Source organism: Malurus melanocephalus, unplaced genomic scaffold (assembly GCF_030028575.1).
Source record: "Malurus melanocephalus ecotype Western Australia unplaced genomic scaffold, MMel_1.1 scaffold_24, whole genome shotgun sequence".
Taxonomy (NCBI): Eukaryota; Metazoa; Chordata; class Aves; order Passeriformes; family Maluridae; genus Malurus; species Malurus melanocephalus.
Genome location: NW_026623256.1, coordinates 1,988,302 through 2,059,466, shown reverse-complemented (window position 1 = coordinate 2,059,466; position 71,165 = coordinate 1,988,302). Strand labels below are relative to the sequence as shown.

Here is a 71,165-nt window from a genome sequence, read left to right as displayed (position 1 = left end):
AACAGAGGTGCAGTATCCCCACAATTCATTGAGGCATTGTGAAAATAGATTATTTCATGTCTGTGAAGCTCCCAGATACAATAATAATGACTGCTGAAGGAAAGCTCCCAAGGAAATGAAGAATTCTGTATTCAGAACAGGCTTTGAATAGTGTGCAGTAAATAAGCCATGGGGTACACACTGAACAATGAAGATAAAAGAAAATATTAAATAGCTGCTCATTAAGTGAGCAATATCCATCCTGCACTTTAAACATAGCAGAGATTTAATAGTATGTGAGCCTGTGATTAAAGACAATGCCCTAATGCATACAGCACTAGGGCTCTAGTGAATTTGTAGCAACAACTTAAACTCTTGCATTCCCCAAGTTTTGAGTGTTTGGCTTGGCCACTTTTGAGAATGCCAAATACTCCTTATTTAGCTCCACACAAAAAGGATGCAGATCAGTAAATATTGGGGGTGAGGGGGGGGTGAGTTCCTGAACTGACTCGACACAAAGTCCAAGTCTGGATTCAGTTCATATTACAGAAGAAAGCTGACCACAGCTTTTTATCTGGATCCAGATATCCTCAAATTTCAAGACTAAACAAGACTTGATTCTGCTTTGGCATCCTCTTTACAGTGATTCGTCCTCCCTAAGACAGGACAGTGTACAGGAAATCAGGAAAGGTACAGGAATATCATAAAAATGTATTCTGAGCTTTGTCTTGAGAAGCCAAACACCATAAATTGCCATCCAATTGCCCACAGGGAATACTGGAAAAGCAGAGGCTCAAAGAGTAGGAAATCAGAGRGTGCAGGTAGAAGGTCTCATTTCCAGGGCAGACAAATCCTACAGCTGCACCTGCTGCTACAGCCTGCAGCACCACCTTGAAATTTGCTTCAGCTGTACCWCGTGAAGCCACAGACAAACAAGAGACCATGTGCCATTTCACATAACAAAGCATTTATATTTGTCCTGTCCTCCAGGCTGTTGGCCTCTGAACTTCCAGGTACACAAACAACAGAACCTGCACTCAGGTTGTTGTGCACCTGGAGTTACACAGAGGCAAGAAAATGCTCATTTCAGACACAGAATCACATAATTCCACACATACGAGCTCCTGAAGGACCACTTTTACAGTCTTTATTCTTAAAAACCTAAGCAAAATGTAAAGCAGCTGTAAAATTTTCTTTTATACAGTAATTTATCCCAAACATCTTGAAAATAATCTGTCAACGAGAAAGATCAATTGTGACACTGTATAATAAAGAACTTCATTTTMTGTTGGCTGAAAGCGTTTGCTTTTATCCAGTATGAACTTGTCAACAGTCCGGAAATGATATGGATGTTTGCTCTCAAGCACTGAAAGAGAAGTTAGAAGCTCTTGATCTGCKTCTCTCGTTTTATTCACTATTACATAAAACCTTCACTATCTGTCCAGAAATTATAGAAGCACARCACATCACAGGATAAAACTACTGACATAACTGAAAAAAATCCCCAAASCAGCAAAATCAATTCTAATATCTTCTTCTTGCCCCTGGATTGGCAGTCAGAACATTCAATATTCTAGTCCTGGCTACAGAATCCCATTTCCCATATGAGAACATGGGCAATACCGCTTTCTAATACCTGGGGTGCCACATCTGCTTAAGACCGAATTCCTGCTCCAAGGAGCAAAATTTCTGTGTTTTCAAAACTGCAGACAACWCAAGCTGGTTTCAAGCACGAGTAARTAATAATCACATTATATTTGTGYACAGGGATGCCAAGAGCTCAGCTCTAACACAGCCCTGCACCCTGATCTGTCACTGCAGGTGTCACAGCTAAGGTGGCACTCCATCCTTGTCACAGACACCTTTGCACTGGCATGTGGCATCTGAATCCCGTCTGCAATCCCACATCAACCAGCCAACACTTTMGCAGCGCTTCTCAGTGTGTTTCCATCCTCAACATTTGGCTGTGCAGCGGTACAGCGGAGCCATCAGAGTGCCCAAGTGCTGCTCTTGCTCGCCGTGTCCTTGCCCAGCTCCCAGGATGGGCTCGGATCGGCACGGAGCTCACTCACTAACCCGGTACAACACCGGCATCTAGCGGAGAGCAGCCCGGAGCAGCCAGAGCAGAGCCAGAACCTGCAGGAACGGTGGGGATGCTCACCCACCTCTAACCGAGCATCAGCTCGCTTCCTCTCAGTTATAAACCGCAGCGACTAGCAGTCAGGAATCCTTTTTGTTCACTCCTTCTTGTTCTCATCCTCCCTACAAGCCCATTTTGAAATGGGTGCTAAAAAGAAACATGTTTCCTGCTGCCTTAGCTGGAAGGTTCTTCAAAGCAAGTGCTAAAGGTCTGTGATTCAACATGTTTGAGCACAAACACTTTTCAGTGCTGGAATCTGGTACTTTATGAGCAGGCAGTTGCTGGGCTTTGCTGGGCAGAGCAGTCCTGTTCAGACAAACTCYGCTGAAATAAAACCCGATTTTGTGTGGGGATGATAAAATGGTTTGGGTAGGAAGGGACCTTTAAGATCATCAGTCCCCTGCCATGGTTAGGGATGTTTTCCATTACCCAGGTTGCTCCAAGTCCTGTCCAACCTGGCCTTGGACATTTTCAGGGATGGGGCAGCCACAAAGTCTCTGGGCAACCCATGCCAGCATCTCACCACCCTCACAGGGAATAATTTCTTCCTAATATAAAATCTAAACCTACTCTTTGCCAGTTTGGAGCTATTCCCTGTTGCTGGACACCCCAGAACTGGATGCAAAACTGCAAGTGGGATCTCACCAGAGCAGAGCAGAGCAGAGCAGAGGGGCAGAATCACCTCCCTGAATCAATGTGAGAGCAGTAGGACATTTTGAAAATCTGAAGCAGGTCTGTCTTCTCCCCAGATGGCAAAAAGGAGTATTAGCACCCACTTACAGGTGGTGAAATCCTGTTGCTTGGATCCCACTGCAGCTTCTTTAGATTTGTTGACTAACAAAACATCCACATTTATCTCTTCAGCTTTCCAATTTGAGTAGCYCACTTGAAAAAATTCATAACACACCTTCAGATTGCTCATTTTCCCTAACCCAACTGAACATAATGAAGAATTTGGTGCTTGATACATTTGAGAGATTTGTGTGCAGGTGTTTCAGGGGGCAAACYTGAAATGCAGAAGTAATGCATGTCAGAGCCCAGCAAAGGCTCATCAGTTTGCTAACCTGTTAACAGAACGGGTCTGACTTCTTCCTTCTGGGTAGSTACAGTGAACAGAGCCATAGCTAGGTCTGTGCTAAGCTACAAACCTCCCTTCACAAACTTTGAGACTCCTGGTAAAATTAACTGTCCAGGATTGTCTCAAATGAAGAGAAAACTTCATTATAATATCCTGTATTTGAGGTACAAAGTTCTTTTTCCTCTAAATACATAATTAGGTTTTCAAATGCCAGTTTTATTACACTGATCCCTCTAGATTATTTTATTACACCAATTCCTCCACTGAWTCCCTCAATTTAAAGCAGAGGATATCACAGAAGGAACATCAAAAAAATACAGCTTGCTCTCAGAATTCAGGTTTCTCCTGTAGGCTTTACATAACTTGTTTTAACAATGGAAGCTCAAGAGGACTTTAGGTTTTCTTCCCTCCCCTGCTTTTACCCCAGGGAAGGCAGCATTGCTAATAAAACCCACAAAGATCAACCCTAAAAATAAATATCTGCTGTTGGTCTAGACAGCTCTGGCTCTTGAAAGAATTTGATCTGGGTGGTAATTACACTTCACTTTCAATCCACATATGAATTCAGTATTGGCAAGATATGTCAGACTTTTATCTTTCTATCCTCCCCTGATCCATCCATCAACATTTACAATGCATTCATCACAGCAAAAACAGTGCTGGAGATCGAARTCCTTTGTTCATGCACACAGCAAACAGCACAGACAATAGTGAAGCTTCTTTACATTACCCTGCTGCCATTCTTGCACCATGACCAGAGAGAACAAGTTTAAGGGTGAGAAAGAATCCTTTTTATTCATCATCTTATGTTACAAACTTGTCTGTCCTTAAGGTCTCACAGGGAAGGCAGACTGTACATACAAATACCTAATAAAAGATCTCATCTCCCTCTGAATGCTGAGCTTCCATTCCATCCCCAGACCACTGGCTATTACATTACTGGGAGGTATCCATTTTAAAAAAGAATGTTTGTCTGATGATAGCAACACCAAAATCTGGTGTGCACTCTCTTTAGAATAAGAGAAGTAAGAGAAAGCAAACCCCTTCACCCTTCGCCTCCTCTGCCATTCCAGACACTGTCTCTGTKTTTACCTTCTGGCCTTGAAGGATCAGCAGAGCAGCTTACTTGGTGGTGAACAGATTTCTGTTGTTTCAGCTGATGGCCTTTAGAAAATTCTGTCCTCAACTCTCAGATCTTGGTGCAAAAATAGGTGAACAATGACTAATCAAGCATAAGAGACTGGAAAAGTATTTTTATGATGACTGGATTTCCCATTTGGAGCACAATGGCTCTCCTAAATTCACTTCACTAGCTTCTAATTTGCCAGTTGCCAGATGATAAGGTTTTTTTTTAATACTTAAATAATTATTTTCCTTTTCTCATTGTTTCTGTAGCTATTTCCACCACCACTATTGTAAAAACAATTTAAAATGGAAAAAAAACGAATCTATGGCTCTCCTAAGCWCACTTCACTAGCTTCTAAATGCCTGCCTTTGCCTCTCCATAAAACCAAATTCTTCTCTTTCATGGTAAAGATCTTCATTAATTTCACTTCAGGGGAAGAATTTAAAGGGAGGAATAGAATTACTCATTTGCCTGCTGTTCTTGGCAGGCAGTGACATGTACAGAGCAAAGCCACAGGTCCTGTTATTGCCTTCAAGTTAAAGAAAAGAGAGAGAGAAACAAAGGCATTGCTGTTTCACAGAAAGAGAAATGAGTAATGGATATTTTGTGGGTCACATTAACCTGTATGGACACTTCTGAGTAATTCTTTGAATCCTGAGGTCTTYAGGAGGTCACTTGCTTCTTAAACATCTATTTACAGAAAACTTTGAAAACATATAGCTCTGGATAAAGTGAATATCAATTCTCCTTCTACTTTCTGTTGAAAATTGTTTGCAATCATGTCAGGATCACTTGTCTAGTTTCAGGTTCAGTTGCAGGCTTTATATCAATATGAGGCACTACAGATAGAAAAAAAAAAACATGTCTAAAATTGTTTCATAAAGTGAAGAGAATCTTTTCAGTCTTCAAGAGAACATATCTTTGGACAAAAGCTAAACTTGAGAATGTCARCTTGAGAATGTCCACTGTTTTCAGTGGAGCTGTGACAATTCCTATCAGTAATTGTTTATGTTTAATTTCCTCCAAATTTCCTTTTGAGGCTTCTTGCTGAACTCAAGACAGACTGAAGACAGAAACATGGTGACTGTGTTAGCATAGCACCTAGCACAATGGAATTCCAGTCTCAGGGCTTTCAAACACTACCAAAATATGCTCAAGAATAATTAACAGAAAGTAACCATGTTTAAGGGCCTTCTGACTAGTCCTGAATACCACATCTGTCAGGATGAGAAAGTGACAGCTRCAGACCATATCTGACCTATGGGATGAATCTGTCTCAGTCTCAAATGATTTTGCATTATATATTTGCTAATATGTTATCCTGGAAATTGTGATAGTGCAAGAAAATGACAAGGGTATCCAGCCAAACCTGCCTGTGACTTAAAGGTGATCCTTGATACATTACAGGGGTTTGAAGCCTCCAAAAGCAGCCAGAAACTCAACACTGCGTACCTAGGTAATCCTGGTTTACAATTCCTTCACTTGCATCTTCARTAAATCACTTAATAGCCAGACTTCAACTTTGCACAGCAAAATTGCTTGTTGACAAAGCATTTTGGAGAGAGCTGGAAAGGAGCTGTGAAGGTTGGTTAGTCAGCATTCATTTGCTGCTCAAGCTGAGCAATCTCTAAGGGATCCAAGACTGCAGTGAATGAACCTCCAGTCCCTCTGAAGGTTTGTTCTTGATTCAGGGGAGTCAGGATTCTGTGTACAGAATTGACAGCAAATACAAACCAGCCTTGCATGAGAATTCAGCCCTAGACATGCTGAGGCAGGAGTGARGGAGTTTAGGAAGGGTTATGTGGCTATGAATACAATACAAGGAGGACTAATAATACTATGAGCCACTCTATTAGAGCCTGAAATCAAAAGTTTCCAAGAACTTGTAACATGTGAGAATATAAGAACAATCATACTGAGCCAGCTGACAGTTCCCTTTAGCCCAGTGCATTGTTTTCAACATAAGGTAAAGAATATAAGAAACAAGGCGTGTATAGAGCAATTCTTCCCCAGGGACAACCTCCTACTCTCTAGCAATCAACAGTTCATCACTGAGAAATCACAGCAGAACTATTGTGTTTAACAGCCACAAATGGACCAACCCTCCATAAATTATCCTAATCCCATTTTTAACTCCTGACCTACACACCATCTCATGGCAATAAGTTTCTAAATGTAACTAGGAGCTGCACAAAAATGTGCTTTCCTCTTATCAGCTGTAAACACAAAACTGGTCGGTGCCACCCAGCTAGAGCAATGGCCAGAAAAATCCTCGTTTCCTCACAAAGTACTAGACTTCATTAACATCCTGGGTAATTATGACACCTTAGAATGCTTTTAAATAATAATGATTTAATATAGCCTTGAAAGAAAAAAAAAAGGGGGTTATTTTCAAGAGCAGGCAAYGTTGGGTATCATCCAAAATGCCTCCTCTAGCAATGCTCCCTACCCACTGTCTAGACCAACAATAYTCAGATAAGAATCTGAATCCTGATCACTACCCAGGAATCTTAGGCATGCAGATCATCACACATCCCTAGCCAGAATACCTCTCTCTGTGCTACATGCCACTGCTCTGAGAGCAATGGGACAGCCTGCTGCAAAAAGTTATATTAAAATCCTGTAACAGATGGAGGGAATAATGCCTCCTTTGCCTTCTGCACACAATTGCCTCAATCTCTCCCCACCAGAGCTGTTATGTCTCAAAGACAGAAGCCAAAAGATGGCTGCACAAGCTGTGTTCACTTCTGTGGCTGCCTGCAGCAACACAGTGGATAAACAACAGYCATTTCAGCTGAAGAATTAGGAAAACCATCTAAGTGCATTGCTCATTGGTGGCGTTTCCAGGGGAGTGCAAAGTATCACAGGATGAGACAAAGAAAAACAGAACCTTCTGCAAACAGAGGTTTCAGCATCTGCTTAACTCACAGGAGTATTTCACATTCAGCATCTGTCTTTGAAAGCAAAACTTCCTATACTGGTCACTGAGGGAACAATTACATGCAAATAAATTGACACCATTAACTCAGGGAGATCTGAAACATATGGGGACAAGTCCATGGACWTTTTTCTTCCAGAAATAAGCTACTTCTATCATGGAAATAATCTTAATGCTTGCTGACACTATAATTAAAAATTAAAGCTGTAGAAAAATATGAGGTTTGCTAAAACACAATAGATATCTTTTATCCATATAATATATGGCACCAAAACATGCAGTGTTCTGGGAAGGATAATTAATCAGAGTTCTCTTGCTGAAGTTCTTTTAATTGTCTGTGATGAGCTGTGTTGGGGAGCTCTATTGAGTTTTAGCAGGAACAAGATCAGGCACCATGGGGAATACTTACATGAATAAAGATTGCATGATCAAGATCTTTGATCTGGGAATTGCTATTCTGTAATCATCTGTAAAGCACCAGGAGTGCCCCTGGCACWGTATATATAATAATAAACTATTAACAATAAATCATGTAATTAAATCTTCACCTCAAACATTCTTTTCATAATTCTTGCCTTAGATTTAAGTTYCCACATCAGACATGTTAGGTCCTCATAATATTATTAAAGCTCCTACACTTCAGCTTTTAAAATTCCCCTAGGGATCTATTGTTTCTTYGTTTAATGTGTTTATGAGCCAAAGGCCCCATTAAATACAATAGGGAAACTCCCAGAAATTTAAAAACTTTGCCACCAGAGACATTTCTTAGGAAACAGGATCATTTTTATCATTCCATTGTGCAACTATTGGAAAGGCTATTGATCAGWGAAGTTCTAGAAGAAAGGTAAAAAAAAAATATTTCACTTCCATGGATCATCGAGTCATTAAGGCACAAAGGCAGAACTGCTGCACACAGTTTTCTTTCCTCCATTGCATCTGATCATTCACACAATCTCATATAAAGAATGTTTTCTCCTATGATTGCTCCTTGTGCCTCATTGCCTTTGTAGATGCTGTCTGTCAGGAAAAGATCAGGCCCACTCATATTTCCTTGGTCTGGAAGAGGAGATGGGCAATGCTAAACCCACATTGTACATTGTCCTCTGCAGATTTGAATGGAACATTTGATCTGAGACAGGATGTGCTGCCAAAACCAGGAAAAATTTTGATGATCAAACACTGACTTTTAAAAGTGAATGTCTATCTATGTTCAATGGGACTTAAATATGGAGAGAGATCTGCAGAGAGCAGGAGAGACCCAGTGTGTGTTTTGGTTTATTTTAGAGGGGTTATCTTATGCAGCTGTCAGATTCTCCTCAACTGCTTGCCTCATTTCTCTAAAATGTAAAATTCATTCAGAATTTAGGCCTCTTTGGTGAAGGCACAATGGATAAGCTGTGATTCTTCAATGCAGCATCACAATTCAAAGAAGGCACAAAGCTAAGTGGGGACTTCACACTTCTGTAAAAACATCCCAAGGGATATGCACWGTTCCTGTGTAACAGCCAAAGTCTAAAATGAAAAATGCCTGGCAACACCATGCCAGTGAAGATGGTTCATATATAGCTGAGTTTCTCAACATAGAAGAGCTTAGAATGAGGTTAGTGTGAGCCATGGGTGAAATGGAAATTCCATTTGCCTTGACTAACATTTTAAGTGACTCCCACTTAGGGTCAGAAAATTACAAGTCCTATTTTGTTAAACAGTTAAAAAAACAAACATAATCTGCATTAGGCTGGAAAGTTCTACATTCCAGTGAACATGAGGGATGGTGAACATAGCCTGTGGGCCAAACACAGCCCACGCAGAGCTTCACACTGTTGAAGCTTTCATCTTCAGCACCCCGAGGTACAGCCCACAGAGACTACAGCATCCCAACATGCAGTGCTCCATCTTGCTCCAACCTMATGCACTCCACATGCCAGGACCTGTATCTCCTATGAGCTGCCCTGTCACACCACARCTGAAGAGATTCACAGCTCACTGTGCAAGCATTCAGGAGGTGGGGGGCTTCATTTGGACCTCAAGAGGATAAAACCAAGGTGCAAGTTCTGTAAACAGCATGGTTCCCACACAGCTGCTTCTTTTTCAGGAGTTCCTAATGGATAGTGAACATATTCATCCATCAGTTTGCTGATTCCTGATAAACTGMATTCTCTTGTAACACATGTCCCATGCTAATATTTACAAGTCACTAAAAATGACAAACCGAGTGTGTTTCCCTCCTGCATGTCCCTGCTATCTCACCAAATTCATACAGAAATTGAGTATATGCTTGGTCATGAAGATAGCTGAAGGAATAACGTCATGCAAAAATTCACATAAACAAGGGAATTTTCAGGGTAGATAATTTATATCTCACCACCCAGCGTTAAATAAGGTGGACTGTTAGAGAATGAAGTTTGGATARATAAAGTTGCAGCTGAATCTCTGTAATACCTTTACAGGACTTCATGGTATGATTATAATGTAGAGATCTGATATCATAATCTGCTTTCCCAGATTGCCAGTGGAAAGTTATTACTATAATTAATACAGATATGATGTCCTACTATTAAAAATGTTGCAGGCATGKTCTCCATACACCTGGGAAATGGCTACAAACAGGGTTTGCATTCCTAGAGTTTCAATCGAGTCAGTTGACTGCCTAGAGTAGCTCAGTACTGGAGTTCCAGCTTTCTCCATGTCAGCAGGATAACATGGAAACAATGATCCATGTACTCGTGGGCCAGGCTGCATTTTGAGGCTCTGGGTTTTAAGAGATCCTTTACAGAGGGCAGGGGTGCACCCTGTTTGCAGTTCTGCCATGGTCCCAGCATGAAACCTTGGACAAAATGTTTAATTGTTACATCCTGCTTTCTTTTCYTCAGATGAAAGAAATTAGACAATAATTTATAGCCTCCTTTTAAAATGCTCTCAGATTTATGAATGAAGCAATCCTCCTTCCCTTGCTACTGCATTCCTGCAATGGCTTTCTGTTGGRAACAAAGGATCTTGGGTTAGAAGGGTGACTAACAAGCAACCTAAAAACAAAAGGAATCTCGTACTAGGGCAGCATGACCTGCAGTAATTCTGCTCCTCCTAGACACACCAAGGATTAGCAGTCACCCCAAGCAACCCCCTTGGCCATCAGAACTGTAAAAATATGGAAAAAAGAAGAAAAGATAAGATGAAGCCTCTTGTTCCGAGCTTACAGATCAAAGGACACAAAACACTAAGTTCATTCCTAACTTATAGAGTTTTTATTTGGTGGAAAACTCTGGGAAAGAATCAGATGGAAATTAACCCTTGCTTCTTTGGATGCTATTACTACATGCAGAGCTTTCACTTTTCTCCAAAAATTCCTAGTCCTTAGAAGTAGAAACTGTCCTGATTAGTTTCTCACGTAACCATCCAGCCCATAAACGCCAGAGCCAGGCTGGAGGGAACAGTTATGCAACAGAGCCTGTGAAAGAGAAAAAACTGCTCGAGGCCAACTGGCAGCTTACATCATATATTTTCATGCTCTGTTTACATCCTCTCTATATAGGCATCCCACAATACTGCTGTATAAGTTGATAAAGAAAAAAAGCAGCTTACTGAATGTTCACTTCAAATTTTTACTCAAGTCTTTTAAGTGTCACATGTTTAATGCAGGGCTTCATTAATAGATTGAGTATGATGAGTGGGGATAACTTCCCTATAGCTCATGGGAATTATTCTGTGAGAACACCACATTCAATTCTTCTGAACTCTCTGGTAAATATTCCTGCCTGATCAAGAACCAGCAGATCTCTGTTACAAGTGTGATGATGGCATTATTTCCCTGTGTGACTTCTCTCAAGGCTGGCACCAGAGGGAGATGGAGAAATGCCTGTTGGGGAAGCTTCATTGCAGCTTTGTCAGAGCCCTTCACAAGAGTGAAACCTTTTACCSTGCTTGCAGGACAACAGAACTAAAAAAAAATCCAGAGGAAAACAAAAGTAATGGAAATTTAAAGTAAACTTCATATTCAGCACCTGAAACATCACATGTAAAATATTTCTCCCTAACTCATGAGACTGCAAATGAGAGAGGGGGAAAAAAAATCACTGTATCGACATCCCAGTGACTCAAAAAGCAACAACAGCACCAAAGCTGGCTTTAGGATTGAGTGCAGTACACACAGATCTTGCATTACCCACAGCAGGTTGCAAACCTGGAAGATGCAAGCAAATAGCATTRCTGGGTTAAGTTGGTTTTCAGGGAATGAATGAAGGCAAGTCAGTTCTAAAGGCTTAACATTCAAACATGAAAATATTCTCCATTATATTAGAAAATCTTAACTGAGATTAGTGCCTGTGTTTTAYGGATAGGACCACATTAATTCAAACAATCCTGAATATTTGCATTACACCCACAGGCAGCAACAACTATCGGAAGGTTTGGTATAAAAAAGTTGTTAAGAATTGTGTTCAATTTAACTATGGTATATCGTCCTTGGTTGCAGTGGAGCTTTGGATCTCTTGCCTTTTATAAGCATCACGTCAGTCAACAAGAATTTAGCTTGGAGGAATGCATTACAAATGTAGAACAAATCAAATTAGCTCTCAGATGTTATCTCTTGATATCTCATTTCTCCCTCAGACTTCTAACCACTGGAACACAACATCTGGGCAGTTGGGGGAGGCAACTGTTTTACTAAAAAGTACTAAATATAGGTGCTACAGAACAAATTACAGCATGCTGCATTACCACACCACCTACAGCACAGGACGAACCAGGAACAGTTTCATCTGCTGTGAAAARGGTAATTCAGTCTACCTAACGTGTGTCACCCTCACAGCATGAAAAACCAATTTAATCAAAGCAATTATGTGCTAAGGATGAGTGACAAAGTCACTCATTATTTAAATAAACCAATATTTGGAACAGATTTACTTGTTTCAAATTTTCCCTGCCACTGAAATTTGAAGGTTCTAAAGAATTCAATCATGCATTCAATRAAGAATAACCACAGGTTKTATACTTAATATTCTACATACTTAWYTTTTCTTCTTTTTAACTGGAAATMGTTTGTTTACCTGAGAGTTCTTTGTGATGTTCATAGAATAGACTGGRGAAGGATTAATGTGAGTTGCCTGRCCAAAGTTTTCCAYAGCATTTCACCCTGATCAGCATTAAGTGACAAGCTCCATTGACACACACATTTGATGCTATGATGCACATCAAACTGGAGGTTTTACTGCCCAACATCTTAGTGCATTCAAGAAGAGCAAATGMAAATTTACTGTAGTAGAAGTACCACAACTGTGAGTTCTGTCAGGTAGTGATTAGACTCTGAATCACATCACAAACTGGGCTGTTGATAGCAAAGGCTTTTGTAGCCTCCCTTACCTACAAAGATAACTTTTCTGAGCCACAGCTGAATGCTGTGAGAAAGGAACAGGAATAAGTCACCTGCAGCACTAAGGCTTCCTTTAGAGGCTAAAACTGATCCACTATTACAGCAGAGTTTGGGAAATTCWGGCTTGTCAAACGGTTTAAAGCCCCAGGTGAAAGTTCCTCACTCAAATCATCCAGAAACAGGCTAGAGCACTGCATCACACACTGCAGAGAACAACTGTGTACTGACATGGGCTTTGGGTGGCATGAACCAACAGACTCTGACCAGAGAGCATCATGTTTAGCCAGAACAGGTGCATAAAATGTAAGTATTTATCAGAAAATTAATTAAACAACTRGTTCTAAAAATCTACAACAATTTTCATCATTAAAACCAAAGAGAAAGTCTCAAATGTGCCTACATTTGAATATCCTGATGCCTTCCACGTGCACCTTGAGGAAGTAAATCTCCATGTTTGCCATGTGCCACCCAGAGGAAAATGTTACTAAAATCCCTCTTTGTGATCAGTCATTCCCCAGTTATTCCTAAGGTTTATGCAGTGCTTTCTACAATAGTCTGCTCACCCACCCAGACAATGAGCACGCCTGCCTAGTCCCCTGCTGGTGCAGGCAGTCACATCATAAATGGATCAAATGCCATTGTACAAATAAATAGGCTTTTTGGATTAAGTTTTCAAAATTTGGGAGTGGGCCTTTCTTTCATTTGAACTAATTTGGGCAACAATGAAAAAAATCACTCCTGAACAGGGTTTGTGACTGCATCTTTTTCCGTCAGTGGTTCTTGTTTTCCGCTCCAACCCRCATCATCTGTTCTCTTCCTTCCACCCATTCTTCCCCCCAAAAAAGGCTGGCTTGGACCTTGTGCTTCAATTTTTCATAGAACCTTCTATTTTTCTTACCCATTCTTTTTGTTTAGCATATGAAAGGAGCTTCCTGTTTAGAAACATGGGAGTCCTACACCACACAGTAATGATGTATTCAGTCCATCAATGATCTTGGCATGAATGCCTTAAACCTTAATAAGCCTGATGGGATTTTCTGTACATGTCATCATCATCAGTTCAAAAAACAATGCACAGCATTTGCCATCTTGCACTGGATCAGCTCCCTTTCAGTCCTATGATTTTAGTAAGAAAAAGCTAGTAAGGTTTACAAGCTTCCTTTTCTTAAATATTTCACATTATAGATTTCCAATGAAATCTACAGAAAGAAACAGAAGAACCAAGAGGAGACAGTGCTGTTGCAGAACTCCCAACATGATCGATACTGTCCTGCTTTTCCACCTAATGCTCACACTGCTCAAGGCTTACTATAACTGTATTACCCAAATCCCAGGCTTGTCCTATGCTAGGGAATAGGAATAGTGTAATTCCTATTCAACTTTTAAAAAAAAACTCAAACCAACACATAACCCTAAACCCTACATCGCCTAAAACAAAATTCTACCTTGTTCAAATATGTAGGATGGATCAAAATCTTTCTATATGGGTAAAAAAAAAAATGCAGCAGTAGTGGTGCCTCGAAATAAATGAAATTGTCTCTTCAGGAGTTAAATGTACACAAACACCTAAGTGCAGGCTGTTCCCCTCTGCTGAATTTTAATTGCACTGAAGTTCTCCAGTGRAGGTATTGGACAGCACTTGAAGCAGAGGGTACAGCTTTGTGTRCCATACAGAAACAACAAGTGCTGTTCTTTTCCAAGCAGGGCTCAGCATCACAGTGGTCAACCATAATTTATGCTATATGGTGCARTTCTTCAGCTAATTCTTCTCTGAACAAAGCTGCCAGTCTGGAGCTCATGCACCTTAATCTCTGACAAAGCAAGGCACATACACTGCTTTACTTTAACTCTTGTGGGGACTTGCTCTGTGCCCACATAAACATCAAAACATATTTTGATTTTTACTTATGGGTGAGCAGCAGAGTTAATTTAAAACTGTCAGCAAGTGCCATGCTAATTAAAAACAAATGACTAATTGTACAAGTATGGGCCTGTTGACACAGGCTTACACACATCAGTCAAAGCCAACCAAGCTTGAATTCGAGGAAAAGCAGCACCATCTAGTGCCCTACAGGAGTCAAAGATCCAAAATCAATTTCACAAGCCCACACACAGAAATGTCAAGGCAGCCAACACTCACAAAAGCAGTAGGGCACCAGAGGTTTAACTCTATCAGCACTTCTGATAAAGGGAATCACAGAACAAAACTATGTTGTTAAAAAAGAGCTGCTGAGGGTGAGATGTTTTCAGGCAGAACAGAAATTCTTTAAAGAAAAACTGAAAAATTATTCTGCCATCTACAAAAAAAGATACAGTCCAAAAGATAAAATTTATCAGAAGGCTACTRCATCTATAACAAAGCAATGAGAAATAAAAAGCCAAGCTTCAAGAAGTTCAGTAATATTAAAAGTTCTAGCAGACTGAAAATACAGGAGAACATGAAAAGGCATTGGAGAAATCTTGAGAAAATATGAGAAAAATATAATTTTTTTTTCAAACTCATCAGGAACAGAAATACTGACAGTTAGTACAGCCAACTTATGATCAAAAAGTAGAAAAAACATTAAGAAAGATACCAGACTGCAAAAAACTTTTCAAATGTTTTTTGGCCTGGGGGTTGGTTTGTTTGGGATTTTATCTGGATTTGGGGGGTTTGGTATTTGTTTTTGGGGAGTTCATTTAGGGTAGTGTTCTTTTGTTGTTGTTTGTTTGTTTTGTTGGGGTTTCGTTTGTTTGGGAGGAGGTGTTTGTTTGTTTCTTGTTGTTGGTTTTTAATCTACAATTCATCATGGAGAGGCTTAGACTGGATCCCACTCCAGAAAGCTCCATTTCAAATCAGAGGATCAAGGATGCTACTGAACTTTTTCGTGACACAAACAACAGCAGACCTTTATAATTAGACAGTAAATACCCAAACAATCAAGTGACAATAATTAAGTTACCAACCACCATAATCTCTCACCTCGAACTTCAAAAGAAGCAGGTGACAAATGAGACAATTTTTAGTAGAGGTTTCCAGGGATTTRTGTAGGTGAGGTATGTCAGGTGAGCTGACCTCTTCCAACTGTGCTGACACCCTGTGTTATAAAAATACTGTGTGATAAATATTGTGCTGGCAAATATGGCTCAAGTGAAAGGTGTGTGGGACTCGCATCCATTATTGTCAGTGTCTATGAGTTTTATTAACATATATGAACTCTAAAATTTATCAAGGCAGAACTTCCTGACTTTGAGCATCATGACAAGTCCTCCAAAACAAAAAATCTTAAAGTACAAAAAGCAATGGAACAGCTTTCACCATAAATGATTGGCCAGACCTTACATTCCTCACCACTGTCACAAGCCGTGGACAAAGTTACGAAGATTTTCAACTGCAGGAYAAAGTGCCAGGGCAAGCTGCCCTTGCTAACCCTACAGAGCACCTGGATAACTAAGTTTATTAAATCACAAGTCAAGCTTTGTAGGAAGTGCAGAGCTACATCTCTCATATGACTCTACAATCTAATTATAGTAAAATTGTCTTTTTTCACACAAGAAAATAAATCAAAAGTAAGTTGGGCCTGAGAAAGTAAGTATTAAAAAAGAGTTTTGCTCAGGTTMAAGTGCACATTCACTGCAGATAACTTACGAGCATCTTAAGGCATCCAGCAGAATTTAATGTATTCAAAAACTGAAACAAGCGACAGATGAATAGAGCAGGCAACTCAAACAGCATGTGAGCAACAACTCAGTCTCTGCTTGCTGCCTTGCAAACCATAATTGTTAACAATGCCACAATGAAAACATCTGAAAACATTGCAATGAAGCCTATCTTCTTTAGACATCTGAAGTGTAAGATTCATATAAATGCCATTTCCCTGCAATGAGCATACACACTGCAAATCTGAACACAGAGCCATAAATTACAAAACCATTGATTGATGTAGTGTTGTCCCCAAAACCAGTAATCTGCAGGACCTGGATATTAGTAAGGACAGAAGCTAAAACAATACACTGAAGTTACTACTTTGACAGTGAGGGTGCATACTGTAACTTAAAGCACTAGCTCTGCAGAAGAACATATACTCTCAACACAAAAACATGATGAGCCAAATCTCAAAGATAAACCAAAATTTATTTAAAACAACAAAAGTAAGCAACATGCTACTGCCAAGATAGAAAAAGTTAGGGATCCTTTTACTCAATGTGACAAGACAACCAATTTACAGCAGTTTWCATTAATCCTGAGAAAAACAGGTTGGGTTTACACTGCTTCAATTGACTACTTGTACTGTCTGCATGACAAACTGGTTCCCCTCCCCTTTTCAAAAGGACAGACAAAAATATTCTATAAAAAACATATAAAGAATTTTGAGWCATGATTGAAACATAAACCACTGTCCAAAAGTCAGGAGCTTTCCAAGAAGGTTAAATCCTTTGTTGCTTCAACCAACCCTCAACGGKGGAGCTACAAGCACAACGCCATCCCCTCTGACAAAGAGCATCGGAATATTCCTTTTGGTAGACTGCAAAGAAGGAAAGAAAAGTTTACATTTACAAAATATTAATTTCAACCATGAAAACACATGTGAAAAAACTCCAAGAAACACACAATGTTCTGGCATGCTGAAGAGATCAATACAACTAATACCAAGTCTCTGGATATTCTGTGTACTTCCATAACAATTTGTCCAAAACCTCTGTTAGAGACTGGTTCAAAAAACAGTCAGCAATAAACTACTTTAGCAATATAACAGTGCAGTTTAAAAAAAAMCCCAAAACTATGAAGATAATAAATTATTTAGTCCTTACTTTATAAATTTCTTCATAGGTTTCTTCATCAATCTCTATTGTAGTCACAGTTTCTTCCACATCACCCAAAATCATATTTAAGTGCTGATCATACGCCTGTAGGAATGAAGCTACTTTATTATGTTTTCCAAATTCAAACATAAGCTTATTAAAATAAGAATTTTACCAAGACTTTCAAACATAAATAGTTTAGTCTGATTTTAACCAAAACCAAATAGTATGAGTTCTAGTTATAATTCAACACAAAGAAACAGATGAGAACTCTGCAGCAGGAAAACAAAGGCACAACATTTACTGAAACACTCTTGCAGGAAACAGCACAGAAGCATTCTGAGAGGGCACTTACAAGAACTCAGAGACAGACACACTGGGTCAACTTTAATCTAGCTACAAATTCTCTGCTGCCAGTCCAGCCACCTGGAATTGATTGCCTGGGGCCAACTTAAAGGATGTGAAAGCTGCTTCTCATACAGTGCTACAAAACCTTAAGTACATGTTCCAAAAACCTTACAAAAGCATGTTGCAAACTACACGTGCCCCTCATAGATCTCTCATCATCTCTGTGTTTCCACAGAAGTTGAGGCCCAGCTAGCASATGGTGCAACCAGTTCTCTTCCCCAGCAGAGCACAGCAGTCAGAGAGGATGACTGACTTAAAAGAAAGCAGAACTCAGAGAGCCCAGCTCACCAGATATCCCATCACACTGCCTAGGGCGTGCCTTAAGGGATACTTGTTTGATAATGATGAGGCCTTGAAGAGGCCTACTTCACAAGAGCAAGCTGCAGTATCATTGCTTATTTCACAGAWGCAAAAAATGGAAGCCAAAAGCAGTGAAATTAATTGCTTGGTATCTTTCAGGAGACAAGAAAGACAAAATACATCTCTTGACTTTCTAGGGAAGCAGTTAATAGCAGACAAAGTACTGAAAAAAGTAGATTTTTCCACCAATTGCATTACACTTCTGGTAACTAAGGTGGTAACTGGTAACTAACTTAACCTACTTTTTCTAACCACTCCCACACCTTCAACCATGAAATACAATTACACATGTTTTTAAACTAATTTTATCGCCAACCAGTGGAATATTACAGGCAAATTTGTGCAACAGACTGTTAATATATAAAAAAAGCTGGCCAGTGCTTAGGTGAGTATGACAACATTCTGTAGGTTTTACTTACATGTAATCTGCCTCTAAGCTCTCTGTCATTCCTCATTTTGACATAAATTCTCTCATCTAGACTGAGTCTGATGAGATCAAGYGGCTCCTCTACAGTATTTGTTGTTTGTTGCTAAAAAACAAAACAAAAGCATTATTTGCACAGAAGAAGCCTGTGAACTTCTCCATTCCTCAGTGTTTATGACACACAGAAAACAAAGAAGTGAGAACACAGATGCAAATACTTCAAATTATTCCTTCACATCCTGGTGAACCTGGGTGCAGCTGATTTACCACTCTACTGATACTCACCAGCCCGAGCAATCTGAGTTAAAAGATTTCGGTTAAATCTGCAGCAAATAATTCGTCACACACAGGGGTGCTGGAACTAGAAGGGACCCTAAAGACCATCTAACACAAACCATGCTATGACTCTGTTAATTGTTTTTCTTACCAGGAGCTAGTTTACACCACAGCAGAGCCCACATTGCGAGAACCAGCAGCACAGCTGTGCCATGGTGCAGGTGGAACAGCAGGAGCCACGCTGACACGGGAGCCAGCACAGTGAGGTACCCGGGACACACMCGAGTGCCCTCAGGTACCCGGGCTGGGCCACACAACAACCAAGCCAGGCCTCGAGGCTGGCCTGAAACCTCCACACACACCCGGCTGAGGCCCCTTTCTGTGAGAAAGGCGCACTTCGAGGATCTCAACTAAAAATGGGAGAAGACTCCGTGCATATCCTATATCTCCGTTCTAGAGACCTCCTTTCTTCAGAGCCAAGGTCAGAAAAGAAAGCCAGGCCAAAGAAAGCCCTGGGCAGCTCTGCCCCCGTTTCCCTCCTCCGGCAGCGGCCAGCGGGCCTGCAGCGAGCCCTGCCCGCGCCACGGCAGCGGCACAAGCTCCGGGGCCGAGCAGAGGTTTCCCCTCACACGAAAATCGCTCCCCGGGGGCCACGGGCGCTGCCCCAGAGCTGCCTCCCCCCGCCGGGAGCYGCAGAAAGAGGCAGGAGCCGCTCACCTGGTCCACCTCATCCGCCATCTTTCAAACCGCCTCCCGCGCCCGCCCGCGAGATTTTATGGCCCTTCCCCTTCCCTTTCCCTTCCCCTTCCCCGTGTGGGGCCGGGCCCGGAGCTGCCCGCGCCGGCAGCGCCATGGGCAGAAAGCGCCGAGCATCGCCCCGGCCCGCCGCCGGCAAGAAGAGGCGCTCCGGSGGGCTGCGGGATGGAGAGGACGAGGAAGAGGAAGGGGAGGGTGAGTGCGTGCGGCAGGGAGGCCATGGCGGGCCGGGATCTGCGCCACCATCGCGGCTCGGGCTGCTCCAGGCCGGGGGGCAGCGGGGGCCAGGGGGCTGCGGGGCCAGTTCGCCCTCGGGAAGAGCCCCACGCCGGGCCGGAGCGGGGATGGGTGGTGGCGGCATTATCGGCGGTGTTAGCGGTGCCCCAGATGCCGAGCTTTAAACCCGTGTGTGACGCGGGCCCAGCAGGATGCCCCCAAGCACCGACAAAGGCGTGAGTGTTTGTCTCACCTCGGCCGCGCTCTCCAGAGCATCTTCACGCGGTGTTCAGTTGTTGTGAATGGCACGCACGATGCTTGTTTTTCCGCCGATCCCATCGGTAGTACTAAAGGAATCTTTAGGTACTTCTTGTGAGTTACATAAGTATTCTCCTCTAGGAAGTCTCAGTTCGCTGTTCCAATCTTGCCTATTTATAAACAATGACATGCTCAGCATTGTGAGTGCTCACATTCTTCTGTAGCTGCCTCTGATGAAGTCCATGGAGATGTTGTTTCTGATTGCCATGGAGATGAAAGTTCATCCTCTAATATTCATCTTCCTTACTTTTGTCACATGCAGATGATTTTGAAGAGAAAAAGCCCAGTAAAAASAAGAACTCAAAAGCTCCAGCTAGGAAGAAGCAAGAAGATTGTGATACTAAAGTTTCCAACRCAGCAAAAACTTCCAAACCTCCAAAACAAAAAGAGGCAAAATCACAGATAAAAGAAAGTAAARAAAATGCTGGAAATAAAGAGAATTGTATCAAAGAGGAAACATGCAGGTAAATTTATTTATCATTTAAGTCTGTAGGATCTTTTTCTTCATCTTGTCTGTCTGTGCTTTAATTGTCAAATACTCAATCTGTTGTTACTGATGCAGAGGTCATGCTTCATTTATCTCCGTTTTTAGTTTGATAAACAAGCACCTGCATTTGCTGATGCTGACACTGTTTTGGTGGTTTTAACAGTGACTCACTGAAGCATCCTCAGAAGGAGCTGAAGGTCAAGACAGAATCTCCTATTAAAAAAGAAATGGGTGAAGACAATACTGACAATGATGATGATGAAAGTGAAGATGAATGGGAGGATGTGGAAGGTAACAATTGCATATTTGTTCATTTTAAGTACTTCTAAAGAGCTTGTRTATCACARTGGTTCTTCAACAGCAGCTGACYRGCATCCCACAGTTATTTTAAATAACGTAGCACACACAGTGTTAGGGAAGATCCAGGAGCTGGTATTTACTGGGGATGTTCTCTTTAAAGATTGTTTGAACACTTGAGAAAGAAAATGTAGGTTCTTAACACATCATCAGTCCTCTCTGGGAATCTATTCGATGTTTACAAATAATTTAGTAATGTTTAATTTTTCCAGAACTCCAGGAACCTGCCACAGATAAGTTAGAAGAAGCTACACTTCTTCCATCAATGGGGCTGCCAAGCAATTCTGTTGAGATAGAGATTGAAACCCCAGAGCAGGTGAAGACAAGACAGAGGAGGTAAGAACAAGAAGGTGGTGGAGGGCTGGTAAAGACTGAAGTTAAAAATACCCTAACTCTTGACTGTCCTTGACTTGCTGTGTTCTGGGTAAAAAACCCCACTTGATGCAGACCATTGAGTTGAAATGATGCAGGATTGTGGGATGAAGAATAGTTTACACACTGACAATTCAACCAGAAATCTTCCATGGAAGTTGGCAGGAATGCAGGAGATTTTTCAGYTTCCTTKAAAGTCAAGTGTAKAACTTGAYTGTGCTTTAGAATCTACATTTCCAATGAGGGACAGTATATCTCTGCAGTGGGAGCAAAGCAGATCTACAGAAATCCCACAACATCGATTTCTTGTGTAATCTTCTGCAGAGAAAAAAGGCAAGCTGAGTTTGARATGTACCTTCGGAGAATGATGAAACGATTCAGCAAGGAGGTTCGTGAGGACACACATAAGGTATTTGTCACAGACAACCATGGCAGAAAAGAAATTTATCATGAAGATGTCTGAACTGATCTGTAATCAAAAAAACCCAATTTTTATCAAATAACATGGGGCCATGGCTAGAAGTGAAAAAATAAAGAGGCTGTAGTCCTGATATGCTCATTTGTTTCCTTCTGAACTGTGAGTTGGAAACACCAGTGCCTGCATTAGTAAAATTCCAACTCAAGGCATATGTGAGTAGGATGTATATTTCTCTATTGATGGATGGCTTCTCATTCTGTCAGGATTAAACTGCTCTTCTAGAGCTGGAGACACTTGCAAGGACTTCAGTGTTTTACTGTCTTCTGGAAACAGCAGTGTGAATGCTTGGGAGGCTTCACTGTTGCCTGTCTCTCTTTAAACGAGCAGTGAAGAATTCCTTGTCTGTGCCATAGACAGCAGCTCTAATGAAGTACATCTCCTGAGAATTTATGAACTTTTCTCCCTCAGGTTCACCTCCTGTGTTTATTAGCAAATGGTTTCTATAGGAACAGGATCTGCAGCCAGCCAGATCTCCTCGCCATCGGACTGTCCATCGTCCCCAGCCGCTTCACCCAAGTGCCCGCAGGCCAAGTGGGCCTTGTCTACCTTTCCAACCTGGTGAAATGGTAAAACTCTTCTCATAATGCTGCCACATAGAATGTAGAGTCAGGGAGAGGGGTAACTGTAATTAATAATTTTAAGTAGTTTTTTTGATTTTAAATATAAGGTGAGAGGGGCTGTCTTTTTTACAAAAGGAGAGAGTGAATTCTGAAACTGAGGAATACAGTGACAAACACCGGGCAATGTGTAGGTGTCTTGTCTTTCAGGTTTGTTGGAACCTTCACTGTCAATGATGAACTTTCCACTGAAAAAGGAGAGCCTCTTCAGTCAACTCTGGAGAGGAGGTTTGCCATCTATGCTGCACAGGATGATGAGGAGCTGGTTCATGTAAGAGACTGGGAAGTGCAGGGTTGGTTGCCTTGTTTGGATGCTGGGTCAGTGCTGTGTGTCAGGTCATACACAAAGTCGTGGGAGGGGTGGATTTGAAGAAAGCAGATTGGTGACTTAAGTGATTCTGTGGCATTTTATTTTCTTGTATTTTTAGGTGAAGACCACCTGTGATTAAATTACTCMATTTAAACTGTTTTTCAGATATTTTTAATTATTCTGCGAGCATTGCAGCTGCTGTGTCGCCTTGTGCTGTCTTTTCAGCCTATTCCTCTCAAGGAGACAAAACCAAAGGTAGTTTTTGTTGTTTGTGTGGAATAAGGGATAGGTCACTGATTAAAAAACTTTCTGGCTCTTACAACTTGCACTGAATCACTTAGTGCATRAACCAGGGTTTTGTCCACATTGCAGAAAGTGCAAATCCTTAATTTTTCATGTTCTTCTTTAAAAACCCAATAATTTTTGTGTTGTCAGCAAAGATTTCTTAATGCTTCAGTGTTTTAAATTTCTTTAAAACTTAGCAACACTTGCTGCATGAGTACACCTCTCTGCAGCCAATTGCCTGAAGTTTTCAAGTCCCTAAGACATGTGGATTGACTGTGCCTGCCAACCTTTGGTCTGCATGAACCTCAGGCTAATTATTTTTTTTTAACTGTTTTCTTAGCCATGGTAATAGAAGTGACCTGGCCTGTTGATTTGCAGGGAAAGAACTCATCCAAGAGATTGTCTCACAGCAGCACCTCTGAGGGGCAGGAGAGTTCTGCCACAACACCCAAAGCTGTGRTAAAAAAATGCCCCTACAAAAAAGCCAAGCAGGATGAGAAATCCTCAGAGAGCAAAGAAGACAACAAGGAGCCAAAGAAACCCAAAACTGCTCAGACTGAAAGGACACACAAGTCAAAGCTGACTAAAGGCAGCCAGGAACAGAAGGAATCAAGTAATGGGAGCAATTCAGCAGAAAAAGATCTGCCAGTCAGGCCCAAGAATGACCGCCGGAGACGAGTGGCCTCCAAAGTGTGTTACAAGGAAGAGAGTGAAAGTGAGGAGGGAAGTGCTTCAGAGTTYGAGATTTCAGAGGAGGAGAGTGATCTCTCTGATGAGGATTTTGAAACTGTCCCTAAAAGGCGGAGGAGCTCACTGGCCCCCCAGAAGGCAAAGGTAACATCTATAAAAAGCCCAAAAACTGAGACTTCAGAATCGAGGCTATCAAAAAATTTGTGTGGAGCTGAGCCTAAGCCAGCAAAAAGTWCAACTCCAGCCTCACCTCAAGCACAGAAAAAGAGAAACAAAATCATTTCTAGTGATGAGGATGATGGACAGCAGGAGGTGAGGAAAGTAGTGGGCACAGACCAGTGGCTGGAGGTTTTCCTTGAGCCTGAGAACARATGGGTTTGTGTAGAYTGTGTTCATGGCAACGTGGRCCAGCCCCAGCTGTGTTTCGCACAYGCCACAAAACCGCTTTTCTAYGTTGTGGGATTTGACAATGATGGCAGTGTCAGGGATGTGACACAAAGATACGACCCSGTGTGGATGACCTCAACAAGGAAGAACCGTGTGGACCCTGAGTGGTGGGAAGAGACGCTGCAGCCCTATCAGAGTCCCCATGTGGAGAGAGACAAGAAGGAAGAAAATGAGGTAAATGACAAAAGGTTGTTTGGGACATTTCGTACCAGGAGTCGAGACCCTGGATTTTGATTCAGGGAAAAATCATCAAGAATCCTTCCATGAGGAAGGAGGTTTGTATTTGAACTTGAGATGTTGAGATTGAATATATTTTAAAYGAAATTCACAGTGATAAATTTAAATAATATTAAATGATGGAGGTTGTTCAGAGAAATTTGAATAGCAAAAGTGTTGCACAGCTTGTGCTGGAAACTTACTAGTGAGGTTTGTGTACAGGTTAGCATTATGCTTCTCWGAGAGAGTGCTTCAAATACATAGGTCAGGGTACAAATCTAGGTACTTGCAGCAAGAATGTGTTGGTCTGTTGGTTCATCTGATTAGGTTTCTGGTGGATTTTTTCTTTGGTCCATATTATAGTCATTATTTTCTTAGGGCAGTGCAGGAGAGTTGCAAAATGACTCTTCTGTGTATAATTCTTACAGTTTCAAGTGAAGCTTCAAGATCAGCCTCTACCAACAGCAATTGGAGAGTACAAAAACCACCCTCTCTATGCACTGAAGAGGCACCTCTTGAAATACCAGGCCATCTATCCTGAGTCAGCTGCTATCCTGGGATACTGCAGGGGAGAGGCTGTCTACTCCAGGTGAGTTGTGCATCTGTTGTCATCTGCATCTCTGATCTTTGTAACAAAGAGCTAATTTGCATGATGGTATCAGCAATGTCTTGGGCCACATGCATAAACAGGCATTTAACTGCTCTGACAGCATTTGGGTATCGCTAAGATAGAGCTTTTTTATTATTCCTAATATGATAGGAAGTCTCTTGTAGATCTGTTATGGATCCCTTGAAAACKCTTACGTTTGCTTCTTTCGGGCCTTTTTAGAGACTGCATCCACACGCTGCACTCCAGGGACACTTGGCTAAAGCAAGCTCGGGTGGTGAGGATTGGAGAAGTGCCTTACAAGGTAAGAGGGCAAATTTGACTTCCTCCTGTGMAATCCACCTGCCCTCTAAAGCTCAAGCTCAGTTCTGTTTTGGTTTTTGTCTTCTCTCTGCCAGCGTATGTAGATTTCACTCTTTCTTGCATCCACCTTCTGTGCCTATAGTTCCTACATGCTCCCCAAAGCCCAGCTTTTTCTCACCTCAGTCTGGCAGAGCTGCTCCCTTTTTCACTTTCTCCCAAAGCACCCCAGTGTTTTATATGCACTGCTGGATCTCTGTTGCCTACAGGTGGATTGTCATTTWTAGGCAATGGATATTGAAGCTAGGAAATAGCTTTTCTCCTCTTCCAGCATCTTCTCCTTCGGTGTCCTAGGAAAACCTGAAACTGCTGTCAGCTTTTTGTGATGTTACAGGTCTGGTTGTATTTGCAGATGGTGAAAGGATTTTCCAACCGGGCGAGGAAGGCGCGCCTGGCAGAGCCGGCGAACCGGGACCGGGAGGACCTGGCACTGTTTGGCCGCTGGCAGACAGAGGAGTATCAGCCTCCCATAGCCGTGGATGGGAAGGTAGCTGGGAAGGCAGAGGGCTGGGGCTGAATGGTTTGTGCAGAGCTCTGGGCTTTGTTTTTTCAGAAGTTGCATGTTACAAGAGGTGAGATCAGTCAGTAACATCTGGATTCAGGATAAAGAGTTCAGAGTTAACTGTACYCAGGAGGAAATGGTTAAAACTCTAYCMAGGCCTTTCTTTCACARGTACARCTASTGAGTGCTGGCAGTACAGACTGCTGAAGTTACTATTTCGTTGATCTAATTTTCCTAGCCCTAGTTTGCTTTGCTAATTCTCTGCATTAAAGCCTGAGTAACAAAGCCTGGGCAGAGGATATAGCTAGAAGATAATCGTGCAGCTGAAGTCTAGGCTTGTACCTTGTTATGTCAATATTAATCAAATATTGGAGTGGAATGTAGGAGGTGAGGAGGGGAGTCCCTGAGTTGCAGCAGGGATTTTCACCTCTCTCCAGAAAGCAGGGGTATCACCATCTCTATTTTTGCCATAACAGGTTCCTCGGAATGAATATGGAAATGTGTATCTCTTCCTGCCATCCATGATGCCTGTTGGCTGTGTGCAGCTGAAACTTCCAAACCTGAACAGAGTGGCACGGAAGTTGAACATTGACTGTGCTCAGGCCATCACTGGATTTGATTTTCATGGMGGCTACTCACACCCAGTGTATGTAAAAGCTGCTTTGTTTCGCCTGTCAGATGTTGATGTCCTTGGGAAATTTTGTATCTTGTGTTAAGGGGAGCATGTGACCAGTTACACACTTTAATCCTTTGACACAGACAGTTCTGTCAGTATTCAGTGGCTTTTGGGCTGGGTCAGSAGGCATGTGCTCCCTTTCTTTTTCCTTCTTGTAGCTGACAGGATTGTGTTCTCCCTCCTAGTACTGATGGGTACGTGGTGTGTGAGGAGCATAAAGATGTCCTTATTGCTGCCTGGGAGAATGAACAAGCAGAAATGGAAAAGAAGGAGAAGGAGGTGAGAATTATTTTTGCAGCTTCCTTATTGTTACATTTATTAAGCAAATTTCATGGAAACYGTGGGCAGTCAAACAGGAAAGGCTGTATATGACAGGTTTTATTTTTTTTTTTATGGCAGTTTAAAAATCTTCAGGCTTTTCTTTTCCACAAGCATAAATCCATTGAAACTCAGAGTWGTAAATTTTTCTCTTTCCAATAACAATACCCTACAGAAGCGTGAGAAAAGAGCTCTGGGGAATTGGAAGCTGCTGACAAAAGGACTTCTCATCAGAGAGAGACTGAAGCAACGCTACTCCATCAAGGTATTTATTCTTCATTTCTGTTAGTCATTTCTTTTTCTGGATGTTATTTTAACTGTAGAATAGAATTTCCAAAGTGTAGTTGCTCRAAAGTCTTCACCTAGTCAAAAAAACTAAACCAGAAGTTCAGTGTGGTCATGTTCATCAAAGATTTGTACTATTTAACAAGGGATGAATGTTTTTATTACTGTTTTCTGTTTTGACATATCCCCTTCCTAGATTTATTCCTCCAAGCCARGCATGTAGCTAACAGGATGAGAGTGGGGTACTTTTTCATATAAGTTAGATGTTTTAGTTCTTAGGTTTTCCCCAAGGAGAAAAGTGAAAAACCTGATCTTTTTAAAGCAGGTTGGTTATATTCTTCCATTGTCAAAAATGTTTTRCTTGTGTTGAAAGAATGTTTGATGTTCAGAAATAGAAGCACTTTGGGTGAGAAGCCCAAACCAGAGCAACCAACTTCTGTAAGATCACTCAGTGTCACTGTGACCAAAGAAAAGCCCTTTTAGAAAGGGGGAGTTACAGGTGATTCCTAGAATTTCTGATTTTCACACCTCTTTTTCCAGACTGAGCCATCAGGACCTGAGACAGAGAAAGGAGAGGGATTCTCTTCTGATGAAGAAGGAGCCCCAAACTCTGAGAGTGCAGTGGAGAACACGGCCATGTATTGGCCCCAAAATCGCCAGTTAGAGAAACAAGAAGAGAAAACAACCAAAAAGAGCAAGCGAGAAAAGAGAGGAGAAGCAGCTCARTTGTTCCCTTTTGAGAAATTGTGATGACAAGCTTTTCTTTGCTTTTTCCAGAGGCAGGAAAAATAGGCACGGTAAAAGTATCCAAGGGCCTTAGGTCTTCCTGTGCACTTGTGTTTCTGACCTGTCAGTGACCAACCTAATTTAGTATCCACTTTCCTTTGATATCAGTTAGGTTCTTCCTTTTRTCCTGGGACTTGGGAGAAGTAGACATGGAGCTGCACCTTTTGAGATCACTTTGCTTTGTTGGGGTTTTTGCTCTCTTTTGTATAACTCAGCACTAATAGTTGAGTTTCCTGAGGCACTCCTGTCATTGTCAGTCTCTTTGCCTCTTTTTCTCAATCCCTGCTTGCTCAGAACTAAAGCATCCAGCTGCTTTTTACCTGCTGCAGAGGTGGCCAAAGGAAAGCTGATGCCTGCTTTGATCCATAGCTTACCCAAATCAGTGGTGAGGTAGAGTTCTGGCCTTTTTGTCTCAAGGGGAAATACTACCTGTAATGTCTAAAGAAAATGGCCTGCAATGAGAATATGGAWGAATCAGTACTTTCAGTTTGTGATGCAAATTTGGCTTTTCAGCCTACCATCTTTACTCTCAGAAATCTTGTGCTTTGGAAGGGAGAAGCCTTGTCCTTTTTACAAACTTTGGTAGGCTTATTGAACCTTAAGTAATGAATATATACATATTTGCTTCTATTGCTTATCAAGATCTGTTCTGGAGCAAACAAGCTGAATGTCACTGCTGGAAACAAAATTCACTAAACCCACAGAATTCTTGTTATGCAGTTAGTAAACATTAAAATAACATTATTTTAATGTTAGTAGCATTAAAAAGCTGTTGAGAGAGGAATATTAAATCTATATAAGCTTTTTCTGCACTTTTGTAGTAGAAATACTGACCTATCTTTAGCAGTTTTATGTATCTAAATTACACTGGCACAATCTTRTCAAAAATAGAGGGGAAAACAATTTATTCATTGCTGGACATTGTCACAGAGGAAAGATTGAAATGTAAAAAATGGCTTTCATGTAATTATGTTCAGAAAAAAATCTATTTTTGTACTGTATTTGTAGATTAAAATAAAGTTTGAAAAAAAGCTTATGTTATCTGTTTTCTGAATGCGCACGTAACCCCCAGACTCGTTAAAAATAGAAGAGGCTGTAGCAGTCAGGTTGAATCATTGTTTTTTTCAAAAATCAGAGAGGCAAGGAAATGACTGATTTCAGTGATCAGCAGTGGGGAATGAAACCATGGCAGGCTGGCAGCAGCCTGGCATCACACACCAGTGAGGAGAGAGCAGATAGTGCTGTTAGGGGGAAATGTCCTGGACATAAAACATGCAATACCTGAATTTAATAAACAARCCTACAGACCAACTTTTTGGAAACTATTTTATTAAATATACAAAAGCTCAGCACTTCTGTAGCAAATTGTATCTTCATGTCCAATATGTAATGCTGGTTAGTGTTCTGCATTGTGGGTAAAAGAGTAGCAGTTCAAACCCCTGACTGCTGGAGCATGAGTTGGTGCTGGTGAGTAGCAGGAACACTGCAGTACCACTACCATGTGCCAGCTGCATGCACAGGGCCACCTCCTGTACCCTTTCACTCACTGCTCCTGCTTTTGCCAGCAAAAGAGACCAATTTCACAACATCCAAATATCAAAATAATTGAAGTACTCACTAATAATTATGATTTCTCAAAAACATTTCTGATTTCTAACTCAGAGTCATATTTGAGTACCATTTCTAGCAAAGGTTTGCTTCTATGTATGTTCAAGTTCCTTTGGTAAAGAAAATACTCTGCTGAGGATCATAAACAGATTTCATAATTGACATTATTTTTGTACTGAATTGTGAATACTTACAAAAACCCCCAAAACAMAGTCGTGTAGGGAGGGCCCATCTGGAAGCCAGACTCCAGGTTGGTGGACAGACTTGAGTGTCTCCACCTCAAGTACTTATTACAGCAGAAGAATGTAAACATGAGCCATCACAACATTACAAGGCATTCCTCTAATATGATACAAAACTCACAATACTAAAATCTAAGAAAATCAATCAGGCAAAAATGTTTCCATTACTTAATTTCATGGAGTATGTTCATTATCCTTACTAAGTGAAATTCAAGAAAGGAACAGTATACACAGCAAAAAAAMCCCAACTATTTTAAGGACTACGCATTCAATTATAAAAAATATTATTTCAAGGCAGCCAGTTTTATATTTACAGGTGAATGACCTCTGAATACCCCTTCATGTGCAATCTGAAGTGAAATTTTTGAAATAGTTCTGCAATGTTATAGCCCAGGCTATCATTTTGGATGCCTAACCAACAACTACTTGAGAGACTTTTAAAACCTGGGGGAAATCAGTATTTCYTGATAAATTCACCCAACCTCAGAGCATTGCTAACCTGGCCACTCATTACATCAACGACTTTGAAAATCCTCAGTCCAAAAGCAGAGGGTTYACATGAGAGCTGTGTGGAATTTACCTAAGCTGTGTTTTCCCTTTGGACACACACTGTCAAACACATAAGCCAAAGGAGTGTTCCTGACTGTGCAAACAAGAAAAGGCAGCAGAAGGAGGGTTTGTCAGAGACAGGTACACACAAGTATTTCCTCAGAATATCTAACCACAGTCCATGGGATGCAGCTGGCACTTTCTTCAAAAACACGAGGTGCCCCACCCAGCAAGACTTGCCAGTTCTCAAATGAGGGGGAATTACTAAGCAGTAAGAGGTTCAAATCTGCTTGTTCGCTAACTTACCATCAATACACTCACACTCCAAAATGCTTTTTYCCCCAACCTAGTGTCACTGACTTTCCACAAACAGCATCCCATAGTCCTATGGATAACGTGTATCAATACCCACATTCAAGCCCCCTCCCCAGCTCTCAGTGCTCGCTGCTGAGCTGTGATTTGCTGTAAGCTTGCTGCAGGAACCAGGACAGAAATGCACTTGAGAAGGTTCTAACCAGGACTCAGCCCAAGATCCGACCACCTCCTCGTCACTGCTGCTTCTTGGGGGGMACACGGGACTTGGCCACCATGATGGGGACTATGGAGAGCAGCGCGAGGAGCAGGGCCCAGAGCGGGCGGTAGAAGAGCCATCCCACGGAGATGGTCAGCAGTGACAGCGAGCTGGCCACACACAGGGCAAACGCCTTTAATCCAATGTTAACCAGGTCCCTCACAACAGGAAACCAGTCCACTGCAGAGAGAATTAAACATGGCATGAAGTCGTTGGCAGTATGAGAGCTCAAATGGAAGTCTGATTCATGCCTAGGATCTGCCCGCTAACAATTGCAATCAAAAGACAGACTCAAACTATTTATGAAGAGCATTGGATCAGACATTTCAGCAGAGTATCCTCAAGGCATCTGATAATTAAGCAACAGCTAAACATCTAAGAGCAATGCTAACCTCAGCTCTTCAGACAGGAAGTAATCCAAAATGAAKTCTGAAGATTTGTCCAAGGCTTGAGAGGCAGAGGAGACAGCCCTTCAGCTGTGGAACAAGTCTAGGGCAACTGATACAAGYTGCTAGCACAAAAATTCCCTTCTGGCAATAATRAATCTTRGAGTASCATGTTTTTGGATAAATAAATYAGAAAAMAACGTTCACAGCTACAAAGYRAACRATATCTTTGATGTCTGAGGTTTACWCAAGTTTGAGGCATTGTCCTGCTTTTCTGTTTGTACTCCAGCATTTTTCTGTAYTAAAAGGATAAACAAAAAACTTTCTTTGCTGTTTGTTTACAACATTGTAATAGACACAAAGTCATATTTCTATACAAATGTTGACTAGGACCTGTTGGGGGGGGACCAGTTGTGTGTGGGTGCATAAATTAATTGTATTGCAGCTCCTTGAGTTAGATTCCAAAGAAGCAGCCCAACATGTGCTTCATCTTCTGATTTGGTAAGTACTGGGCTGGGATCTTCTGAGATTGGCAAAATATTTGTRTTAGGTATTTTAATGTTCACAAAGCAACCAGATGGTTTTGGGGTCCTGTACAGTGACTTTTCAGATGAAATCCAGTCTCAGTTCAAACCAGAACTCCTRGTCTCCAAATGTATTAACTCTCTACAGGTTAGGATCTTATTTCTACATATTTATATCTTACTGTAATAAACTTACCTAATGTGTAAAAGATTCGGGTCATCAGACTGATGCCCACAAACATGGAGAGCCAGCCTGCTCCACGGAGGGCCCASGTCTTCATGGTGTTACTCTGATGCTCCTTTTGAAACACCTCCTGAAAGGAAACACCATGACATGCAGTCTGTTTCTTGTTCTTTTTTTTCAAGATCCCCTTAATTCCAGTATATTATGAATCAATCAGAGCCAAGAGCATGTTAGGAGTACAATTTCTCTTGTAGAASATACACTGCAACTCATTCTGCAGGGTTTGATTGTGCAGTATGGCAGTGCTCTGCAATAGACTGAACAGTGCAGCATGGGAAAACTGACACTTTTCTTAATTAAAACAACCTAAAAAGCACCATTCAACACTAGCCACAGGCAGAAGCACGCAGGTTTTGCTGTAATTGGATACATGCAACATTACTGTGGAAAATGAGCACTAGTAAGTAACTGCAATAAAGAAGGAAGAGTCTGAATTCACCCCGTAGAGAGAAAAGGCAATAATATCCACTGATGGCTGAAGGAAAGGTGTGTGAAAGAGAACAAGCTGGATGCAGGGAAGAAAACCTAAAAGGTATATCCACATTTCATCAGGTAAAGCAAAGCTTCTATTTACAAGAATTCTGAGTAAGATTTTTTCAAAATGGGTTGTGATCCTCTGGCTCAACAAAACATTCACATGAAAAGATGGGACATTAGAAAGCACTAAATGGTCTAAGAGATATGTAAGACTGATTGATTACTTGTACATACAAGTACTCAATTAATTATTTCTAACCAGTTAATTTTCAATGAAAATCCTATCTAATGAAGATTCAAATCTTACAGCAGAGGGTTGATTCTACTGCTACTCTTTCAAGTCAAACAAAGCCTTTTTGACTGCTTTTGGGAGCCCCTGTAAACTCTTGACATCTGCTTTTTTTACAGCAGGGCACAAAACAATCATTAAAGGAAACAAATCTACTAAAAGAAGTAAATGAATCACCAAATTGCTGGAGCATGCAGGATTTATTGGAGCATAATGCTCTGCCTGAAGGTTCTTTCTCAGCCAGAATAGTAGTAAACATTTCAAACAAACCTAAACTCCTGTTATTAGGAGCTGAAGAGAGAATAACTCTTATGGTTTATTTAATTAAACCCTGACTTTTACTATTTTTACATGTGACCTGTTCAAAAGCATGTGCTTGCATTTGTAACTGGGAAACAAMCAAGGAGAAAATAAAAGCAAAATGAGAAGGCACAGAAACAATCTTTAAAGCAAACACACAGAATATGCAGAAACCTGGAAGCAAACAGGCTACAACCTGTTGTCCTAGAAGGAGTAAGAAAAGCCAGTGTTTATCTGAGTATCTCCTCTGCACAGCAGRTCTGAAGGAGAGTAAGAGCTTCCTCTTCTGCTGCTTCTGCACTACCACCTCCAGTATTAACCCTTCACTAGTAGAGTGTGGTATCCCACCTCCACAGAGAGATCCCCAGGGTACAGAATCTGTAGAACATCTCCAGACTTGGTATGATAGGGAACAAGCTGATCACCTCGCTGGCGAGCAATCACAGTCACCTTGAAGAAAGGGAAAAATATTTACTGGTTACTGAGTTAGGAACAGAGCCTGCAAAATACAGAAACAGCTGAAGGCTCACCTTATCAGCAGAGCCCAAATAAGGATCATCTCCACTCAGACCTGCATAGAAGAAAGARACACGAAGGTCTCCCACCTACAAACAAGAGAAGATTGGAACTCAATAAAGATTGTTTTACAAAGGGAATCGCAGGAAAGACAACTCACCACTGGAACATCCTTTATTTATCAACACTTTTTCTGAACATTTATGTCAAGCCAGAGGACAGCCAGAATAGTTTCCAAGCTGTACTTTTTTCAGAGGTAGCTGGCAGCTGAAACTGGAGAGCTCAAATGCTGTTTTGTAATATCCCCTCTGATTAAGCTGCAGGAGCACATGATAGGCTTTGTTCAATCCTTGTCATTTCATCTTTTGGCAAAACAGGGCAGGTGGCATAATCTGACAAGCTGTTTGATTGTACTCCTCAATGCAGCAAGCAGAGGCAGAACCCACCTCCCAGCACCAACCCTTTCCATTTAAAAGCAGAGCAGACCATGAAAACAGAAAACAAATATGTGGGATCAGAAGCTTCCTGCAAGAGCAGCACTCATTCTGAAGGGCTGCTCTAAGGGAGTCATCCTATGTGATGGTCTGCAYTCTACTTTCTATACATTTAAATAGAAATGGGACATGCCCCAATTCCTTTTTCACACACAACTCATCACTTCTTTGGTTTATCATTCCCATCTTACTTCTGGACGCCTGGGGTTGTCACTGTGATAAAAGTAATCTCCTCCTCGGGTCACATCAGCATGGGGATCCTCCAGGTGTGACAAGCTCAACTGCTTGAAATCATCAATTTTATCCACGAGACCTAAGCAGAATTTAGCATCAAGCTGAAGCCCAGTGTCTAACCTGGAACAGCCAATTTGCTGGCTGGCTTCCTGATTATCACTTGACATGACAGCTATTGTGGAAAGAACCAAAGTCCACTGCTGATRCAACAGCAGACACAAAGCCAGTACAAAACAATCCTTACCCTTGGAAAGAACAAAGCTGCCAACTTGGACATTAGGAGAAACAGCAGTAAAAGACTCCACAGCCATGGCACTGAAGAACATAGAGAATCCTTGATTAGTTCCAAAATGATGATCAAACTCTTGATTTGCAAGACGTAAGCACAGAAGAGGTACTATAGCAAACATCAGGAGAAACTCAAAGAGCTAAATGACTGTCACGATGTGAAAACAAATCCATCAAGAATTTGTGTTTATACTGCATACTGTTGGAGCCATTACAATAAGCAACACAAGGCATGACTGCTCTGAACTGCTCTAATTTCTTTATGCCTTCGTTCTCCCAACAACCAAAGAACGTCAGTTTCTATCTACTGCAGTGTTCTATGAAATTAATCATTTAGCATTCATCTTGGATCAGATCCAGTGACAGAATTCAGAGGGACTGTGCCAGRTGGTACCTTACCTTGGGTTTTTGTGTCCAATTTCTCGATCAAAGTTTCTGCTGTTCACAACTTCTGATTTCCACTCTGTATCTAAACAGAATGATAAGAAGGTTGAGGAAAGGACACTCAGATCTCAGTTATTGAAGACACTGTCCTTCATTCCTGTCGTTCCCAATCTCCTCCCCAGTCCCACTGATGGGAGAATAAGCAAGCAGCTGTGTGGGTCCATGGCTGGCAGCCAAGGCTAACCCACCACAGCTAATAATATACAGACATTAACTGGAAAGAATCCATCAATCTTGAGAGGACAGCTGTTTTTTCAGATGGCACTTCTTTTTGTTCCCTGTTACTGTAAGTCTGTCACAACCACCAGCTTTGCCTCTTATGTATCTCCATGCTACAGGGTCCCCATGCTTCACTGAGCTGAGCGTTTTTATATGATCACACCCAGAAACTGCTGCACACCCACGTTACACATCCAYGTGCTTTAATCCGAGATAAATGAAGCACAGACACCAATCTCCAAATACATGATGACTCAGAGTACTTTCCTGCCACTGGGTAGATCAGAATAATGCACCCAGTTCTGCTCCTGCCAAAWGAGCACTTGGCAAAAGCCACAGTGCACATCAGAAGGTGCTGGTGTTTTCACTGGCTGGTACCAACAACTAAACAGGTTCTCAACAGGCTCCCTTACAGGCTGGAGCTACCCTGCTCTTCCCTGTCTATTCTCTTCTGCTCACAGCTGACGTATTCCCAAGTACTCCATGCCTGAAGTGCAATCTCAGGTCTAGCTTTGAACACACTCCCATCTAAGCCCATCTCCTGTCACTGAGGATCTCAAAGGCCCCGTCTCTGGAGCATTCTACCCCTGGATGTTTCTCTGAACCGCTAAGAGTTCCAAAACAAGACTCAGATTTTCTGTAGCACTTGCTTGCTGACAGCACATCTCTTTTTACCTGAGTTACCTCAAGAAAGGGAGGTTCCRTCATTTGTTTAGGAAATAGAATTTTTGCTTATTTCTTAACATTTCTTTCCTTTCTTTCCCAAGAAGAAAATACAAGTTTTAGAACAAAAATCAAGATACACATACACATGAAAGTCCAAGGTCACATGAATAAAAGGGACTTTCTGTTGATCAACTTACTGTATGAATACTTGGTCTCTTTCTTAATCTCACCATTCTCTTCATATTCCCTGCAGAGAAAAAGGGCTGGGATGAGAACCAAAACAGTGCACACACACCCCTGCTCAGGGCACAATACACYTTGCCAGTGAAATGCACAGATCAAACACAGACTGGCAACACAAACTTGTCTTTTATACATAACCTAGCACTTCTCTGAACTACCTGCTCTGAACACAGAGATTATCTGTACAAGGAGAAAATACACACAAATGGTAAACAACCACAACCCTTTCATTCCCGTGTTTCCAACAAGRAGGTGTTGACTAGATTGATGAGGAACAACCAGAATTAAACACAGTGAGACAAGCTGGCCCAAATCAAGTCTTTAACAGATGCTGCCCCATAAGCATGCTAAAACTGAGAAATTASTTTTCACACCTTCACAACCTCTGACTCTTTTTTTATATGACATGAAAGACATTTGGAGCATGAATTTTGTGCAGTCACAGCCACATAATAGCTAATAAGATTCATATTACCCTCAGTGAAATTAAAAATAATAGAAATGTTTTCCCYATTTGGGTTGCAAATATTAGCAGAGCTGTTAAAACAGTTAACATCTCCCAAGGAAATTAAATTAATTCTCTAAAAGATAAAAAAATCCMAGAGCTCTACAATTCTCTTGCTGTAACGGGTTTTTTTTGTTTTTTTTTTCTTTGGTATAGGGAGAGAAAAAAAAGGGATCCTGTTAACACAACGGCCTTACAAACAACTTTTAAAAATTACTTTAACTTACTTGGAATCTTCATATTCGACCCACTGGTACATTTCCACATTACGCTTAAGTTTGACAGCCTGGATGGAGAGCCCATAGCTGGGGTCAAACAAAGGCTGAGCAAAAATGAAAGAAAATACAAGTCAGTGTAAATGCTGTACCTCACAAACTCAAACACTGTACTTTTATTACCAAACTCATCTACCTACCTCACTCTATACAGTCAGCACTATGTTACACACAGGTGTACACAGTATAAATGTTATAAAAGAAAAAAGGCAATGTCTCTTTATTTTATTAACAGATCTGACCTGAAGAATCATCATCCAAAGTAACTGCCATAGTGAAGAATGAAGGCAGAATTGCAGAGTATGGATTTACAGGTTTAAGTGTTTAAACCAGGAGATTCTGTTTTACTGGAACGCCTGCAATGTTGGCGAACCATGGAAAATGTCGCCACTACTGAAAAGTCAGAACTTGCAGAGCTCCTGTKCTGCAAGAGCCTGAAGACTTTATARTATCATGAACATTCAAYAAGGTCCATACACAAATGGCAATTGAAATTATCCCTGAAAGGCAGTGKGAGGGTAAACACAGCTAGAGCTGGMATGTGGCTTGGGAGAAGTGAGTCTAAGGCTATTCAGCATCTCCCTGATTCCAGGCCAAGAACYGAAGCYTGAGTGGTAGCTGGCAATGCTTAGAGGAGGAGAAAAGCCACGTGTCTTCTCCTGGATATCAAACAAAACTTTAACTGGCAAAGACTTTTCCTTTCCTCCAAGCTTGAAATACTCATATCCTCAAGACACTATTTTACTTACCTTAGATGTGCTCAGAGCACCAGCCAAGTACACCAGTCTCCCTTCATTCTSCTGAGAGATACTGTGGATGCTGTCAAGAGGGACCACAAGAGAAAACCCCTCATCGAGAGACTTGGCTGTCCTTAARGCTCGTCCCTGGAATGCAGAAAACAGAAATTAAGTTGTGGAGGATCAATGGCACAGCAGTACTTTGTGAACAAGGGTAGCCGAYAAGTTAACTGATAACTACAAGGAATGTTTGTATATTCAGCTCAAGGCATATTTTTCAAACACTCTTGTACTCCTCCACTCTCTGTGTCTGACCCAGTTTGGGGCAGGACTTCTTTGCTAGGCAGCAGGACTATTAACATTGATTAAGCTTCTCAAATAGACCCAAATTATTCCAACAAGGGTTCAAAGTTATTGCTCTTCACCTCGTATCTTGTTCATCATTCCTAAATAACTGCAAAATGATACAAATTATGGTTCATTTTTCCACACACCTGTATTGACTCCTTGGCAGTTTTCCCTGCCTTTCCATCATATCCTAGCATGCTTATTCTGCAAAGTCATCAAAATGGGAAGTAGTTATTTTTCCTCTTGTAGAGGTATGAAAGGAAGCCTTAAGTGAAAATTCAGAKAGTTCTGCTCCCCGCTCCAAAATTGCCAAAACAAGTATGTTTTCAATGGTAGGGTGCTAAGATTCCTGGCTTACCTTTTACTTTTTTTTTATCTAAAACCAGCACACAAAATAATATTGAGAATAAATGAATAAGTAACACCCCCAATTTTGCAACATGGAGTATAAATTCCTTTAATGTAATTATAACAACACTAGAAACTTTTAGTTATCTCAAGAAAAAAGARAAGGCTGGAATGTGGCTGGCTCATGCAACCCTCTTAGCATAGACTGCACAGACCATAGTTTCTGCATCAGTTTACAAGTTTTGGATCTTATCTCACATCACACAYTGGCCCTGTCTCTACCACACCCAGTTCTACAGAAATACTACCTGTGGCCCTGTGATTTCACTTTTCTGTTACATCACAAGCATAAGCACCAGGTCCCCAGACAAAATCTCCTCTTCTCATGGATTAGGTAATAAAGCTGTGTACAAACACTGACAGTATTGCACTTACTTCATTGGTAAAAAGAAGGTAGAAAGCCAGAAGAAATGACACAAGTCCCATCAACATGCCTCCAGAAGTCTCACTGAGCCGCTCCAGGAACCCTGGTTTGGGCTCGCTTGTGATTTTAACATGCTCTTTTCTGCTGCCTGTGTCAGTAAACTGTTGGAAACAAACCAGAAGTGAAATATTGGTGTGAAAGGGGAAAGCATTCAGTTTCAAAACAAGTCTTCTAGCTTTGTTAGTACTGCTACTCTACAGAGCAGAACTTCTTGGACCCAAACTTTCCCACACTTAAATGCCTTATCACACTTTTGATACCAGGCAATAAATAAAACTCCAGCCTGATAGAAAAAAACAAAAACCCTCTGTTTCTATTAYAGTGGTTCTAGATGTTCAAACTTTCTTCGGTCTGTCTCCAGGTTCTGTATTTGGTGTCCACACCCTGTATTCAGGCCATGGCAACTGAGTAATAGCCCTGAATTCCTGACCAGCTAAAACATCGCTATAAATAACAAATTATGATTCACCTCACCAGTGAAAAGGGTGCCTGCAGACTCTAAAATAATTATATCCAAGACAACAATAACTTCAAACGAGGCAGTGACCCAGGACAAACAGGAGAGCCCAGGGGTTTATTTGTGCGTATGCGGGCTGTGGGCACACGCACAGAGCCAAGGCAGGGCATGGCGCTCCTGCGGCTCACCCGGAGATGCCGGCGGGCTGTGCCCGGCACAGAGCTCTGCCCACAGCCCTGGCACCGCGGGGCGAACGGGCCGAGCCGGGCGGCGCCACACGGAGCAGCGGCGGGGCCGGAGCGAGCAGCACTTACGTTCCTCGACATCCTGAGACTTTCACTCCCACCGGGAAGCACCACTCAAGAACCGCCAGAACCGCGCACCGCCAGCCGCGCCCTCCTCCGCCTCAGGGCTCTCCSGCCCCCGGGCCGCTCCCCGCCCGCRGCAGCGCACGCCGGGACGCGTAGTTCCCGCCGCGGCTGGGRAGCCCTTCCTTCCTCCTTCCCTTCCTGCCTCGCTCTCTCCCCCAGTGCGGCCGGGCGCGGGCAGGCGGGAGCTGTAGTGCGGCCGGCAGGAGGTGCGTCAGCGGCGGCGGCGGGCCGGCAAGGCGCTTCCGGAGGCGGGAGGTCGCGGCGTGGAGCGGCAGCGCGGCGCTGCCCGGAGCGGGGCTGGCGGSACGGCAGGAGCGGAGCGGCGGGGCCCGTGTGCGGCGCGCTGCGGGGGAAGGCACCGGCCGGCTCCGCCATGTCCTACTGCAGGCAGGAAGGTGCGCACGGGTGTCCTCCCAATGTCACCCCGCCGGGCGGGCTCGCCGTGAGGCGGCCGGGGGTGGGAGCGCTCCCCGCARCCCGTGAGGGGAAGGCACCGCCGGAGGGGAGCAGAGGCACGGCAGCCGCCCGTGTGTGCGGTCCGTGTGTGGCGGCGGCAGCGCTGCCTCGCCTCCCTCCGCCGACCTTGCTCCTGACGGAGGGCGGGAAGGGCGGCGGGGCCATGAGGCGGCAGCGCGGCCTCGCAGCGGGACGGGAGCGGCCGGAGGGGCCCGGGCTGCCCCAGGGACCGTGTGTGGCTGCGGAGCGCCTGAGGCGTGCGGCACGGCAGCTCCCGCCCGCGGAACGGCTCCTGCCCGCAGGGGTTACATTCATCCCCGCCTGGCTTAGTGGCCAGAGGTGTAGGGTTTTACCATTTTAAKGTTGATGGACTGGGTGGGTGGAGTGCGAGCTTTACGTTTCTGTACCTGTATCATGCTGTACARGTTGTGGTATTTATGAGGCTTGACCACTTTTAAAATAGGTGTCTATATATCTATAGCTGCATATTTATGASGAAATACCTTTGCAATCTTAAGTAATGTGAAGTGGCTGAATGTAAAGTTTCAGGCTGGAAATAAAGCGCCATTCTATAGCCCTAAGTGTAATTTTYAAGTTACAAACTTTGGCTCAATGCTGATTATAAACTGTAGTGAGGTAGCCATAACCTATGAACCTCTTATGCTTTAGGCTSTCCTTTGTTTAATATTGCAAGATCTGTAAGTTGCCTTATGCARCCCTACAAATTGCMSTGATGGGGTTAGAGTTCATGTGTTYCTAGCTCCTTTTATATAAAAAAATGACTGAACATTCCACATTATAAAGTTTGCTGGAGTGCACTGCAGTTGTTTGAAAACTCTTCCCTTTTAAAGAAAGTTTTAGATTTATCTGTTTCTCAGACATATTTAAATGCATGGTTACCAGGCAGAGAAGTTACTGAGGTCACTGTGCTGGCTGAGGTCACTTTGAGGGGCCAGAAGGTTCTAATTTCTAATAGGCCAAGTCACTGTAGTGGCCTTTATTAATTTCGAGAATTCTTATGGAATTTACCATTTTTTTCCACTCAAGGAATACTCAATTGTGCATTCAGAAGAGTTTCAGCTAGCTGTTCTCTGCTTGTGTGTGTCTCAGAGCGTGTGTTAAAACTGTGCAGAGTTTTCTAAAAACTAACACTACTCAAGTTTCCAGCCAAGCTTCCTCTGACACAGCTTTGGAAATTTATTGTTAAATCAAGAGCAGGATGTTTGCTGTGTTGGATTTCTATCCCTTGTATTGCTCACAGCACCTTTCACTGTAGTTAGTTCTATATGGTGATGGTTCTCTTCATTTTTTAATTCAGATGACTAGTGTAAAACATTGCACTAGTCTTTAGTGAAGAGAACTGTTATTAGTAAGTTCCTACTGAACATTTCACTGTTATTTATTACAGTTTTATTCTCACTTTACATTTTTTTAGTATAATCCCTTCATCTTTGTTAGTCCTGGTAAAGGAGTAATTAGTGTTTGTTTTGTAACAACTTTTTAATATAGCAGTGCAATGAACTGTACTATGATCTGCAGCAACAGGATGTTGCTATGAAAATTGGAGCTTTGGAATAACAGAATTTCAGTTTCTCTGAACTTTTGCTTCTTGTCTCCTCCATGGTAGGAAAAGACAGAATAATATTTGCAACCAAGGAGGATCATGAGACACCGAGCAGTGCTGAGCTGGTTGCAGATGACCCAGATGACCCTTATGAAGAACAAGGTCAGTAGTGAGCAGAAGAATGGAAGTAGGGAGTGTTACATCACATGTAAAACCAACAGAAAACAAACCATGTATGAATTAGAAAAACTTACTTATTTTTAAAGACTGAGGGCAGCAGGTTATTCAGTAAATGCCCAAGCTCTTGGCAGTTTTAACTGCCAGATTAGGGTATCACAAATGACATGCTTTCCTTGCCTGGCCTTTTTTCTACACTCTTATTTCTCAGTGGCCTGTTCAGATAATCAGTTGATGGCTTTCAGTGTTGGTTAGTAGCCAGGCATATCCAGAAAAACCATTTCTTTCTTTCATTAACAAAGTTAGAGCTTAATCAGTGAAAATTATGGTTGTTTTTTTCTCTGTTTTAAGTAACACCATGCAATTTTCAGAGGAGCTGGAGTGAGTTACATCACTGTCGTTAATGCGAGTTGTTCACCTGGCTGTGTGCACCTGAAATTGCCTTATTTAGTCATCTCTGAATATCTGATTTAATATCAATTAATATCTGGTTAATCCTATACTATAGTGGTAGCAATATAATAAATATCTTTCAGTGGCACATAAAATTATTGAGTTTTCAACTGTCATAATTTTGCCTTGAAAATATAGAAGTTCTCATTAAGATTACAGTTCTTGTATGAAGTGTATCTAACCTGCAAATTGAGATTTAAGAGAGCAGAATATTTGTAAGTCCAAGACTTCTAATGTTCTGATTGCAGAGTGTATTTTAAATTGTTTCTAATGGATAAATGAACTGATCTTCTGATTATGATGATTTAATAAATTTTGCCCTGGATTAATAATTATCTTGAACATCCGTGAGTTTAGGTTAATTTTTTTCTAATTGCCTTTATGTTTACAGGTCTTTTGGCCTCTTCACTTTGTGTGATTTCATTGGTTTCAGCTCAATTGAGATTGAAGTAAATTCTTCAGACGCTTTGAAATTTAGTTTGAAAGTGAAAGTTCCGTTTTCTAAAGTGGCTCTGAGACCTTTAGAGGGCAGCATTTAAGCAGTTTAGCAGCTGTAGCTCACAGGGTCTCTTTGTTAGCTAATATGGTATGTAGTGTAATTTGAGCCACACTTTCCAATGTCATTAAAATGTCTTTTTTTCCTACACGGATTTGTGTTGAAATGTTACTGCATTTATTTGCCTATTTTGGCTTCGTTACAAATGTATGTAGTCAGTTATATGTCTAAAAGTTTTGCACACCTGCACTGATAGGTCTGTTTAGTTTGATGTTGCCCCAGTGTGCCATACGTTTGGGTAATTAAAACTAGTAAAAATTAAAAGAACCACTTCATTCTTGTTCAAGTGCCATATTAATTTATTGTTCTTACGTGCTTTTTTGCTGGATATGGAAAGGCTGTGGTGATAAGAGGTGATGGTTTTTTTTTCCCCCTAGCAGTCCTGCATTTACACAATGTTAGGTCACTTTGTTCCTCAACAGTAGATCTGAGAATAAAATGGGAATAGCCAGAAGTTTATGGCAGGGACACCTTAGAGTGACAGTGTGTGTCTGTGAGATGCAAAGTGAGAAACTTGATAACTATGTTTAAATACTGTCACAAAGTTTGGGTGAGGCCAAACTTCTTGTTGTTTTTTTTTTTTTTTAATTAGTTTGTTGTGGTTTTTCATAGTATGTGGTAAGTTATTGCCGTGTTTTGCAGTCTAAAAAACCACTTGAAGACCCAGGGCTAAAGTGCATTAGATCAGAACAGAGATAATGGGCATAGCACACAATGTCACTGCATCTTATGGGAGTGAAGCTTATGGGCAGGAACAACATGGGTGAAATGGTTTGGAATATGTTGAAATGCTGAAGCTCTGGCTTGCATGGATTTTCTTTAAAAGAAAATTGGGAAGGATTTTGCTGTATTTAATGTTACATGAAAGCTTTTCTAGTTTAGCTTCTGCTTGGAATAGAAGACTTGGTTTCCAATGTTCAAATTCTGTTGTATAATTAACTGTAAGAAGTCTTTTCATCTTTTCTGCTGTGCTATAGACACCAGTCATATTTGGGAAAGAATAGATGCATTATATAGACCTACCATRATCAGCTATTTTCTAATACTCCTGAAATTTGTGTTCGAGGTTTTTTTTTTTTTTGGTATGGGCCTTTTTCATACTTGAGATAAACATCTAGTTTGGTATTGGGCTTTTTTTGTCCCAGACATTAACAGGCAGTAGTCTTTGAGCAGTCTGAGTCAGTAGATCATTCAAGAAAACTTGTGTTTTGTTTCCCTTGGGATAAAAAAAAAAGTTGTACACACTTCTTATTTCTATTAATACTTTGTTGTTGTTGTTGTATCAGTTAGGAATTTTTGGTAGGCAAAATGTTAATGACTCACTTTAAAAACACTGACAGAAAAAAAGCCGTGTGAAATGGAAAGATATACAAGCTGAAGTTCAGGTTAGCATTTCATACTGCAGAGAGGCTCACAGTTCACTGTCAGTGCCTTTTGACAGCTGTGGCTGATGGAAACAAATTAAGAATTCATTTGCAGCTGTTTTGAAGTAGTATTGTTACTGTAAAGCTTTCTGGTTCCATRTGTTGCAGATGGTGTAATTTAAACATGAAAGATTCCTGGTTTTCACTGACATTTTGGCTGCCATCAGTTAGAATACTTTCTTATTTTATGAAGCTTATATGAAGAAGGCACTGATGAGTTTTATGCATGCAAAGGGATTTTTATTAGTATTACAGCTGTGATGGGAAAGCTGGATAAAAGCACCTATGGAATTGGACCTCAAACACAGATTTTTGCTGGTCTTTCCCTTCTGTTTTTCCAGACTTGTTCCTGTCATCTTAGTTTAGAGACAGTTTTAAAGTGGTTTCTAAAGGKCCCTGATGAAGCCAAACCACACATTCTATTAAGAAATAATGAATGATCACATGTACAGGACTGTTTCTATAACTCATGATGTCCCTTTCAATCTTGCTTCCTGTCATCTTACMCTGTGAATCCCTGGCATATAAACTTGTTATGGGAATGTTTCTCATGTAACAGGGAAGAAACTCTTCTCAGAACAACAGTGGAAGTTCRTAGCAGCAAGTCCAAAGACAAGTGATGACACAGATGCAGATGGGCCTGTCTTTGTCCATGATATTACAGATTSCATGAGCCATGAGACATTAGGTTGTGTGATGTCAGCAATCAATTGCTCACACCGGTCTTGATCTGCTATGATGTAAACAGGGTTGTTTTTTCTTCCACAAGTACAGGTTGAAGTAGATTATGACCCACTGGATCAGTGAGGTTCAGGCTGTATTTGAAAGAAGTTTTAATTMAAAAATTTTAATTAAAAATGGTAATCCCATCTATTGCAGGCTTGCAGTTCAGAGAGCAGTGGATGAAATCTGTTTCCGATTTAATTGTGTTCTAAGCTTGCTGATGGACTTACTCATTGATGTGTGAATTCTGCTGCAATTATGAATGAGGAAATGCTTGCTTTATTCATCTGTATTTTTGTTTTGGTTTTCTAAAGCATAGTTTTTGTGCATAGATAATTTGAAATGGGTGCCATTTCAGTGAGCAAATAGGTGTAGGCCAATGATCTTCTGATAGCATAGAATGTATTCTTTATGTGATAACTCACATTCTTATTAAGATTTGCATGCTTCCTTGGCAGGTCTGATTCTAAAAGGAGCAATCTATTTTAGGAGAATTATTGTACAAGTTATTTTATTGCTGTAGTGTCTTCAGGAACATTTCAAAATATATTTTTTTCTTTTTAAAGTTAAAAAAAAGACCTTAAAATGACTTGTTGATGTTAGTGAAGAGGAATATAGGACTACAAAATCTAGTTTACAAAGCAAGTTTTATTTCTTCTACACTGTATGATTAACATCTTTCTGCTTTATGTCACCCATGGCATCAGGAGTCTGGCACCAGCCACCCATCTTGTTTCAGAAGTCCAGCTTTTCCTCCAGGCAGCTGGAGATGCCATGATGCACTGGGCTAGGTGTATCTTATCAGTACGTTGAATATTATAGACATTTTGYCAAACCATCTTGCCAAATAAAGCATGATCCATGGAAAATGACAGYACTACTGTAGTTGACTAAATTGTGCTAAGGACACTATTACTTTCTGTAATTAAAAAGAGTCTGATCAATGCTGAGATATAACTGACTCAGTGTAATTTTCTGCTGAACAGCGTTGGCTCAGTTGGAGCACATCAGTGATGTATTGCAAATCACTGTAAAATACTCTTTCTAATATAGCAAGAAATGATTGAGCTGCTTTTGCTGTACCAGTCGAGATTAATGATATTTCAGCCTGGTGTCCAGGGAATTGCACCTGTAATGTCTGGAACTTGTGGATTCTGTGGCAGCATTTTAGATAATGTCAAATTGTATCAGGTCCTAAATACAATTTAATGTTTAAATTAGACTTAATGCAACTTTGTTATTTGCCAGTCCTATTTTCATAGCCCCTTCTAAAGGGAAAGTGCTTAAATTTAAGGTTTATGCCCTTAAATCTTCACCTTGCTATTCTATCAGTGAAGTATTTGTCATGACTTTAATTCTTCCAGAGCAGAAGTTTACAGCTGTTCCAGTTTAGAATTTTAAGTGATATTTAACTCCTTTCAGTTGCGTTCTAAAGTACAATTTGATTTCTGGCAGCCAGACAGGCAGGCTTGCTCCCACTGTTCCTTGTGTTCTGTGGCACTTGACTTAATCTGTGCTTTACTGATACCCTGATTTTTGTTTTTTGCAATTCTGGTCTTCCAGTTCAAATTTGAAGGGGGAAATTTGTGTATTAGTATTTCAGAGTTTATTTAAATCAAGAAGAAAAATGCATCCATTTGATTGATTTTAAAGATTTCTAGTCTTAATACTGGATTTAAAGTCTTATTATTTGTATGGCATGATTTTAATGCTTGCTTGTTCCCCTGACAGAGTCTTGCAAATCAATGGACTTCTGTTTTGCAGTTCCCTTAGAATATTCTCAGTGGTCTGTAGTCCAGGRAAAAGGACTTAACTCAAGAGATGGATAGAGGACTAATCTCACTTGTGCCTATTAAAGGATTATACAGATCAGAGGGAGAAACAAACTGGCTGGGAAGTGAAAGGTGTTTATGAGCCTTGAAGCTACAGAACTAAGATGGCATTGTTAGTTCTTSAGTTCACACCTGCAGCCCAGCAGCTGTCACTGAATGAAATCACTKTTTGGAAGGAGCATTAACTTTTCTTCTCTCTTGTTTGTCAGGATTGATATTGCCCAATGGAGATATCAATTGGAATTGCCCATGTCTGGGTGGAATGGCTAGCGGTCCCTGTGGGGAGCAGTTCAAGTCAGCCTTTTCTTGTTTCCACTATAGCACAGAAGAAATAAAGGGATCAGACTGTGTGGACCAATTCCGTGCCATGCAGGAATGCATGCARAAATACCCAGATCTTTACCCTCAAGAGGATGAAAACGATGAGAAGTCCAGCAAAGATTTGGAAGCTGCCTCTGTGGAGGCCTCTGATGCCAAAGAGGAGAAGGGATCCAGCTAATGAAGATGCAAGGAGGCTGTCGTCTCCATTTCTCATTTTCAGAGACATGGACTTAGACAGTGTGTCTGTCTTCTGAGTAGTGAGGAAATGTTTCACCATGTTCTGTGCACTGTATCATAATAAATAATTTATTGCTGAAGGAGAAATCTGAGAGCTACAGCCTTTCAAATAACTACTGCAAAAAGAGTGAGTGTGTGTTTGTAYTGTGTAACCTGCCTTTGGACACAGTTAAAACTTTAACAGCTTTAACAGCCTTTTTCTTTACCCTCGAGTATTCCTTGAGTTTTGACTTGAATAATGTCTTGAAGTACATAGCTTTCAACTAAAATTCCACTGGCACACCAGGTCTGTCTTCATTTCAGTATGTTCTGATCAATAGCTGCTTTTTCAAAAATGTGTTCTGTTCTATCAATAGTAATTGCATTCAATGATTGTTTTCCCTTAAAGATTTTCTTTTTTTCACCAAAATAATACAAGACATTTAAAATGGCCTAGATCTAGAATTTCTAAAATAATTTCAAATGGTATTATTAGATTATGTTTGCATTTTATTACTGGCATCAGATCAGGACTGCCAGGAAAATGTTGAAATGCACATCTTTGATTTCATTTACTTAATGTGATGGTTTTGCATTGTTAAAAATGGTGTSTTGTGCAACTGATGATAAAGATGAATGAAAAGAATGTTGGTCACTGGCTTTATTTTTGCTCTGAAAATAAAACTTTTGGATTCCTCTGGATTTTACCTTCTCCTTCCATATATAGAGGAGCACTTGTAAAATACTTTGAGAATACAGTAAATTGTTMCCTGGTGTAATGATCTTAAAACAGATACTGTGACTTAAGTGCATATTAAAAAGCAAATACTTTTTACCCTCACTAGAAGCACCTGTGTCTTTGTGGTGGGGTGTTTTGGTTGGTTGGTTTTTTTGTTAACACTGCTAGGATTTGAGAACTGTTCTGTGCTGTAARCAGACCTTGAATCAGTTTGTGGATTTTGAAGATCACTTGCTCCAGCTTGTCAGATTTTTATTCTTGTCTTACTCTTTTCTCCTCAGCTCCAGGCAGGAAGGCATAAGAAAACAAAAGTATTTTCAGTAGCTGTAGTAGACTGATTATGAACCAGCAAATAAACATGAACAGCTATTAAAATATTTGAAAATTACTTAAGAGGTATAAATAATTTAATAGGTCACTATCGTTTAATAGCTGTAGATAAGGGAATACTACATTGTTTGTCTTTCCTAGCAAAATGTGAGCATTTTTTTTTTAAAGGAAATTTTGGCTGTGGCTTTAGTAACTTTATTGCAGGTTGGTTTGGTTTGGTTTTTTTTTTCTCTCCTTATATGTTAGTTGCCTCTACCAAAGCATAAACAGTTATAGTGTCAGCAGTGCAGACCACAAAGTCCAGCAATATTTAAACACTTGCCTGTCTCTCTGGGCAGCACTTGGGTGCTCAGCAGCATTATTGCCATATAGCACTTTGGTATCTGTTTGCACAAGTTAATTTAGTGCTACTGGTGTTTCTGAATGTTCGAGGGGAATTTTGTCAAGTTTTACAGTGTGTWTGAGGTGTTGGTATTTCAGTGCAGCTCTTGGATCCTCAGAAAAAAATTTGTATGCAGTTAAGTGGCTGACAACTGTTTTGAGGTCAGGGATAGCAGGCATCCCTTTGCTTTTCAAAGAAACAGTGACACAGAACTTCTCAGTGKAACTCTTTCAGTCATAGGAAGCCAAGTGCCAAGTTAACCTGAGTAAATAAGCACAAAAGCAGCAGAGATAAACTTTGGCAYTCAGGCAGTTGGACCATGCAAATGAAATCTTAGGCAATAGATAAACACTGGGCACCAAATTAAAAAAAAAAAAAAAAACAACACATGCACCAAAGCTTTTGGTTGTTCAAATGGAAATCCAGTGCATTCTCTGTGAGGAAGCAAGAGCTGTTTTTGAAGGGGTGCACTGTTCTAATGATGTGCCTCCTCTTTCGTTTTTTGCTRTGCTTTTCTTTCCCTCATTGCCCCTGGACTCTAAAGGGTTTAGATTTATCCTCTGTATTTGTAGCATCTGTGTACAAAATGTAAAATGCAAGAATCCTGGCCTACAGTAGGTAGGGATGTGCACCTTATACTGACAGGGAACTTGGAGTGTAACCTGACGTGTTACTCTGAAAGTGTGTTTAGGATGGATTTCCTTCTTTCTGACAGCTGTGGCTGGTAATGTGTTGTGCTACATCCAGTACAAATGTGAAATATGTGCAAGGATCTTATATCAGAAACTGTGAAAAGCACTGTGTAATGTGTTTGAAGTGTTTTGAGAAAGGAAGTCATARCTTTAATCCTAAATAGTTCTTGCTTGTTAGGATGGGATTGTTCCTGCAATCCACTTAAACTTGTATCAGTGGTGCATGTATCAAATATCCTGATGTGGATAAAGATTGCCTCTAAAACTTGTCTCTTGTTAARGGTGATCCTTTAACATAAAATATATTCTAAAATGTAAAAAAGTACTGAAAAGTAGTTAAAATTGGATGAAATYGCATTTTCAGAATTAAAAGTTACTTGTCAATTTTTTCTGCCAGTCTCTGCAGTACAGCCCAAGGGCGTTTCAGAGGCCTGACTTCAACCTGTGTAGAGTAACTTTTCTAGAGGTATGTCCTTGCTTCAGGAGCAAAAAGAACCTTCTTATTTTTTCCTTCCTCCCTGAAAAAGGAATGATGCACAAAATGGTGGCTAGAAGGAGACGTTTATCTTGCAGGTCATTGTAGGGATCACTAGATCTGGGAATCTGGCAGGGCTGTTTTGGAAACAAGATCTATATCCTCTGCAGTTCTGACTGAGTGTCCTTGTTAAACCTGACAGCAATGTCTCCTGTTTATCTCGGGCACTTATCTGATCATACGTCAATGAGCCTACTTTCTTATTCCTAGGGAAGTAAAAAAAGAAATTTATATGCTTCTAGACTCTCATTTTACCTCATGAAAATTCCATCAGTGTTAGTGTGGGACAGTGAGGGGAWGCTACCAGCAGTTAGTCATTTATTCTTAGTCAGCTCTTTTCATTGGATGTGATTTTATTTTGTTGAACAGCAGCCTGTCTGCAGCTGTTTTTCAACTGCTTTTAACCTCTCTGGAGCTGATGTTTTGTTGGTGATGGAGCTGAGAGAAGACACACCCAACAGAGGTAGAGAAGTGCGACAATGATTATAGCACCAATCCGTGTGGTTTTTTAAATGGCTTATTACAAATTGATATTGATGATCTGTGAGCAGACAGCTCAGGAAGTCCAAAACAAAGAGCACAGGAGGATTTGTAGTGATTGCACAGTGCAAATTAACTCAGATGACACAACAGTGATGTGAAGGGTAGGTGGATGTAGATAGGATTTGTTGTACCAGATCTGAATGGCAGGTCCAGTTGATTTRCTTCTGAATGTTACAAGTTACTTACAACTCCTAAGAAAGTTAAACCATCCCCTCACAATGCACTCATCCCTTAGTAGGATGCTATATGGAAAACGTGTTTGATTTCTAAGTCTATGGTTCCTGACCTTTTTTCCTACTGTTGTTGCCTCCAACCTGTTTCTTTTACTTTTTGTTTTGTTGTTGAAACTTTTTTTTAGTTTCTGTCTTGTCCCCTTCTTATGCAACCCAAAATACTGTATTGCTTCCTCTACACCCCATCACATTCCTCCTTACAGGTATTGGCTCTGTTCCCTTACTTGGCTCAAGGGGCCATCTCTTCATTCTCCTTTCACTCACCTAAGGAACCCAAACTGATGAGCTAGTTGGATCCAACTGATGGTGTTTGTGATTTTTCTTCTGTCTACCTAAATTCTGAACATTTATAAATAGGGCATTTACATGTCGTGCATCCTGTAAGTCAACTGTGTGTAAAGGAGCCGCTTAAAGACCTGTTAGTACTTTTTTAGACTTCATTTGATCTCAGACCAGTAAAAGTCCATGTATGTGTTTCTTACAGGAATTAAGTACCTGCAATACCTACATGTGAAATTTTGTAGGGTTGGGGTTTGAACAGTTACTGAATTAATAAGCCACTTAAAATAATTAAGTGTACCTGTTTTGTATTTCTCCTCTGTGCTTGTTCTCATACCAAATACATGTTTTTTGGGAAGTTGCTTAGGGGAAAAATAATGTATCATTGCCTTATTAGCTRAATGCTCTCCTTCGTTTGTCTAACATTGTGTTAACTCTTACCAAAGCAAGACCCTGGTGTTTGGAATATTTGTGGTTTATTAACTAAAAAAGAGTTTGCATGTAGTTTGAAGATTGCATGGTTTAAAACTTTGAAAGTAGATCCTAAACCTCACATCAATAGAAATGTCTTGAGTATTTTTAATTGAAGTTTTAATTAAAAAATAAAAAGTGCTACAACACATAACAAGTAACACACTAGCTCTTCCAGGTCTGGTGGACTTGAGAGAATCCATCGTGGATTGTATCAATTCAAAAAAAGCTTACATCAAGAAGCATGGAAAAATTATGAGACATGGTAAATGCTACAGAAAAAACTTAGTCTTTATAGCATGAGCCCCTCTCGGAAGAGCCGTACACAAAGTCTGTGTGGGCACATCTTCCTTCTTCACTGCTTGCTGGGAGCAGAAGCTGGAGAAGCATTATTAGCTGTAAATCAGTATATTGGAGTTAGGGCTTAGCACTCAATGACCATTTAGTGAAYTATTTGATGCTGTAAGGATCCCCGCTGCCAGAAGGATCACGTGTTCCTGGATACACAGACTGCACAGCTGTTACCAAGAGCTGCAGTGACCTCCAGCAATCCTGAATTTTCTGTGAACTCAGAGATACCTGATTAGCAGAAGTGACAGCAATAAAAAGTCAAATTGCAGTTTTAGAGAAAGGTATGTGTACATATCATCTAATTTTGAGATATCTGAAATGTGTGAAACATTAATGACTTGTTTCATACAACTGTTTCATTTGTTAGTAATTAATAACTGTATTATCATAGGCCCCAAAAGAACACACCAGGGTATCAGTATTCTTGTTCCAAGTTGTGTTTCTACTAGCAGCAGCTAGTAATGGTTGTAAACGACCGTGTCAAAAAATAACTTCCATTCACAGAAGAGAACTATGCCRATGTTTACCCTCCCCACAAAATCACCAATCTGGCACAAAAAGTGGTATAGAGATGTTTGCTTTAATGTGGTGCTGACTATAAACCAACATGGAATATCCTCATTGTCATTAAATGAGATCCCCTGCAGGTAAAATGGCCTCTGTTGAAAAGAATGGTCCTTAGTTTAATTCTAAGCCTACACTTGAATTTTATTTCTTGTGAGATGCCCTTTGAGATCAGACTGTAAATTCATGTACAGGTCTTGAYTGATATTTGAAAGAGAACTAGTTAATCTTTTTGTTGTGAGACAGTTTCTGGAGACAGTAAAGAAAGCAGTTGCTGTGCTCCTTAATTTMATTAAGCTTACATTTCAAATTCTGCCAAATTCCTTGTTTAAAAAGTGTTTTATTGCATTAATTAAATAGCTTATTGCAGATGCCACATTGTTGGATACCACTTTAGGCAACAACAAATAAATAATGAAGTGAAAGAAGGAAAGCAGTGGAGGAGGGGAGATTTCCTGGAAAGGAGAGAGGATGAAACACTGTTTATATCTTGTTGGGAAAGAAATTGGGGCTTCTCTTTTGTCATGATCTGCCTGTCGTCCATTTCTGAATGAGCTGAGGATTTTTCTGCTGTTCAAGCAATGTGAAATTAAATGTAAAACAGCAATAAATAGAATGAAAGCAGCTGKTTTTTTTAGGTTCGCAGCAATAAAGAGAACAAATTGGTGGCTTAAGTTGTAGGCTGAAACTTCCATCGTTCTGCTTTGGTGTTAGGGTTGTCTAGGTACCCCATTTGCCAGTCAGACAGTGCTAAATTAAAACGTTTCCTCTTCCCTAGGAGCATTAAAAATTAGACACGGAATTGAAATATGGAAAAGTAGCATGTGTGCTTGCTCTGTCTCTGTAACCCCCTGAAAGAATATAGATTGATTCATTGTAATTTCTGCTTTACTTGAAGAGAGAATGCTCCAACCAGCTTAGTTTGGTCTTGAATCCTTAAACAGGGGACACAGGTCTCAAACYACAATTTCCTCAAAATACTCTGTTAGGGAAGGATTTAAGTAGCTACCTCTTGATTACTAGAGGCTAGGGTAAAATTGATTTATAAAGAATGCTTTTACAAAGCAGAACTAATTTTACCTGGAGTGCAGATGTTACCACTCCTGTAATTCTGCAGAGGGAGAAATAATCCTCAGGGACAATGGGAAGGAAGCAGAGCTTCAGCATCTGAGCCTGAAGTGTGACCAAAGAAATAAWGCACAATGAAAGCACTAAGTGCAATCAAAGGCCAGTGGTCTTGAGCACAGTTGGAATAGCCAGGTTGCTCCCCCAGAATTACAGCTTACCTCATTTAATACATGATCCAGCCATTCCATTTATCTCCTGTTTCTGCTTTGTAGCTTTTGTAATGTCACAATCTCAACATGAGAGCAGCTGCTTTGGCTTTTTCCTATAATTAAGGCTTTTTTGTGGTTATTGCTGTGAAACCTTTGTGCTGTTACAGACTAAGTACTACAGCAAAGAGCTGGATTTGGAATGGAGTTTGAGCCAAGGTGGTTTCTGCAGCAGAGCTCAGCACTAAGCACTGATGGTAGCAATGCACATCTGTAAAGGACATTGTCCCAAGATAAGCCATGTGTTTATTTCTGGTCAGCAGGGGGATAATATTTTCTCCTAGAAAGCAACCCATTATATTGGCATAATTGCAGTCTGATGGTAAATCAGTCTGAGCTCTTTTATATGCTTGTTTAGTATTATGCCAGTTGTAAAGCTGAAAGAAATTGCTGCMTTTTAGTGGTCACTTACAAAGAAAACTACACCCCAGTACTGAATGCATTATGAAAGCAGTTTATGMATATTAATACCAGACTCTGACCTGAAGTATGGAAACACTAATCTGTATCTTTAGTTTGCCTTGTAAAATGATTCTGGGTGGAATCACTCTCAAGTGAAGAACGGACTTGTGATCTATATATGATGCACTAGATAATTTTGTATGATAAGGCTGTGCATTTTTTTTTAAAGTAGTCATGTCCCAAGTTTCCTGTCTAAGCACATGAAAGGAGGGATGGCAAGTCTGCTTTCCTCACTTCAGCTAGGAGCATGTTGAATGGGAATGCATGAACTAACTACACCTTTCACTGCAGTGTTACTAAAAGGCAAAGTCCAGCACTGTAACTTCTGAAGCAGAAATTATTTGCATCCAGTTCGAAGAATATCTGATACTTGTTTTCCCAAATGTGCCTTCCAGGGTTTCACCAAGCTGTTCATGTTCACAAGGAGTTTGCCAGTCCTAGAGTCCTCCTGGCCTGCTATAAGATAGTCAGTACCTAGTTTAAAAGGAACAAGGAAAAAAAAAAAAAGAAAAAAAAAAAAAAGAAAAAAGGAAAACCCCTTAGTTAACAAGTAGAATAAAATGCAGAACTAAATGCAGAWTTTCTCTMTTTCATTAGGATCTGGCACACTGCACCTTTGCCAACTTTATCCAGCTCATGCCTGTGCCATCTTACATGTACACATCTGTGTCCATATTGTCACTGCTGGCTCCTGGGCACACAGATTCCCTGGTGTCACGATTGTGCTCAGGGATTACAACTACAAATTGTTTTTGTTCCAGTGGCCTTACCACCTACAAATTCAACACCGCCATGTGCCAATGACCAGGTTTGAAGCAAAAMCCCTGGTGAGAATTTTGTCCTTACCAGGATTGAGAATGGGACATGTACAGCCCCTGTTGGTCCAGGATTCTGGGTAAATRCTTCTGTTGCTCCGAGCAATTTTCACTTTGCCTGATTTCAGGATCTTCTTCACTTTCACAACAACTTCTGCATGGGTTCCTTTGTCATGAGCAGAWAGGATTCTTGCTTTTATTACTGCCAGAAAACATATCCAGATAGACACCAACAATGAATTTCTAAATGAATTTTGGTTTATGCTGCTAAAAGGTAGGATTTTAACACATAGAAAGAAGACATAAAAAAACCCAAACTACAGTTGTACTGAAAGTACAATGCTCGTCCACTTCWCTCATGGATCTTACAAATAAATTTTGAGAAGAAAAACTAGATTTCCTTTTGAACTCATCCTTTCACCACATTATTTAGCAACTATTTTTAATGGGCTCATGTCAAACACTTGGAAGTCCTAGGAAAGCACTTGTGTGTATATATAAGGAAGGGTGAAAAACCCTGATCAGCAGCTACCAGTCTGATTTCAAGAGCACTAATTTTGCATTTTATATTTCCACCTTGAAAACTTARKKKTWAARSTRAAMMMYWRSCYYYTWAWWTTTTTTTTTTTTTTTTGTGAGAAGGGATTGTCTACAGGAAGGGAATCAGGAAGTTTCCCATGAGGCATGTCACATGATTAAAACTCCATGATTGCACAACAAACCAGAAAAAGTATTTTTGTTTTSTAGTCCAACATCTGTTTGCCATGATAAATTTCTGTTCCTTTTAATTTAGTAGGATCCCATAACTTTTTGGCAGGGCAGCCTCMTGTAGATCAGCCCCTCAAGCAGGCTTTGTTGTGTCCTGGCACAAGCACATCAAACGTTTGGATCCCAGAGCTTTCCTTTCTTGTTTCATGTGACAGCATGAACCAGGTGTTCTTAAACAATGGTATTAAATACATTTTTGGTAAATGAGCATGGCCATTTGAATCTGTGTAATGACTGCAAAAGCAATGGCAGTTTAGATGTGAGGTTTCTTATCTTTTTTTTCTTGATGTAGAGGCCAATTATTCCACTGAGAATTATTCTAGCACTCCTGCTGCAAAGAGGGAAATGAACTGGGTGGGAAGGAGACACCATGGAGCCTTGCATGAAAAATGCTTTTAAGTTCTGATAAGAAGTTGGACATGTCACTAGACAAAAAAAGGCAGAAGAAATCCTACCTCTCAGGACTTCACCAATCGTGTCATTTTTCATAGATATCAGCTAACAACAGGCATAGATGGAACATTGTGAAATTATCATACCTTGGGGGCATGTTACCCACTTACCRTAGGCATATTTCATTTGGCAGAAATCACTGACGCTTCCAAGTACCTTTTCTTTGCACACACACTTTTCTAGCAGGGAAACCCCAGAACACAAAAGGATGGAGAAGAGCCAGGACATGAGAGAGAAAAGAAGAACAAATGATCCTCAGTTATAAAGTTAGATATAGTTCCCATAATCTATATGAACCTTAAGAATAAGTTTGAGAGTGAGCTCAGTTATTTGTAAATGTGTTTCTTGTTATATGATAAAATAATTACTCTGAAATCTGATCAGCACTGTCAAGTAAAATGCAGCCCACATGARGTCTATTGTACAGTTAATAAACTGATCCTAATGAAGAGATTTGTAAGAATCAGATCCAGCTGTAAATCGTGTAAGTAATGAGACCTTTGTTTGATCCCATAACCCAAGAAATGCTGATCCTTCCTGGTATTAAGGCAATATTGTCTCAGAAAAGTCAAGCCATGCAATAAGTGACACTGTTACCTCTGTCAAGCCACTGGTGATGGTAAGTGCTGATCTAAACAGCGTGGGCAAAACTGAGAACTATTTAAATACTGTGGACAAGTTGGAGATGAGTGGGGCAGACCCAGTCAGGGTGGAGGGATGAAAGAATTGGCAGTCACATGTTCCCAGAGCCTGGGCAATACCTGGGTGCCTCAGTGCTGAAAATCCCTGCTCGTGGTCGTTCCATTTCCACTCCTCTTCGCTCTCRTTGGTCGGTGTTTGGGTGAGGTCAGGGATTCGTCCCCCGATGGGGATGTTGAAGAAGGGTTCACTGTCATAGCTGGGGGACAGAAACCACAACGCTGGGTTAGGAGTGGCAGACAGCAGGTTTTGGCTGTATCCATAGAGATGAGCTTGCTTTCCTCAGACTGGGAGTGCAAATATGAGCAAGACCTCATGCCAGATAAGACAGATCACAAGATCTAGGCTTGTGTTTAGGCCTCCCACTGCTAACTTAACATTTTTAAGTACCTATAAATTTGGCCTTTTTTGCTTACGTTTGTTTGTTTTGAGAGAATTACATAACTTAGTGACCACTTGTTGATGTCACTGGGACCTGAGCATAGCTGCAGGACATGCAGAACTGCAATTGCTCAGCAAATTGCAGGATTTTTGTACTGATTAATGCCTGTCTAGGGTACAGATGCCTGGCCCTCCAGAAACAAGAAAGAGACTATTATTCATTTTACCCTGGTCACAAATGAGAGGCAGGCTCTTCAGACTCTTCCATCTATTTCCAAAGCAAAGGTGTGTTGAAAGACCTTGCACATATTTCCACAGGGTTGTGGAAATGCCTATTATTACTGCAAAGAGTCATTTTTCAAGACTGCAGTGGACTTAAAAGCGTGCCAGGCACCAAATGCAACCTAAGAAACCTTTTATGAATTAGAGCCACCTTTTCAAATGGCCGTGCATGCCCTGATTACTGTAATTGCTGCAGTGTTAGTGTTTGTTTCATCACAGAGTGGACCCCAGAGCTGCGTTACCCGTTGAAGCAGGTGCCGGTGCGCTGGTCGCAGTCTCTGGCGCAGTCACAGGGCTGGCAGCCGTGCTCTCCGAAGCCCCAGTAGCCCACCAGGCACCTGTCRCACTTGGGACCCGCCACTCCGGGCTTGCAGTAGCAGAATCCTGTCCGGGGGTGGCACCTCCAGCTGCTGCTGAACGTGGTGTTGGCTGAGCCCGTGGGCTGGCAGGCACAGGCTATGGAGACACAGCAAGGGGCAATTAAAATTATGTGCCATGGGGTCAGCTGGTTAAGTGACGTTTTTGTAAGGCTGATAAACTTGTACTCTCTTCTTCCTGCTCAGTAGTTTTAAGTCAAACCTGGTAAACATTGCCTTTCAGCCTACATTTGCAGTGTTTTTGTTTCTTCTTAACTTGTTAGACACAGCAAAACAAGTACAACTGGGAGCATTTGTGCATGAAAGTGAGTTCTCCCCTGCTACACAAATCATGACCATACAGGGTTTTCAAGTGGCACCAGGAAGCCTCCTCTGTGTGTTGATTTTCTAAGGGACTTAAAGGTGATTCACTTCAAAAGTGTTTTGCAGAAAGTTTCACTGGCAAGGACAAGGTAAAGAGTTACAGCTATTGCCTACATTGCCTTTCCTGTAAACACAGCAATCACAAAACTGCTGTGTCTTCTGGGGGAGATGCAGCTTATATCTGGTGGTTCAGATAACATGAAACATATTTTCAATTTCTGCACAAATTTCCATCAGTGCAAGTTCCAAAGTTCTAAACACCTCACCATGCAATACTGTAAGCCGGTGAATTTTTTATAAACGTGGGAGCAGATTTGTTACAAGGAAGGCAAACACAATGAGAACAACGCTAAACTCACTAGACATATTTTACATATAAGCTGATGAGCAAATAGGAAGAAAAACCCCCAAATCTTTCTAATGCTGTTGCCAGTTTGACACCAGCCTGGCAACTCAAGGCAATTTGGCAGGAAAGCAGATAGTTACAGCTCTGGGGGCAACTCTTCCTGCACAGACAATAAATTGTCATAATCCCTAGTGGTACATTGCTGATACATTCCTGATGTGACAGCATCAGGAAGGGAGGCACAGAGAGGTGCAAGCCAGCACAGTTGACTCCTCTCTATCAGGGCAGAACCTGGCTGAGATGGCCAAGCCTCATGCCAGCAGCTCTGCAGAAGCAAAATGCAAGCAATAAACAAACCCACTCAWTGCTGATATTCAGACAAGTTTGATCAAAATGAGAACTGAGTTGAAKTCCAGGCSTTCATATTTCARCTCYTTYTTTTTTTAATTAAGAAAGCAGCATACCCTGACTTTTACTTGTAGCAGACTGGAAAGGTAATGCATCACTACTTCATCCATCTAGAAGAGGATAGAAATAAAAATTGTGTGGCTACGGCCTGCTTTAACAGAGATTTTGAGTTAAATGTTGGACACCCAAGGTGTTGACATAGCTTGGATCAGAGGCCAGCCTTTTTGGATGCTTATTTGAACCAAACATGATATCCAAAGCTTTTGAAGTTTGCCCATCATTGTTTCTGATCAAACTACTTTTCTTCATGAGCTCACAGATAAGAGACTAAATGAACACTCTGATCCCACACATCATTTTCCAAGGGGAAAGGAGCAAATATATGACTATAAAGAGTTTAAAGTGTAGCAGGGACAGATTAACTTTCATCTGCAACCTCATATTTGAAACTCAGGAAAAGAAAATATCTTTTGAAGATAGTACAACAAGAAGGGTGAGCAATTTTGTTTAAAGGGCATTTCTCCTATGATCTGCTTACCATATAGTTATTTTGTCCCCCATGCCCTGTGTTCTTTATGCCAATAATTTTAACAATATTATTACACTGCTGTGGATAGATCTGGGCCCGTTGTGTTCAGGGGGCACTAGCACAACAGCCTAGGGACAGAAAAGCCGCGTGCTGTCCCGGGCACAATGAGCGGGCTGGTGGAGGGCAGCAGCCTCCCCTGTTTGCCACAAAGCAGCCTCGACTTTGGGAGCAAACCCAGAGCTTGTTCTGTCAGTTCTGGACAGCAGGTGTAATGCTGAAATGCTCATTAGCACTGACAGCTTCAAAGGCAAGTTCTGATTTTTTTCTGCTAAACTTGATATACACACCCCCACCCCCCTCCCCCATTTGTTTTCAGGGCTGATTACATCACCCTAAAAAGGAGACTCTTAGTTTGTCAGTGACAGAAAAAAATGATATCATAGTTTTGGGGAAAAGGAGGGAAATTCACCCTTCCTTTACTGCAGACAGGTCTGAGACACAAGGTATAAGAGTTTATCAGCATCTGGGGTTGCTTGAATCCAGGTTTGTCACTGTAATATTACTTTACATAGAATCTACCTGTTGAGTTTTCACCCAAAATAGCTCAGATTGCTGCAGCTTCTGRGTCTGTCTTTATCCCCATCTTATTTCCAGTTTTCAGATTTCATCAGTTAGAGTCACATAACAGATGGGTAACTCACATCATTAGGCTACCTATCCCCAACTGAGACTGGATCCTGATTCAGAAAGATGAGACCTTTTCCCATCCTATCCCTAAGGGAAAATATTACAGCACAGTGTCTGACAGCACTGCTGAAAGCTGATGAGGAAGCAGAAAACAAAAGTGCATTTTTTAATTTTTGAGGCTACAGTTCAGAAAAAATAATGTTCCCAGATGAACTGTGGGACATATTCTCAAGTTAGAAACCAGGACAGCTTCTGGTGGATCAGAAAGCAAGCTGAATCAATACATGTACAACACTTTCAGATGAGTTATACAAGTGGCTTGCAAACGCTTTACTCAGTCTGTGTTTATTTAGCATTTCAGCTTGGGTGGGTACATTGTCTGGCTTCCAGAGTATTACGGCCAAAATCCCAGTTGTGCATCTAAGGTAACTCCTAAAATAAGAGCCCACATGTCACATGCTGAAGGGGCAGCTGTGGATGACTGGGTTTTTATCTGTTTAACAGTACCATGGATTTGYAAATAAACCTCACAATTAAAGAAACATAAAAGCAAGTTTCCGAGACCTCACCCTTTAACATTTTCCAATATTTGACAGCCCTTTCCCACTGATTTTTGCTTCTTTTCTCTTGGCAAACTCTCATTTTCTCTCCATTCACCTCCCTAACAAAACAGCAGCCGACGTGACAATGGCCTTGTTTGTCAAAGGCATCATCAATTATGTTAGGGACGGTGTGCAGACAGTCCTGGCTCAGAGCTGGGCGKTTTATTTGGGTTCTGCCCTTGACAGTAGTGTAGTCAAAAACATCTTTTTACTTTAGAGTAGGCCATTGGTCACAGAGTATCACAAAACATCCTCTTGCTTTTAGTCTCACTCTCATATTAAGTTTTTTTTTTTGTCAGACATTACTGTAAAAGGGAGGAGACAAGAAATAATGAAAAATGAATAATTCATACTGCAATCTCCACTCAAGTCCTTAATAAATCTGTCTGCCCTCAGCACAGCTGTCTTCCCCATGTAATTAGACACACATGTAAAATATAATATTGGTTGTAACAATATGGTCCCAACTTAAAGGAAAATACCAGGTGTTCCATGTAATTCAATGGCCTTTGAGGCATCATACCTTAAACTTTTGTCTAATAATAATACATAAGATATAGCTGTGAGCAGACTGGCTATTTGATTTTTAAAAATGCAAAATTAAAAAACAAAGCCTTTTGAGTCTTAAATGTATACATGTGCATCTTGGGAGTATATGACCAAATCAGTGCAATTTTTAAAGCGTGTCAGGTGTGGGTATTGACTCTGCCAATGATGTTCCTTAAAGGAAGGAAATAAGATAGACAGCTCTGTGTGTGGTCAGGGCTGATTAAGACAGACTTTGAACCAAGATGTGTTGGGGCCTTTGTGATATTAGAATTAAAAGTTCACTCCCTCTGCTCAGAAGTAAAAGGATGAGAAGCAGARCCTTTCAGGCCATGTGTGTGTGCATGTGCATCTGGGCACATTTTAATTTTCTAGCCTCGTTCTTTGAGCAAAAAAGCTTGTTTTCCTGGAGACCCTTTTTAATAGGTCTACATGCCTGCATTATTTTTAAGCTAAGCAAAGGGTGAGTACAAAAGATGGTGCCATTTCAGAGGGATCCCTTAAGCCTTGGAATAAGCCACAGGAAAGAGCCAAGGATACAGCAGCTTTTCTAACCATTGGTTAGGAAACGATTAGGCTTTTGAGTCAAAGCTCCCATACAAGTCTATATCCAAACTGCTTAATCCTGTGTTGTCACCCCCAATAACAGGCAGGTGTGTGCCTTGCTCTGGGACTCTTTTCATGCCTTTTTTTCTTTTTAATATAGATCTAAGCAGTGTCAAAACAAGGCTCTGCCCATGACSCGGCTCTCATTCATCCCAGCTGGTAGGAACAGGAGAAGCAAAGGGATCAGAGGCAGGCTACCTCTGCAGACAAAAAGGAATAGCAGATTCACRCTTACATATCAAATTTCAGCACATTTTTTTTTTCTGAGGGAATGCCTTTGCAGTCTCACATTGGAGGGTCAGCTAAGGGTGGTTTAGATAGTGCCAGGAGATCCAATTGTTATACAACTTTTTTTTTTTCTCCAAGCAGATTAAGAGAGAATGCTATTCATTATTATGACTAATGCTTAAAGACTGTTTCTGGGCCTGAGCAGTGTCCTGTTAACTTTCTGGGAGCCTGAGGGGGATGTCACAGCTGAACCTAGACTTTGCTCTGGATGGCAGAGCACTCTTCAAGCGTGCTTTCTCAAAGGGATTAGCACAGCATTTCATTCAGCTTTTTCATCAGACTTCCTTTCCCAGCTCAGTATCTACTGTACACAAGGGTCAAGTTTTGATCTCCCATTGAAGGTTTTTTTTTTCCTCTGAGTTCAAAATGGAAAGATGGCTCTAGGTTGCTCTCACTAAAACCACCCATTCAGTCTGCTGTTTGCAGTTTATTACTGCTTTTCAACACTTGCTCAGTGGGTGGGTTTTTCATTTAGTGTTGTTAGTCTGGCACTGTTTGCATGAATTTCTCAAARTGAGATGATGCCTTGGAATGAGTACACTTTAATCCTAAAAAACATGCTAAYCCAGAAGTGGCAGCTCTTCAATTTATAATCAGCAGGCTGAGGTATGACAAAAATGTATCTGGTTGTCTAATTGTCTAATATATTAGCATGCTCCAAACAGAAACTGTTTTTTCTTCTTTTTACKGAATAACCAGGATTGGTTTTAGGGTCACACAACTTGAACAACTTAGACCACAACAGACAAGGTTTACTAGCATTGTAAGTTCTCAGCCTAAAAAACAGAGAAGGGAGCCCCTATCTTACATCTATTTTACCCCTATTTTTACCTCTATCTTACATTTAATGACAGCTGATGATGATCCTGGAGGCAAAGGCTTCCCATTATCAAACTGAGTCTGTTCTAAACAGATTCTGTCTCATTTGCTGTTTCTGGTTTTGCTGTCTCTGATAATAACCAAAGTTGTGTTCACTGAAAAGTCTCTGCAGAGGTACAGCATAATGAAATACACATTTCCACACTGCCTGCAATCCACATGGGGAAGTGTTTGGCCATCAGGTCTTCCATCATACAAAGTACTACCTATTAAGGTAATTTGTCAAATCTTATTGTGCAAATTCTCTTCTTTGCCTCAAATAAAAGTGAAAAGGCACAGATTAACACCTCCCTCCCAGTTCTCTCTGAACTCTATGGTTACATCCAGAGTACCTTCTACTCSCACAGAGGTACAAGCACCGTGCATACAACTGCTGTAAAACTGAGCTGCAAGGCCCTTTCCTTATATCTTGATATGACAAGCATTCATGAATGCCTTTACACCCCYGGGAAAGGTCCCATGGACTCGAATCAGTCACAGAGAGGGTCGTGTCTACCTTTACTGCTGAGTCAAACCCAATACAKTCAGCTCAGCTCAGAGACACTCTGGTGCAGGCTGGACCCACAATGCCTCTTAAGGAAATAGATATGCTTTAGAGGGCAATTCAGCCCATCTATTTCAGGCATCTACCTTAGACTGCAATAAATAATTCCCCAGAGGTCCCACTGTTTCTCCACTGACAGAACAAGGAGCCTAGAAAAGACATTTAACTTTCAGTGACTAAAGCAGGGTGGCAGCTATCTAGGCCTGAACGTGCAACTCAGAGCAGAGACAATTGCATTTGGGGCCTTCTGCTGGCAGCAGCACCTTCCCAGGTGAAAAGAACATTGTTGTGCTTGACTGGCACAACAGGAATAAAGCCCTTTCAACAAGGTAAATTTCTGAACAGTTTTTCTTTTGCTAGGCAGAATATTGGCAGGGGTTACTGAGAAACCTGTAACCAGACCAGACAAAAGAGGCAGAGGTAGAGCCAAGGTCTGATTTCATCTAAGCAAACTGTTCTAGGGTTTCCACACAGATAGGCTGTATTTTCAAACAATGTTTTTTCCTCTTTGCTGCTCTCCAGTGCTCCTTGACTTCAGCAGTTATCTAGTATTACACACCATGCTGGTTTCTGCACCATCACCGTGCTGCTCGGTACAAGAGTTCATGCACGGATTCTCTCAGGTGCTGTGGGACTGAAAGCTAATCTTCTGGCACAACAATTTGTYCTCATTACAATATTTCCCTGTAGCAAATCTGCTCAGAGTAGAAACAGAACTAGAAAGGGGCCACCACAGAACACTACAGGATACAGGGTGAGSCAGATAAGCTCACTCTCTGCCCTGTCTGCTGATCCATGTTCTGTGATGAACATTGTGAAAATGAGAAGAAAAGGCTGCRTGGAAACAGTTTGTGCTGTCACCAAGTTCCAGTGGGAAGAAAGCAAGAAAGCAGAAAAATTGGTTACGCTGGGCACAGAAAGTTTAAGCAATATCACAGGACACTGTTCCAGGGAAAAGAATAACCTGAGTGTTTAAGAGGAATGTTGAAGATCATTAAAAGATCAGGAAAGTTTCACAAGCTCATAATGTCAGTGGGCAAGAGGTTAGATAACAGAGGATGGAATTCCCTGTGCTGGCAACTGATGTCTGAGCTATGGGGAAGGAAAGCTATCCAAAATGAAAAATGAAATTAGGTATATTGCTGGAAATAGCAATGTCCCAAACAGATGTGAGATGGAGTCAGRCACGTGAAGCCTGGCAGGATACTCAGGAAATGTTTACTTTAACTGAGGGAGATTTGGGCTGTTTGCCAGACTGGCTGAGTGCAAACTATCTTGATCCAGGGGTTGAACATCCTCTGTGTGCCACCATGAGTGCCTGAGACACTCCCTAACACATTCTGCTGAAGTTTTAATRATGCCATTTATTTGGGCAGAGCACCCATAACAGCTGTGGAGTCCAGAGATGAGTCTGAGTTGTGATACATTTGTTCCTAAGTCAATATGAACAGTCCCAGGCCTCCTGCACCTTCTGCATCCATTACATGTATTTATGTTGCACAACCAAATGGAATTTAACAGTACCTTGCACACAGAATCACACGGTCTTGAGAGGTACAGAAAAAAAGCCCCAGGTAAATAACAGGTGTCTCAAGAGAAAAGGAACCATATTAATTTAAAACCAAACACAAGGAAAATGTACCTTTCCCCAATGCATTTGGAGAAGTGTTACTAGTTATAAAAAAAAAAGTATCATAATATGGTGACAAATGGGCAAAAAGAAAATCACCTTTGCTCAAAACCCATAGTTTAGGAAAAGAATACAAAGAAAAGATAATAACTCATGAATTACCTCTATAGGAGTTATTGATTCTATAGCAATTATTTCATTTTTTCAACGATTCTTCCACCATTCATTTGTTTTCTCCTCATGTAACAGAGTCACTTACGTTTGCAGACCTCTGGAGAAGACAAGGGCTTCCCTCTGTCCCGGTAAAAGCCTGGTTTGCACCTCTGGCACCGATGTCCCTCGGTGTTGTGCTTGCAGTTGTCACAGACGCCCCCACTGCGCTTCCCCGAGGCCAGCCAGACACTCAGATCRAAGTGGCAGCTCTCGGCGTGGTTGTGACAGCGGCACTCTGGTCAGGACACAAGAACATCCTTCAGGCTTTTAGAACTGACTCAGGAATCATGCTAGCATTTTCAAACCAACCTGGCAGTATCCTAAACCCTGCTGGAACATGGAACATGATGTGGCTGCATGGAAACTACAATGCTGGCTTGTGGATTCCACTCCCCAACAGCCCCAGTGGGTCAGCTGCAGAGAAATCACCTGCACAGGGAAATTCTCCATCAATGACCAGCAATTTATCCCCAGTTCCTGTAAGGGCACCATTACTGTAGCTCACAGAAGTCTTTGTGAGGGAGTGTTCATCCTGAGAGCCTGGSTCAGTAAATTCCCTTCCACTTACTTCTGCATTCATTTGGTGCCCCTGTTTTCCCATCTCCTGGTTTCCAAGGCTGGTCATTGTACAGTGGAGCACATTTCTCACAGTGGTCTCCTGCTGTGTTGTGTCTGCACACGCACTTCCCATGGACCTGTCAGGGAAAAGAGAGCGCTGTCAAATTTCTGCAAGAGCAGTGGAGTCCCCAGCAGCCTCCTGAGCAGGTGGGACTTCTGCACAATTCCCACACAGCTGCCTGGCTCRCTTAGGAAACCCACAGAGCCTGGAGCTAAAACGTGGAGCTCTCCACAGTTATTAACAACGTAGAATTTTTCCTCTATCTTCCAAAACGCATGCARCAACAATTTGCTTTGAACTCTCCAGCTGAATCTTTAACTACTACACTGATGAACAACCTCTAGATACTAAATTGGGTAAGCTGACAGGTGTTATTTTTATTTACAAGTTTGGGGCAAGAGCATGAAAAGAGTRTCAAATACACTCTGGGCTAGCAGAGCTGAGTCACAGGAGGGCACAGACTAACACAGGATGCCAGGCTCTGTCATATCTGACATCAACATTGATCTGGAAGACAGTGTAAATATAGGGAAGTGATATCACCATGAGTTCCATAACTCACAATCTCCATTTATCACAAGATCAGCTRGTGGTTTCTGATGTATTTCATTGCAAGGAAACACTCGCACTAGAGCAGGAAATGCAGATAAATCGGGGATTACACCCCTGTCCCTCCRTGGGCTGCTCAGGACGCTGAGCTCGGTAACCACCGGCACAGCTCTGCCCCACTGCACATCACACAAAACCCTGAGCCTGAAACTTCATTTASACTGCGCTGTGAATTGACTCTAATCCCTTCATCTCACCACTAACGTGAATTCCATTTTTCCATGGTCTTTCCTGAAAGTCAGGCTGTCCCTGCAGTCCCCCATCCCCATCTGACAGCGCAGGGAGCTGGGGCTCAGGAGAGAAGCACCCAAAGGAGCAGCAGCGTGGATGCGCTTCCCTACCCCCAGCAATCTGCTCTGCTTCCCAATCCTCGGCGAGCAGAAAGGGGATTTTGYGAGCAGAGACGGCTGCAGCTGATGCCATCCATGCCAGCTGGCAGGGTCGCTGSCCGCTCACGGAACGCTGAGCACAGMGCTCGGGCTGTCAGAGYGGCCACCAGCACCGGGGACACGGCACGGAGCCGCTCCAGAGCTCCCACAGCAAACTCATCCCCTTCAAGGCACTAAATACAGTGACAAATGACAAAGGCAAAAGTACTGATACTGATGCCTGATGATTTTTGCTTTTCCTTTTTAAGCTTTCCGTACCCTCTATGCATCCGCCTGTACCCCTTAGCCCACATGTTTGTAATTCCTGAAGCTTGATATTCCAGCTTAGTTTAGGAGTTTTGCTGGGCAGAGAGACCAAACATCCTCAGGAAGGGATCAGTGTGCCCTGTGCTGTCTTAAACTCGAGGCTCCAGCCTTRGGTGAAACCTTCTCTCTGGAACATYTTGYGTAAACYGCGCTCTGGCCTCATCCAGGGGGGGATTCATTAGAATAGGGGGACATYACTGCATTTGTTAAGTTTCTTATTGGGGAATCCTAGATAGATATGCTAATTCCTGAAACCTATAAAACTTGTACCCATGCTGTACACGGGTGTGCATTCTGCCATCAAGTTGTGCACCTGGGATCCCAAATACTGAGRTAAAACCCTTTTATCCCCTTAACCGTGTCTGGGTCATTATTAAAAACTGGTCTTTCAAGGCAACAATACAACAGCACTGTGCTTCTCCCTGTTTGGGTTTGACATCTCAGGCTGTAAATTCACTCCTGTGGGTACAGGGGTTGCTCCTCAAAACCCAGAAAACAGAGGAAAGGTAAAATTGACCTGACCCAGAACTACAGATTTGAACATCTCCAGAATTCAGGCTCTGCCTGAAYTTTACAGCTCCTCCCCAAATGGATCAGAACAAAATCTTGGATCTGTTCACTTCTTAGGACAGTACTACTTGAAATGTATTTCTGTGCAAAATCTGTAACTTAGCCCATTTGGGTATTCAGAAATATATACAAAAGTGATACATTCACTATATTAAAAACTAACATGAAAAATGCTGAGACTGTACWGTTGGGAAATGGCAGAATTAAGCCACGCAACCTTGTTTTAGCCTTGAATGACATAATCAAATATTCATTATTCCACAGGAACCTGCGCTTACAGTGCGCAGCACAGATGGCATGAGCACTCGTGAACAATTATTCAGAAAAAATGTACAGGAAAATTCAGCATGAGAGGAAAGGAAAAGTCCAGTTACTTTTTGAAAAGCAGACGTGATAATTTGCTCATTGCCCACTGGTTGTGAACCATAGTTTGTAGATGCTGTTGTAGTTTGTGGCACATTGTGAGTAGGACAGAGAGGAAGTTCCTACCTGTGATTCCTGCTATGGAACAGTCACCAAATACACGTGAAAGGATGAGAGGCTTCCACAAAAGGGCTGGGAAGCCAAGCAGCCAGCCAGCAGGAAAGCCATGGAGCAGGCAGAGGGAAACAGGGAAACTGGCATGGAATTTCTTTTTAGAAAGTAACCTCTTTTGTGTAGCTTTAAGAACAAAGCAAAGAGAACTGATTGATATTGGTGCAAAGGTAAAGGAAAATGAAAGAGAAAGTAGTCTGCCACRTGTTGTCTGTGCATGGGTATCAAGGAATATTTTTTTCCATGGAGAGTAATCTCAGCACCCTTTGGTGAGGCAGCTGCAGAAGAGAGTGAAAATGAATTACAGAAAGGATTTGGACAGGAGAAAAGAGGTGAACAGCTCACATTGAACACCCAAGAAYAGTGATTCATGGATGTAAGTGGCCATCACAGACTGGTTAATGCAGGAAAAGCTGAGCTGTGGAAAACACCTGTTACATCTAAGTGTGAGCTGAAATGAGGGCAGGTGAGGTGGCTGTGAGTAATGAGACAATTTGTCCTGTTACAGAGGAAGAGATAGGAGAGGCAGCCAGAGACTAACATCCAGGAAGGAACAAAAATGAAATACAGGAAACTGTGAGATAAAATAGGAAATGGGATATCTGSTTAGGGACAGGAGAACGTGAGAGTCACATTCAACACCAGCACAAGGAGAGCAGGTATGTCCCTAAGTTACTGCTGAAAGGAATCTACATTTCCCTTGCAAAAGCGTGACAAAAAAAACTAGAAAAATGTAATCTGTACAAAATGCAAGATCTCTGGATGCACTGTGTGTCACTGGAACACAACTATCAGGCCAAGGAAGAGAAGATAACCAGACAAGTCTGGATCTGGGGCAACTTTTCTATGCCCTAGAAAGCAGGGCCAGATTTATATGGAGATAATGATGATTAATAAAGAGAGRACTGTCAGGAAGCAGCAAGGACCACTTGCTCTCTAAGGGTCAAAGAGCTACAAGTTGAGGTTTTCCACAGCACAGGCTATGCCCTTACTGAGGGAACACCACCCCAAGCACTGCAGGCAGAGCAGGGAGTTGGCACCACAGCCCAGAAACAAAAAGGGAAGGGAGGAGGGTAATTCAGGAGCAGCAAAAGACAGGCCAAGAAAAACAACAGGGATGCAAAGKCCATTCAGAGGGCAGAAWGAGATATGAGMTACAGCACATGCAAGGGGAGGGGGYAGAGGGTCCATCATGAGGKATGGTGCAAACCTGCAGCAGAGCCCCAACATTCATCCAGAGAGCAAGGGCAGGAATACCCAGAGCAAAGGCCAAACAGCAGAGGGAACCCAGGGATGAACTTAAATAGAACCTCCAAGCCAATGGACACAGAGCATGGTGAGAGTTCCAGCTGGGGCTGGTCAGGGCTGTTAAAGTTCTSTGCCTTCAGGACATTCATTACCACTGCATTAATGTCATTGCAAGCTTTAGGGTATCTTGCTACAAGGAAGCACCTGAGGTAAAAAACAACTTCAGCTTTTTGGATTTGGAGCAAGCAATCCAGGTGAAGGAAGTTTGAAAGCAAGGTGTGAGCAACAGAGGCAAGATTCATGCCACCAGTTAGGAAACCAGTCAGTTTCTGGCTAAAGGCTGAATAGTTTATGACACTGATTTATATGAATGCTTATAAATGTATTGGYACAGCAGATGAAAAATTGAGATGCAGGGGATTTCTGTCTCCCCTCTATAATTCACTTTATCCTTTGTTACATAGCACTGCATCACTTGACATATCCTGATCCTTAGATACAGAAGTATTTAGGCCTGTGTGGACTTCTCCACTGTGCTCATTGCTGCAATATTTGAGTACTTTGGAAACATTATGAAATTTATCTTTATAACACCTTTCTTCAACTGCTTTTCCTCATTACTCTGATAATTGTACTCTCTCTGAGGCTCACTCCCATTCATTGTATTGAGAGTTCAGTTGCTCTGACCATTTTTTTTTTTTTTAACTGGGTGTTGTCTTCCAAAGTCATTGTGGGGAGTGGATGTGAGAAAAAGATGCAGGCAGGTAGGCAGACTGTGTGATGGTATAAACCTCCCCATTTCATAATACCAGTGTGAAGTCCCATGTGCATCACCTGGAATAGTTTTCATTCTTGTAGTCCTGCTCTCCAAGTGCATTCAGCTGGGGTTGCTCCTGTCACTAATGCAGACTGTCAACTTTGAAAGATCAAAACTGTTGCTTTAAATGCTGATATCTTGGTTTCATCATGCTTAAAGTTTTCCAATCAATTTTGCAAAGGGTAGATGTTTATAAACTGACACACCTGAATTTAGARGATATTATTAGTCCAGGAAAGGAA

The 71,165-nt window shown here is 41.4% G+C and overlaps 5 protein-coding genes across 5 annotated transcripts in view; 2 read left to right on the top strand and 3 right to left on the bottom strand.

Annotated features, from left to right (window-relative positions):
- Window positions 1-16,721: 16,721 nt before the first annotated feature.
- LSM3 (LSM3 homolog, U6 small nuclear RNA and mRNA degradation associated) lies at window positions 16,722-19,656 on the bottom strand. Its single transcript, XM_057390280.1, has 4 exons — window positions 19,594-19,656; window positions 18,596-18,706; window positions 17,418-17,513; window positions 16,722-17,131 (listed from the first exon to the last, which is right to left on the bottom strand). The coding sequence occupies exons 1-4, from the start codon at window positions 19,612-19,614 to the stop codon at window positions 17,051-17,053; spliced, it is 309 nt and encodes a 102-aa protein (XP_057246263.1). The 5' UTR covers window positions 19,615-19,656; the 3' UTR covers window positions 16,722-17,050.
- Window positions 19,657-19,658: 2 nt separating this feature from the next.
- On the top strand, window positions 19,659-28,993 carry XPC (XPC complex subunit, DNA damage recognition and repair factor). Its single transcript, XM_057390277.1, has 16 exons — window positions 19,659-19,827; window positions 20,429-20,630; window positions 20,817-20,944; window positions 21,223-21,346; window positions 21,707-21,791; window positions 22,269-22,426; window positions 22,628-22,748; window positions 22,953-23,042; window positions 23,451-24,383; window positions 24,854-25,014; window positions 25,255-25,336; window positions 25,745-25,879; window positions 26,371-26,540; window positions 26,756-26,849; window positions 27,064-27,153; window positions 27,714-28,993. The coding sequence occupies exons 1-16, from the start codon at window positions 19,728-19,730 to the stop codon at window positions 27,921-27,923; spliced, it is 2,883 nt and encodes a 960-aa protein (XP_057246260.1). The 5' UTR covers window positions 19,659-19,727; the 3' UTR covers window positions 27,924-28,993.
- A 593-nt stretch (window positions 28,994-29,586) lies between these two features.
- TMEM43 (transmembrane protein 43) lies at window positions 29,587-39,931 on the bottom strand. Its single transcript, XM_057390278.1, has 12 exons — window positions 39,722-39,931; window positions 38,902-39,051; window positions 37,783-37,917; window positions 36,986-37,080; window positions 36,208-36,257; window positions 35,081-35,150; window positions 34,638-34,708; window positions 34,351-34,472; window positions 33,680-33,754; window positions 33,498-33,599; window positions 32,036-32,153; window positions 29,587-31,109 (listed from the first exon to the last, which is right to left on the bottom strand). The coding sequence occupies exons 1-12, from the start codon at window positions 39,731-39,733 to the stop codon at window positions 30,907-30,909; spliced, it is 1,203 nt and encodes a 400-aa protein (XP_057246261.1). The 5' UTR covers window positions 39,734-39,931; the 3' UTR covers window positions 29,587-30,906.
- A 60-nt stretch (window positions 39,932-39,991) lies between these two features.
- CHCHD4 (coiled-coil-helix-coiled-coil-helix domain containing 4) lies at window positions 39,992-48,202 on the top strand. The gene is made up of 3 exons (XM_057390281.1): window positions 39,992-40,173; window positions 41,862-41,960; window positions 47,173-48,202. Exons 1-3 carry the CDS (start codon window positions 40,152-40,154, stop codon window positions 47,460-47,462), a joined length of 411 nt encoding a protein of 136 aa, XP_057246264.1. The 5' UTR covers window positions 39,992-40,151; the 3' UTR covers window positions 47,463-48,202.
- Window positions 48,203-51,817: 3,615 nt separating this feature from the next.
- Window positions 51,818-71,165, bottom strand: part of LOC130589110 (netrin-4-like) — a 43,440-nt gene continuing 24,092 nt past the window's right edge. Inside the window, exons 4-10 of the mRNA XM_057390276.1 lie at window positions 66,400-66,526; window positions 65,878-66,066; window positions 58,056-58,269; window positions 57,213-57,349; window positions 56,562-56,630; window positions 55,262-55,432; window positions 51,818-54,889 (exon numbers count right to left, since the gene is read on the bottom strand). Of these exons, the coding sequence (XP_057246259.1) occupies window positions 54,753-54,889; window positions 55,262-55,432; window positions 56,562-56,630; window positions 57,213-57,349; window positions 58,056-58,269; window positions 65,878-66,066; window positions 66,400-66,526 (1,044 nt within the window). The 3' untranslated portion in view covers window positions 51,818-54,752. The remainder of the gene's footprint in view (window positions 54,890-55,261; window positions 55,433-56,561; window positions 56,631-57,212; window positions 57,350-58,055; window positions 58,270-65,877; window positions 66,067-66,399; window positions 66,527-71,165) is intronic.